The sequence below is a fragment of the Lissotriton vulgaris genome, chromosome 1_1 (assembly GCF_964263255.1).
Source record: "Lissotriton vulgaris chromosome 1_1, aLisVul1.2, whole genome shotgun sequence".
Taxonomy (NCBI): domain Eukaryota; kingdom Metazoa; phylum Chordata; class Amphibia; order Caudata; family Salamandridae; genus Lissotriton; species Lissotriton vulgaris.
Genome location: NC_141685.1, coordinates 104,666,613 through 104,738,701, shown reverse-complemented (window position 1 = coordinate 104,738,701; position 72,089 = coordinate 104,666,613). Strand labels below are relative to the sequence as shown.

The 72,089-nt window shown below is 49.1% G+C and overlaps 1 pseudogene; it reads right to left on the bottom strand.

Moving 5' to 3' along the window:
• Positions 1-24,550: 24,550 nt before the first annotated feature.
• Positions 24,551-40,757, bottom strand: LOC147737611 (uncharacterized; annotated as a pseudogene).
• Between the last annotated feature and the right edge of the window lie 31,332 nt (positions 40,758-72,089).

The following is a 72,089-nucleotide window of genomic DNA, read 5'->3' as shown; positions in this document are numbered from 1 at the left end:
AGCTGTGTCTGTACAGTGAGTGCCGAGGCCTTCAAGGATATCTCAACACAGTGGTTGTTGTAAAGTCTGATCTTCGCATGTTCTAGACATAACAAACATGCAGCTGCGGCCAAATTCTGGCTTTAGGCGCGTTTAATATTGCAACGCACAGAGAATACACACACTTGATGGTGCTTCGCATGCAGAAGCACCATCATGAAATTATTATAAAAAATGAAGATAAAACTTCAAATCTACAAAAATCAGTCCCCAACAATGAGCTCCGGTATTCAAGAAAATATCAGTGCAGTCTGCGTCAGAGGAACCTGCACCTAAACTGACAGATCCTGGATGAAGCAGTCAAGGGCAGTTCAGTGGATGTTAGAGTCTGACCTGTGTACCTCTATGCCACAAGACTGATAAATTAACTCTAGAAAATAAAGGCAACAACATTCACAAACCGCCTCATGTGTCAACAGGCGTCCAACACCAGCTGTGATCATATGAATGGTATTATGTGGTTACAGCCGTGCTCTGCTTTCTAAAGTGATAAGGAACCATCAGTCAGTGCTCTGGGTGTGTTGTAAACTCTTTGTATCCAAACGGCAGCAACCAGTGAAAGCACAAAGGAGTGGAGACAAACAACCAAAGGGTAAAGGAAAGAGGAGCTCTGCTATCTACAACACAGCAGACTGTCCCAATTTGTACCAACCAGAAGGAAGAATAATCTTTACCCACAAGCATGCAAAACCATCATTCAATCTGAAGGCACAATCGCCTTCAAAGGAACCTTATATATATTATGAGTGTGGCAAATATTTAATGGCTATTGCAAGTTATTGTTAAATCAGAAATCAAACGTGCAAAATACCACAAACATACTGGGTTTGAGAATAACACAAGTGCGTTATCAACCATGTTGGCCCATCAGGAAACGCAGTCATGGGATGTAGACAAATATATCCCCGACCCACAGACACTAACCAAGAAAGAAGAACCAGACACATGTAATGAGCGCTTTAGTTTGTCATCGCTACTAAAGCTTCATCAGCGAACGCACACAGGAGAAAAACCATTCAAGTGCAGTGAATGTGTGAAGAGTTTCTGTAGGTTATCAGAACTACAAAGACACCAGCGAACACACACAGGAGAAAAACCATTCAAGTGTAGCAAATCTGAAAAGTGCTTTAGTCAGTCATCAAACCTACAAAGTCATCAGCGAACACACACAGGGGAAAAGCCATACCATTGTACTGAATGTACAATGTGCTTTAGACAGTTATCACAGCTACAAAGACATCAGCTAAAACATTATGGGGAAAAACCATACAATTGCAATGAATGTGGAAGTATTTTTAGTGATTCCACAACATTAAGGTATAATCAGCGAACACACACAGGGGAAAAACCATTCAAGTGCAGTGTATGTGTGAAGAGATTTAGGTGGTTATCAGAACTACGAAGACATCAGCAATCATACACAGGGGTTCAGTGAATATCCTTTGTGCATCACCCAGTAAAACTGTCTTGATTTGTTTTGATCCTTTTAAAATCTTTGTTCCAATCACTCTTCAGAATTGCAAAATAATGGATTTTATTTTGCTTTCCAAACTGCTGATATATTCTGTAATAAATCAGCAGTTAAGAAAGGTTAAATAGTGTGTGTTAGAAAAAATGACACCCTACAGCCTTTCCTTTCACACTCTATTCACACCAGCGAGATTTAAACAAAGTTCACTTTAAAAACACCAATCGCTTTGGAATCAGAGTAAGAAAAGTAAACACCAATCCCCATGTTAACAGCGTAAGCAGGAATTTGTCAGAAGACATAGCCGTGATTTTAACCTATGCCTGTAAAGCACAGCAGATGTGATGAGATAAATACAAAATGTAAAGGCACCGTCATTTGTTACTCTTTCACGATACCCCAAAAATTAACTGGCAGCCCACAGTTAGGGGAACGCTGTTCTATGATATTGATTGATCGACTTATTGAAGTATACATGAATTCTAAAATAAATGTTAATTGATTAATTTACTCAAATTCTGTCAACTCTTCTGTGATTGTCTTGCTTTTGGAGAGAGAGTGCTTGAAATATATGTCTACGTTCCTCCTCATCAGGAACGTGTGAGGGACCCGATGTAACACTGTTGGTCCATCAAAGCTTAAAGCGGTGGGCACAGAGACTCAGCTGGAGGGTTTCAGAATCATACCTGTTTATCAATACTACTCATCCTCACTGATTGAAATAAGTGCCTGGATCGGATTCCCTCCTCCCTGGTCCACTAGCTGGGGGGGGGGGGGGGGAGGTCAGTATCATACCTGTTTATCAATACTACTCATCCTCACTGATTGAAATAAGTGACTGATCTGGTTCCCTCCTCCCTTGTCCACTATCGGGGGAGGGGGTCAGTCTCATAACTGTTTATCAATACTACTCATCCTCACTGATTGAAATAAGTGACTGGATCTGGTCACCTCCTCCCTGTTCCACTAGCTGGGAGGGTTCAGTATCATACCTGTTTATCAATACTACTCATCCTCACTGATTGAAATAAGGGACTGGATCTGGTTCCCTCCTCCTTTGTCCACTAGCTGGGGGTGGGGGGGTCAGTATCATACCCGTTTATCAATACTAGTCATCCTCACTGGTTGAAATAAGTGACTGGATCTGGTCACCTCCTCCCTGGTCCACTAGCTGGGGGTGGGGGGGGTCAGTCTCATACCTGTTTATCAATACTAGTCATCCTCACTGGTTGAAATAAGTGACTGGATCTGGTCACCTCCTCCCTGGTCCACTAGCTGGGGGGGGGTGTTCGATCTCATACCTGTTTATCAATACTACTCATCCTCACTGATTGAAATAAGTGACTGATCTGGTTCCCTCCTCCCTTGTCCACTAGCTGCGGGGGTTCAGTATCATACCTGTTTGTCAATACTACTTATCCTCACTGATTGAAATAAGTGACTGGATCTGGTTCCTTCCTCCCTTGTCCACTAGCTGGGGGGTGGATTCAGTATCATACCTGTTTATCAATACTACTCATCCTCACTGATTGAAATAAGTGACTGGATCTGGTTCCCTCCTCCCTTGTCCACTAGCGGGGGGGGTTCAGTATCATACGTGTTTTATCAATACTACTCATCCTCACTGATTGAAATAAGTGACTGGATCTGGTCACCTCCTCCTTGGTCCACTAGCTGGGGGGTGGATTCAGTATCATACCTGTTTGTCAATACTACTCATCCTCACTGATTGAAATACGTGACTGGATCTGGTTCCCTCCTCCCTTGTCCACTAGCTGGCTGGGATCAGCATACATTGTAAAATCCAGTTTTCATGATGTAAACAATAAAGGCAAGGGAATTACACAGGTTTTATGATCAAAGGATAGAGAGAGGAACCAGAGACGCTAGTTCTTTTACCCTAGGGTATCGTAGCTAAACAACAAGAACTAGCTCTGTCAGTGTGCTATGTGTCTGTGTGGGAAACAATTTGTTTTTTTTATGACGGTCCTCACCCACCAACCTAGTTGGTGGCATGCTTCATCATCGGGCCCCACCCGAGGCACCGAGTGTGCCTCAGGTGTGCTGCGACGCCAGATTTCTGCGGAGCTAGTTTTATTGAGTCGTGAGTGTGCTAGGAATTTAAAAGAGAGACAGACAAAAAACACATAATGTATAGGCACATAGTATTCGGCCATATACACCAAGTGAGTCAGCGCCAGGTACCTAAGCGTGTCAGCGAATAAGGCGGTAGTGTTGGCGCTGGTGGCGGAACGTGGCATGCAGCGATCTCATTATATATGCGATATGGGTGCTAGTGCCTAAATGCGGTCAAACATTGCTGTGAAGGATTTATGAAGCACTGCTTACACCTATACTCAGGGGACAAAGCTCCATGGACCTCTGCCAGGGGCCGGGACCTTTTTGCACTCTGGAATTAGTGGAGAGAAAATGAAAATTCATTGTGTGGGGGAGGCTTCGGCCATTTACTACAACCGGTAAAGGAATGCACACCCAGTCACGGCCGAAGGCAGCATGACTGGCGGCTGTACCGCGAGCGGGGCCGGCCTCTGTTACTTACTTCGCATGGTCTTCAGACCCGAAAGGAACCTGTTGTCTGGTTGTGAGCTCCGATGGAAATGAGCTCCTGGAGTTGCGGCATTTAAATACCTTAGTGGTATCACAGGTGTAGCTCATTGCTGGCAAACAGGGACTGAGTGAGTAGTGTTCTCCCGATCTCGCGCTGCTCACAGGAGGCGTGTCAGGCGGGGTCTGTGTGAGTAGCGTCCTCCTGCTACTCGCAGAGGCGTGTTTTCCGGTAGGAATAGACAAAAAAGAGATACACATGCTCATGCCCTGATGAATGATCCTGATATATACTATGGTAAATTGAATAGTATATTAGGGCACGAGCATGTGCATTTTTTTCCTGTCCATTCCCGCAGGAAGATACGCCCCAGTGAGTAGCGCTAATTCCAGGAGAACACTACTGACGCAGACCCCGCCTGATCTACTTCACATTTTTCTTGAGACATTATTAACACTGACCACTTTGGAACCCACAGTCCTTTATATACTATTCAATTTACCATAGTATATATCGGGATCATTCATCAGAGCATGAGCATGTGCATCTCTTAGGTGAACAGTTGACACTCTCTCAGTCATACACCACCTATTCTACAACCTCCGGAGCAGCGCCTGTAGGAGACTGCTGGGGTGAGTGTGAGACGCTTCCTAATAAACCCAACCTATTCTACAATGTCCCCCATAGCACCTGTAGGAGACTGTTGGGTGAGCGTCAGATACTCTCTAATAAAGCCAAACCCCTTTTACACACTTTCCTGCAGCACCTTGTGGTTCTGAAAATTATGGACCCTGCTATAATGTGGTACCGAAGCCCAATACCCGTGTCAGAAAATATCATCGTACCATGACGAATTTGGTATCGGCAGACCAGTAATGATTTGGACATTATACCTGTGCATTTGCGTCATGATCGAGCAATGCAATCACCTTAAAATAATAGTTTCTGTCTTGAACCCTCGAGGTTCCATTTTGTGAGCGGCATCCATCTTGTGGTTGCCCTTACATAGTCAATTGACCAAGGCCGAATTCGAGCTGAAAGGACACGTCCACCTTTCCTGACTCCTCTCTGACCTGGGCGAGCTGCCTTCACTGCCTTCACTGCCTCCAGCCAAACCTGTTCGGGCAGTCCCCAACCCACTGGCCGAGCGAGATTAGCATCAAGGCACAACATGTCATAAACCATTCACTGCATACAAACCACGCTTTATCATACACACACCTGTCTCTGTTTCTGCTTTATGGCTAGTTTTACAAGGAGGAGGTGCCCGATTTTATTGGGGTTTCATCGATATCTGATGGAAGTTCTGGGCCTGGCTGGGTAATCTATCACAAACTGGACATACGAAAATGTAGGCTGGCCATCATGACTTTGCTTTTTCATTGTTGTGAAAATATGTATATGACCATACTGTAAACTAAAGAATTCTTGCCCGAAGCTAGTATTTTTGTATAAAAGGAGAAGGCTGGTTCTGTAAAAACGAACAGTCTCCTGAGAATATACACACCGTGCTGTTGTACTTCTAGGACGCTCGTTACTTGGTTGCAGCCAATAAAACTCGATCCTTGACATCACCTAGAAGACTCTGTGTTTCTGTGGTCCAGAACAGGAAGAACTCAAGAGGTCTCTGGGTGTTCCCCCTGGCACCGCCGGGTTCCTAAAAACCCGGTACCTCAGTTTGGCGCCCAACTCGGGGCGGTATCAAGCGGTGTTGGTCCAAGCCAGATGTTCGTGAGGAGCTTCGTGTGAAAATTCCAGAGGACGGCCAGCCACTTCAGTGACCCCTGTATGTCGACGTGGTTCCGAAGGTCTTTGCTGCGAGGTTCCCCGCGTCCCGACGACTACGAAGGACTGCTGCCCTGACTATCCGATTGGAACTCCAACATATGAGCTCTATGTAAAGCACGGCGTAGGCCCTATCACATATAATGAAGTGTGGATAAAATACAGCAGAAAAGATGGTGTCTTAAAATGGTCCCAATATGGTAGCTTTGACACAGAAATATTAGATAATCTAGAAGTGAAACTGTTCAAAAAGAAAGCCCGGCCGGCGATGTTTGACTCTTTTCGCCTATGGCGCAAGGAAGCCAAACAGAAAGAAATGAAATTAGCAAAGAAAAATAAAAGAGGTATGTCAATGGTGCAAGCCGCCGTTGCATACAGGGATAATGAGGAAGAGCAAGAGAGTGAACAAATGCTTAGAAGCAAGAAGTTAACAGTATACAAATGCTACCCAATGTTGCCACGTGAAGGACAAGGATAAAAAGGGACATCTGAGAAGGATCCTTTAATGTCCCATTTACTGAGTTCTCCACCCCCCTATGCACAAAATGCTACTGCACCCCAGCAGCGCTTTGTTATACCGCGCCCGGGCGCACAAACTCCAGTTCTTACACAAGCACCAGCTCCTCTTCAGCTGGTTTCTACTCCTCCGGCGCAGCCCTCTCAAGGGCCGCCGCCTTTGCTACACACTCCATCTGCTTTCTCTACGATTTCACCAACTGCTCCAATTGCTTATCCTGATACTCTTTCTGCTACTGCCTCGACTTCTACTTTTCATCAGCCTGTCTTTTCTGGCGTATCTGCCTTTCCGCCTGCTTCTCCTTCTGTTCGACAGAGAGTGACAAACACTGTCACTGGTCTTTTCTCACCTTTCTTTGGGTCGCCTAAGACGACCCCTAATACGGAACGTAGACAGTTGCGAAGTCGACTGCCTGATTATCAGGAAAGAGAAGTGCTGAATGAGTTAGCACGTAAATGGGTTATTGATACTGTAAAGTATGATGTTCAGTCCGTAATGGAAGTTTTCCGTCAGTGGGAAGCATCTACACAGAGATATGTATTTGAGCAGATGTGTCTATATCTCCGTGAAGATGTGAGGGGAAATGATCAGGAATATGACATAACTGAATTACTTTGTGTGCGATTCAAGTTCGCAGAAGGCATGATTGTAGGTGCCGATGTTGAACAAGCAATTGAGATGTTATTGTCATATAGAAACAAGGGAAGCAATCCCAATCGCTATCTGAGTGTGACATGCCAGGTAGGAAGAAAGCGCGACAGTACCCCATGAGAGAGGTTCCTCCAGTTCGGAGGGAAGGTGATGCGAATGCGAATACAGCAATTCCGCCGCATTTCCAGCGTGTATGGGTACATGTTCCCTGGAAAAGATCTGAAGTTTTGGCTCTAAAGCAGACATTGCCTGATCCTCTCAAAAATCCTGCAGGGTATTATAAGGAGTTATCACAGGCTGCCAGTTCATGTATCATGAATTTAGCCGATGTAGACATGTTGTTTGGAAATGTTGTTCCACAGCCTTTATGGGGAAAGATTCGTCATGCAGATCATGACCAAGAGTTAGGCGATACATGGGTTAATATTGCTGCTGCTGATGCTAGACAAGTTGGTGGCTCTAAGCCCGAGCCTTTGGTAGCAGACCTTCCAGGTAGAATTATCACATATGTGAAGACTTTAATGCCTGAATTGCGTGTAAATTGGGACAAGTTGTCTGCGTGCAAGCAGAAGAAAGATGAAAATGTGTCTGACTTTTTCACGAGGTTTGAAGAGACTTTCGTCGATCATAGTGGTCAGGATATGGCTACCGAAGGTGGCCAAAGATTGTTTGTAGACAAGTTTGTGCATAATCTGCTTCCTGAACTATGTAATAAATTGAAAGATTCAGAGAGTGCTTGGGCTGTTTCCACATCAGCGCAGATTTTAGCCACAGCCCAGTACTACGAGAATAGGCGCAAAGACGAGCTAGAGAAGGCAGACAAAAAGACTAAAGACTTGAAAACTAAAGTCCTTCTCCAGCAAGCTTATCCGCTTCGTACTGCTAGTCAGCGCGATTATCAGCAACCTCAGCAGTATTCGAGAAACTCGCAAAGAAACGAGTCTTCTCAACAGCGTTTACAATATGGTCCCAATCAGTGTGCGTATTGCAAGGAAGAGGGTCATTTCAAGAATAGTTGTCCAGCTCTGTTGCGACGTTTGAATGGTGTTTCTGGTGCAAGAGGTAGAGGTGTTCAACAGGCTCCTAGAGGTAGGGGCCGTGGAAACTTCCCCCAGAATGCTAGTTCTTTTCCGCCTCAGAATTCCATGAATAGCTTTGATCAACAAAATAATACGTCTTCTAGGACAGCTCAGTACTATGCTGATGACTATTATGCAGAAAACGAGAATGAGGGTAACGATTGCTAGGACAGCCATGGACAAAGAGAGGGAGTTGTTTCAGTTCCAGTAGATCAGAATGGACCTTATGTTGAGGTGATTACATCAGGTGTGTCAGAACCTTTTCTGTTAGATACTGGTGCTACAAAGAGTTCTATTATGCACTCAAAACTTCCTGGCGACCTTTGTCTGGCGAAATGAATGTTTCAGTAGGTTTTTCTGGCGCCCCTGTTAGGAACCCGATCTCTAGTCCTATGTCCCTTTCTGTTGGGCCATGTGAATTAGAAGCACCCCTCATTCTTACAACAGGTTGTGGTGAAAACTTGTTGGGACTGGATCTGTTAAAGAGATTATATGCGACTTTGTACTGTTGTCCTCCGGGAGTACAACTCAACCTAGGTAAGAAAGTGGTTTCTCCAATGTATTTGTCAAGGGAAGATATTCCAACAGAATTATCTTCTCTTCCAGATGTACTTTGAGCCACTGGTTCTAATGATGTGGGTCTTTTGGAGATAGCGCCATGTGAAGAGACAACAGGTAACGTTTGTAACAGTCCTGTTCTGCCAGTTTTAAAGCGTACTGATCCTTTCCAGCCACCTGTCTATAGATTTGTGATTGACCTTAGAGAAGTGAACAAGATCGTTGTGCCCCAGTTTCCAGTTGTTCCCGATATAACTGCCCTATTGACTATGGTTCCAGCTTCAGCCACTTGGTTCTCGGTGATTGACTTGAAGAATGCTTTCTTCAGCATCCCGATTGCTGAGGAGAGCAGAGATATTTTTGGCTTCAATTTAGGAGGTCGAAGCTTCCGCTTCAAACGCGCTCCTCAGGGCTACTGTGAAAGTCCCTCTATATTCAGTCAGGCTCTGAAATCACAGCTTGACACAATTGTTCTACCTGATGGTGCGACACTTATTCAGTACGTAGACGATTTGCTACTCGCTGCAGGTACTGAGGAGATTTGCAAACAAGCCACTTTGTCATTGTTGCGTCATTTATGTGACATGAAGCACAAAGTCTCTCTTTCGAAATTGCAATTTTGTCGACAAGAAGTGACCTTAGATCACATCTTATCGAAGGAGGGAAGGAAACTGACCCCAGAGAAAATACAGGCAATTGCAAAGTTGGGTGTCCCAAGGACACAGAAAGAAGTGCGTGCGTTCTTGGGCATTACATCATATTGCAGGCAATGGATACCAAATTTCTCATTGGTGGCCAAACCTTTGGTGGCATTAACTTGCAAGGATACACCGAAACCCATCCGCGGTCTGAAGATTGTCAGAAAAGTTTTCACGAATTGCGTGATGCATTATGTTCGGCTCCTGTGTTGGGTAACCCCGACTACAGTAAGCCTTTCACGCTGTATGTCCACGAGAAGGAAGGTTGCACATTATCAGTCCTGACACAATCCTTTGGGGACAAACAGCGTCCATGCGCGTACTTTTCAGCAACTCTAGATCCCGTAGCTAAGGCATTGCCAAGTTGCTTGAAGGCCACTGCGGCAGCAGCTGTCTGTATTCGACAGTCTGCTGGGTTAGTAATGAATAATACATTAATAGTTATGGTTCCACATGCAGTAGACATTTTGCTAAACAGAACAAGGACACAGCACTTAACTAGTGCTCGACTGTCAAGTTATGAGCTGACACTGTTAGCGAGTCACATACACATAAAGAGGTGTGATACATTGAACCCAGCCACGTTATTGCCCATTCCAGCAGAGACAGATGAGGTCGAACAACATGATTGCTGTTTTAGGACAGAAGAAGAGACAAAAGGGAGAGTAGACTTACAGGACACTGTGTGTGAATGTAATGATGCTTTATGGGTTGATGGTTCATGTTTCAAGTTGCCAAATGGTGATACGACTGCAGCATATGCTGTGACAACGTTGCATACGATTGTAGAAACTGCACATATCCCACACAATTCTGCGCAAGCAGCAGAGTTGATTGCACTTACAAGAGCGTGTGTGTTGGCAAAAGGAAAACGAGTGAACGTGTACACAGACAGCCAATACGCCTTTGGCGTGGCTCACAGTTTTGGACGATTGTGGCGTGAACGTGGGTTCTTGACATCGCATGGCACAAAAATCCAACATGGTCAGTTAGTGAATGAGCTTCTCGAGTCACTGACCTTGCCACTACAAGTTGCGATTGTGAAATGCAGTGCACACAGAAAGATTCAAGATGATGTTGGTCGTGGGAATGCATTTGCAGATGAAGTTGCGAAAGAGACTGCAAGGAATGTAATGAGTCGAATGTATGTTGCAGGTCCCGCGAGATGGATAGGTGATGTTGGCATGTGTGAAGACACAATTGAGAGTGTGAAGTCTATACAATCCGAGGCCACTGAGAAAGAGGTGAATGGATGGAGAGAAAGCAAGGGTAGATTGGATGCGAATGGTTGTTGGGTCGAATTGTCAGAGCATCAGAGATGGCTGCTACCCAACGCGTATGTGCTTGCAGTGGTGACAATGGCTCATGGAATGGCCCACATTAGTGTGAAAGGAATCTGCAAGTTGTTGGCTCCAGTATGGCAGAATAGTGGAATACCTAAATGTGCAGAGAATGTGGTCAAGAACTGTATGGTGTGTTTGAAGTACAATCCTGGTAAGGGAACCCCAACTCCAGCTGGTCATTTTGCGCCTCCAACGTATCCGTTCGAGGTTTTGCAGCTAGACTTCATCCACATGGAAAGGTGCAACAATCTGAAATACGTACTCGTTGTTGTTTGTGCCTTTTCCAGGTGGGTGGAAGCGTATCCCCTTAAGGACAATACTGCCTTGTCCACAGCCAAAGCCCTTGTCAAAGAATTCTTCCCTAGATTCGGAATGCCGAGAATGATCTGGAGTGATAATGGGAGTGAATTTGTGGGACGAGTGATGAAGAGAGTGTGTGAGAGTCTAGCCATACATCAGAAGTTTCACGCTGCAAATCACCCCCAATCAGCTGGATTAGTAGAGTGCTATAACGGCACTCTAAAGTTGAAATTAGCCAAGATCCAAGCCAGCACAGGCCTTAAATGGCCTGACGCCCTGCCTTTGGCACTCCTATCTACCAGAATGACTGTCCATTCTAGAATGGGCCTTAGCCCTCATGAAATAGTGTTTGGCCGCCCGGCCAACATATGGGGAGTGCCAAGGCCCAAAAAGCTCAGTGAGATAGAGCATCCTGTACTGCTTGACTATCTGTACGAATTGACAGCTAAATTGTGTGTTTTATACCAACAGGTCCATGACTCTCTGCCTCCGGTCTCTGAAGCTCCAGGACATCAAATCGATCCTGGATCCTGGGTGTTGGTGAAAAACTTTCAGCGAACAAAGAATGAACAGCCCAGGTGGACTGGCCCACACCTCGTCCTTCTTTCCACAAGATCAGCCATTCGGGTGGAGGGAAAGAAGAACTGGATCCACGGGATCCATTGCAAACGGATCCCTCTGCCTCTGCCCTATGACCGGTGGGTCCAGGAGGGTATCGCCGACTCAGAGACTGAATCTGTGCCTCGTTTCTTACCCTTCAGTGATGCATGTTTGAAAGGGACTACTACAGAAAAGGAGAGCGATAACATTCTATAAGGATTTGTGCCACCGTCAATGCAGTTGGACACTACAGAACCTGAAGTCCTGTTTCAAGACCATACCGTCCCAGGAAAACAACGGTATAATCTGAGGCCAAGAAAAACGAACTAATAAAAATGAACTAATAAAGTTTTCCTTTCCCCCAAGAACTATTTTTGATTGTGCAGCTCTCTCATCCAGGAAACTTGCTTATTTTTGATTTTCGAACCGCCATCCGGTTCTGCTGCTAGGGTCACGGTTGCCACAGTCTTTGGAGTGCAGCTGGAGATGGTTAGGTCGACAGTTCTGGTTGGTCTAAGGGAGTTACCCTGGACTGAACAGAAGCACTCCTTAGCAGAATCAATCTCCCACCACGGGTAGCAACTTAGAGGAAGGAGTTTCCAAAGATGGAGAGACCTGCCAGATCTACGAATTTTGAAAAGACAATATGCACTTTGATGGCAAGAAAACAATTTTTAATAATATGCATTTTAATGTTGTGTAGCATAATGATGTTTTTGGTGGGCTATGCTCTGTTCACCTTTCGAGTCACATTTGTACACGACACTCAGCCCACACCTCCTCCTACTGTTTCCCCGCGTTCTTTTCACCCTCTGCCTGAACACGAGTCTGCCAGAAGATTAGAATTTGTAAATAACTCATTCGTCCAGCTCCTACACCAGCACCAGTCTGTAATGAACACAACAAATTGTTGGGTATGTGGACTTATGCCACACACAACAGATAAGGGTATCCCGTATTTTGTCCTGCCATTTAGTTACCATGGTTCTCTGTGGGCTTTTCAGACAATGTTCCTGTTTGCCATAGAACCGTATCCCCCGCGTCCCACAGGAAAAAATTCAAGCAACAAGGCACTAGTGGCAGGAATCAGAAATATGAGCAGGGATATCGACACGGTTAGAACAATTCCCAGAGATGAGTTGACGCCTTACAGTAGATGGAATGTAACTAAGTATGGGATTTCCTTAGCTGAGAGCCAGAAAGCAAAGAAATCCTCCCCAATCTGGATAGTACCCCATCAAGGTCACCTATGTCTGCAGGGAAATGGCAAAAACCCCAGAGCTCAGTTAGGGAAGAGTGTCTGTACTGAGACTTACGTTTTCTCATCTCAGACCTCTCCTTCATTCCTAGCAGCTAAGGGTACCTACTTCGTCTGCCACGATAGAGCGTATACATGGTTGCCCCCTGACTTCTCGGGCACATGTTTCATCTCGTTTCTGCTGCCACCCACCTACACGGCCGAGGCAGATTACCATCAGACAAGGACAGTTAGGGGTGTCGTGAGTAAAGACAACACTACGGAACAGGAGTTTGAAGATTTCGCAAAAGGTTTTCTGCCAATTTGGGGGCCTATGGTGAACAGCAGGAACATTCGCCAATTGACGAGGGTAGTTGAATCCGCCGTGATTGAAACGGCTGGTGCCCTTAGTAACTTGACTGCAGAGCTCCAGTCGGACACCCTTATGACTCTTCAGAACAGGGTTGCCCTAGATGTCATACTCGCAGACCGTGGTGGGGTATGTAAAGTGATCCAATCCAGTTGCTGAGTTTTCATCCCTGACAATGCTCCGACAGTGTACCAGGCCATCTCCAAACTGCACAAGATCTCTGACTCCATTCATGTGGACAAAGGAGACTGGTCCTTGCTGGGGTGGTTCTGGGAACTGATATCTGCCTGGGGATGGAAAATTCTGATTTTCATTGAAATGATCTTAGCCATTCCGTTTATGTTCTGCCTGTGTGTGCAGTGCGCTCCTGCAATATGTGGCCTCTGTAATACATCATGTGTAAGGAAGCCTGTGTCCAGGGACGAACTGAGCAACAGGATGATGCTACAGCAGCATCTCCATGACTTCATGAATACAGATTTGGAATCAAATTAGCTTGAGTTATTGCCTATATAAGGGCAAAAGGAGGGTCTGTGGTTCTGAAAATTATGAACCCTGCTATAATGTGGTACCGAAGCCCAATACCCGTGTCAGAAAATATCATCGTACCATGACGAATTTGGTATCGGCAGACCGGTAATGATTTGAACATTATACCGGGGTAGGAAATTGCAAGCACCGCCATCAGCGAGCGAGCCTGCTCACAGGCCACGCCCACGTCCCCAGGCCACGCCCCCTTTGATTATATAAAGTGAGCCTGCCCACAGGCCACGCCCACTTCTCCAGGCCACGCCCCCTTTGATTATATAAAGCGAGCCTGCCCACAGGCCACGCCCACTTCTCCAGGCCAAGCCCCCTTTGATTATATAAAGCGCCGACGCCCAGCCCTTCCCAGAATCTGTACTCCTGTGGCACAGCCGGGAGCTCTGTTTGAAATTGTGTCATTTTTAAAAATATTGTGTGTGAATTGATTTTAAAAATTTACGCTTCTTTCCCTCACCTGCCAGGCTGGTTGGGGCACTCATCCTGTTACTAATTACCCGTGCAGCCGATCTGAACGCTGCCACGGGGTAGGAAATTGCAAGCACCGCCATTAGCGAGCGAGCCTGCTCACAGGCCACACCCACTTCTCCAGGCCACACCTCCCTACGTCCTTTTCTCTGGATAAAACTATGCGTAACACCAGGACGCGCAGCGGACGGGTGCAGCGGGCGCGCCGTCAGCGCGCCAACGGCGCGCCAAAGGCAAGCCCGTCTGGGCCCGTCCGGGCCCAGCCGGCCCCAGGCCCAGGAACTCTGCCGGATCCGCTGCAGAAACGTGTGGTGTATACAAGTGACATGCTTCGAGCCCTTCGCAAGGAAAAAAAGCAGGACTGTCACTACGTCCACGCTGAAGGTAAACCCTTCGCCAACTGTGTACGATGTAACCCAGCCGAGCAAGGCTTGGGAAAGCCGGGGCTACAGATTGGCCTCCTTAACTGCCGCTCCCTCCCTAAGCATGCGCACGAAATCAACTTGTTGATACAGGATCATGGCCTGGACGCGCTGTTTCTCACAGAAACTTGGCTCTCTGCTAGCACGGACTCGGATATTGTCATTGCCCTTCCCCCAGGCTACCTCATTCAAACTTTACATAGACCTAAAGGGAGAGGAGGGGGGCTGGCAATTATCCACAGAGAACATCTCGCCTGTAGGACTAGCACCGCCAACATTGCAGACTGCGAAAGCTGCCATTTCGCCCTTCAAATCTCCCCGACACACTCCATCTCAGGACTGTTGATTTATCGCCCTCCGGGGACAACAGGGAATTTCCTCAATGCCCTCATTGACATGGTATCACAATCAGCCTCCTCTGCCTCGAACTTCCTCCTCGTGGGCGATCTCAACCTTCACCTTAACAACCCCACCGATCCCTTAGTTTTGGATCTCCTGCAGGACCTTAGGTCATTTAACATCCGACTTGTCAACAACGAACCCACCCACGACAAAGGACACCTTCTGGACCCCGTCCTGACCAATATTGGGGATATCACCTCAGATCCCCCCATCCCCCTTCCGTGGTCAGACCACTTTCTTGTTCCCTTCTCCTGGGACCTTGCCACAGCACTCCCCCAACCCCCCAAAATCCGAGTGACGGACGGAGTTGGCACAAGCTTGAACCGGCAGAGTGGGCCAGCTTACTCTCAGACTCAACACCTGCCCTCTGCATGGATCCGGTCACGGCCGACGAACAATTCAATTCCTGGCTCACATCTTCACTAGACCAACTCCTCCCGAAAACCACCACTCTTAAACACATAAAAAGAGTGGCTCCCGCTCCCGGATATACTCCGGCGCTCAAATCTCTGAGACAGGAATGCAAGAGATCAGAACGCTTTTGGAGGAAGGACAAATCTAACAAAAATAAGGAAGCCTATCACACCGCCTCACAAATTTACAAAACCGCCCTCCGCAAAACCAAAAGTCTATTCTTCCAAGAGAGAATAGAACACTCCGCTAGCTCCAGTAAAGAATCTTTTACCATTTTAAAAGAACTCCTCAAAGTCCCTGACTCGGGACCGAGAGACCCACCAGACCCCAAAGCTGATGAGGAAAAGTGCCACAAGCTGGCTAATTTCTTCAAGGAGAAAATCCAAAAAATCCTCGACTCTATTCCACCTACTAGTTCGAGCGAGGAGAGAGAAGCCAGCAACTCTCCTACCCTCCCATGCATCACTTCCTGGGGACAAGTGACAGTAGAAGAAGTCGAAGATACGCTGCAAGTTATTAAAAGCGGATCTCCCAGGGACCCTGCCCCTTTACGTATTCTCAAAAAGGTAGCACCCTCGATCGCCCCTTCTCTCACCCACCTCATCAACGCCTCCCTTCAACAAGGAGTCGTCCCCCCTAGCTGGAAGGCGGCAGTCGTCAAGGCACTTCTAAAAAAACCCTCCCTTGACCCTGTCGACCTGGCAAACTATAGACCAATCTCCCTCCTCCCGGGAACCAGCAAGATCGCGGAAAAAATGGTGAACAGAAAGCTGTCACAATTTTTGGAGAACAACAACCGTCTTAAAAACTCGCAGACGGGTTTCCGCCCCGGGCAGGGCACCGACATTGCCCTTCTCATGGCGGTGGAGGAGGCCAGAGCACTCTTAGACGAAGGAGGATCAGTGGCAGTGATCCTCCTCGACCTCAGTGCGGCCTTCGACACCGTCAACCATCAGCTCCTCATCCAACGACTCCTGAGCGTCGGTGTGGAAGGAACTGCTCTGTCCTGGATATCGTCCTTTTTGAGTCAACGCTCCTTTCAAATCTGGGAGAACAACACCTGCTCCTCCGACACTCCCCTCCAATGTGGCGTGCCTCAGGGCTCCTCCCTGAGCCCCACATTATTTAACATCTACATGTCCCCATTGGAGGAGGTTGTTATCCCGTTCGGAGTGAGCATCGTCAGCTATGCCGACGACACTCAGTTAGTGGTGTCCATTTCTCATCCGAAACAACAACCTGCGGACCTTTACAACTGTCTGACGCAGATACAAGGATGGATGAATAGATTGTCTCTGAAACTCAACAGCTCAAAGACTGACATTCTCCTCCTTGGCCAGAAGGGACCCACTTCACTTCATAACATCTGGCCACCCTGTTTAGGCCCGATCCCAGATCCGAAACCAGAGGTAAAAAGCCTGGGTGTCTGGCTTGATAAGGAATTATCTTTTGCAACACAGGCAAAAAAGGTAGCCGGTACGTGTTTTGGACTGCTCAGGTCAATTCGAAAGATCCTGCCCCTACTCCCCCACAACTCTCAAAAACTGCTGATCCAAGGACTGATTCTTTCTAGACTCGATTTTAGTAATTCCATCTACTTAGGGGCCCCAGAGGCAACCCTGAATAAACTACAAAGGGTCCAAAATGCAGCTGCCCGGATCCTTACTAACACCCCGGCCAGAGCCTCAGCCAAACAAGCGCTGAAGTGTCTCCATTGGCTTCCGGTTAGAGAACGTGTGATGTTCAAGGCCCTCTGCCTAGCACACAGACTGCTCCAAAACAATGGTCCCCCAAGCCTAAAAAAATTTATCAAACCATACAAAGCCCCTAGATCCCTCCGCTCCGACCAGGAACACCTCATTGTCACCCCCAGAATTAAGAAGGCCCGAACAGGAGGAAGACGTTTCTCGGGTCACACCGCACGTCTCTGGAACGCCTTACAGCACTACCTGAGAACCGAATCCAACTACCTACGGTTCAGGAAGCAATTGAAAACCCACCTCTTCCCTTAAACTGTCTCTCCCCTTCCCTTGCTGACTCCTAGTTGTACTGATTTTAGCGCTGGGATACTTACGGGTGACTACGCGCTCTATAAAATCAAATAATAATAATAATAATAATAATACCTGTGTATTTGCGTCATGATCGAGCAATGCAATCACCTTAAAATAATAGTTACTGTCTTGAACCCTCGAGGTTCCATTTTGTGAGCGGCATCCATCTTGTGGTTGCCCTTACATAGTCAATTGACAAAGGTCGAATTCGAGCTGAAAGGACACGTCTACCTTTCCTGACTCCTCTCTGACCTGGGCGAGCTGCCATCACTGCCTCCAGCCAAACCTGTTCGGGCAGTCCCCAACCCACTGGCCGAGCGAGATTAACATCAAGGCACAACATGTCATAAACCATTCACTGCATACAAACCACGCTTTATCATACACACACCTGTCTCTGTTTCTTCTTTATGGCTAGTTTTACAAGGAGGAGGTGCCCGATTTTATTGGGGTTTCATCGATATCTGATGGAAGTTCTGGGCCTGGCTGGGTAATCTATCACAAACTGGACAGACGAATATTTAGGCTGGCCATCATGACTTTGCTTTTTCATTGTTGTGAAAATATGTATATGACCATACTGTAAACTAAAGAATTCTTGCCCGAAGCTAGTATTTTTGTATAAAAGGAGAAGGCTGGTTCTGTAAAAACGAACAGTCTCCTGAGAATATACACACCATGCTGTTGTACTTCTAGGACGCTTGTTACTTGGTTGCAGCCAATAAAACTCGATCCTTGACATCACCTAGAAGACTCTGTGTTTCTGTGGTCCAGAACAGGAAGAACTCAAGAGGTCTCTGGGTGTTCCCCCTGGCACCGCTGGGTTCCTAAAAACCCGGTACCTCAACCTGTAGGAGACTGCCAGCTGAGGGTGAGGCACTCATTTAAACTCAACCACATTTACACGCTCTTCAGCATCACCTGTAGGAGACTGACAAGTGAGCATGAGGCGCTTTCTAATAATCCCAACTACTTTTACACCCCCTGAAGCATCTGGAGGAGACTGCTGGGTGAGTGTGAGGCGCTCTCTAATAATCCCAACCTCATTTACACTCTCCTCAGCAGCACATATAGGAGACTGATGGGTGAACGTGAGGCACTCTCCAATAAACCCAACCTCATTTACACTCTCCTCAGCAGCACATGTAGGAGACTGCTGGGTGGGGAAAATAAATTTCTGAGGGGGCTTCTTTCAGTCCCCCAGTCTCCTCCCACATTTACAACACACACGGAAGTGGGGATCGGATATATCTCAGACCATATCCAAATAGCACCCCTTCTGTATTGGCTAAAAATCTGGCTTAATAAAGAAATTACTTTAAACCACTCCATTATTAAAGACTGCCTTCATCTAGAGAGGGCTGATAAAATTGTATGGCTGAATTATATTAAAAATGGTCTGCAAAAAATAGGTCGCTCAGACATGTTCTATTCTCCCGAATTAATAACTAAAAAGGATATTTTGCCAAAAAAAAAGGCCCTAGAGGACCTTTTTAAATTAGATCGGGAGGAGACGGAGCTGAGAAAGCCTCTTGTTAGACAAAATTATGGACTGGTTAGCTGTCCAGGACCGGAACCATATTTAATAGTGGTGAATAATCGACACCACAGATTTCTTCTGACAAGATTCCGCCTAAACCTGATTCATTACTCTTTAGGAGTTTTCCGCACCTGGTGCGCACCTGACAAGGCGGATCCCTGCACTTGTGATTGCTTCTCATTACAAGACACACTCCATTTTGTCATGTTTTGCACTCACTATGAAGTATGTAGACGGAAATATTTGTTACCACTCCTGAAGAAGGCGGGCTTTATTCAGGTGAGGCCCGCTCTAATATACCTAATGCAATTGGGTAACCCTTATATTATGTTCTGTGTGGCCAGTTTTTTGACGGCAGCCACTCGCATAAGGAAAAATACCATCAGCCTACCGCAGATCCAAAGCTGTTTTGAGTAATGTTTCTCTTGTGTAAATATGTATTCCACTTTACCAAGGCAGTAGTACTGATAGTTTTTAAATGGTATATATTTTCTTTTTTTTAAACTTTTAATATTAGAAATTTCTCTTTTTAATATGTATTGTATTTTTAACACTGATGGAAAAAATGTACTGTACTGAAATTTGTTAGATTGTAACTTTTTGTATAATTGTACCTTGTCTTTTATGATATTAATTTTATCGAATAAAGAATATTTGACTGACTGACTGCTGGGTGAGTGTGAGGCACTCTCCAATAAACCCAACCTCATTTACACGCTCCAGCAGCACATGTAGGAGACTGATGGGTAAGTGTGAGGCGCTCTCTAATAAACCCAACCTCATTTACACTCTCCTCAGCAACACATGTAGGAGACTGCTGGGTAAGCGTGAGGCACTCTATTAAACCCAACCTCATTAACACTCTCCTCAGCAGCACATGTAGGAGACTGCTGGGTAAGCGTGAGGCACTCTATTAAACCCAACCTCATTTACACTCTCCTCAGCAACACATGTAGGAGACTGCTGGGTAAGCGTGAGGCACTCTATTAAACCCAACCTCATTAACACTCTCCTCAGCAGCACATGTAGGAGATTGCTGGGTTAGCGTGAGGCATTCTCTAATAAACCCAACCTCATTTACACGCTCCAGCAGCACATGTAGGAGACTGATGGGTAAGTGTGAGGCGCTCTCTAATAAACCCAACCTCATTTACACTCTCCTCAGCAACACATGTAGGAGACTGCTGGGTAAGCGTGAGGCACTCTATTAAACCCAACCTCATTAACACTCTCCTCAGCAGCACATGTAGGAGATTGCTGGGTTAGCGTGAGGCATTCTCTAATAAACCCAACCTCATTTACACGCTCCAGCAGCACATGTAGGAGACTGATGGGTAAGTGTGAGGCGCTCTCTAATAAACCCAACCTCATTTACACTCTCCTCAGCAACACATGTAGGAGACTGCTGGGTAAGCGTGAGGCACTCTATTAAACCCAACCTCATTAACACTCTCCTCAGCAGCACATGTAGGAGACTGCTGGGTTAGCGTGAGGCATTCTCTAATAAACCCAACCTCATTTACACGCTCCAGCAGCACATGTAGGAGACTGATGGGTAAGTGTGAGGCGCTCTCTAATAAACCCAACCTCATTTACACTCTCCTCAGCAACACATGTAGGAGACTGCTGGGTAAGCGTGAGGCACTCTATTAAACCCAACCTCATTAACACTCTCCTCAGCAGCACATGTAGGAGACTGCTGGGTTAGCGTGAGGCATTCTCTAATAAACCCAACCTCATTTACACGCTCCAGCAGCACATGTAGGAGACTGATGGGTAAGTGTGAGGCGCTCACTAATAAACCCAACCTCATTTACACTCTCCTCAGCAGCACATGTAGGAGACTGCTGGATGAGTGTGAGGCACTCTCCAATAAACCCAACCTCATTTACACTCTCCTCAGCAGCACATGTAGGAGACTGCTGGGTAAGCGTGAGGCACTCTCTAATAAACCCAACCTCAGTTACACTCTCCTCAGCAACACATGTAGGAGACTGCTGGGTAAGCGTGAGGCACTCTATTAAACCCAACCTCATTAACACTCTCCTCAGCAGCACATGTAGGAGACTGCTGGGTTAGCGTGAGGCATTCTCTAATAAACCCAACCTCATTTACACGCTCCAGCAGCACATGTAGGAGACTGATGGGTAAGTGTGAGGCGCTCTCTAATAAACCCAACCTCCACACCAAGGGCTTTGACAAGTGGGACCTCATTGGCATCAGCAGGGTTGAGGATATGCTTGCTAGGGGCGTGATTAAGACCTTCTCCCAGTTACAGGCTGAATATCAGCTGGGCGCGGCGGAGTTCTACCGCTACGCACAGTTGAGACATGCGCTGATCTCGGCCTCCCCGCCGGACGGCGCCATTCCGGAAAGTTCCCCGCTGGAAGATAGGATCCTGGATGGGCATGTGCCAGACAGTGCGATTTCCCTCTCGTACAAGAAACTGATAAATGCACGCGCAGATCTCCTCCTTGACCTGAGAGAGCGGTGGGTGGCGGATGGCCTTGAGCTGGACGACGAGGATTGGCAGTGTGCGGTTTCCTCTCCTAAGGAGGTTGCCATCTCTTCCCGTCTCCGCCTTGTGCAGTTTAAGATTCTCCACCGAGTGTACGTGACTGGGCCCCGATTGATGCGCATGGGTTTCTCCTCAGATGGGCTTTGCCGCAGGGGGTGTGGGGCTCCTGCCACCTTCCTACATATCCTCTGGGATTGCCCGGTGATCGCCTCCTATTGGAGGAGGATCCACCGCGTGATGGCGGAAGTTACTGGCGTGGCCGCCCATGCGGAGGCCCGTCGGTGCCTCCTAAATGTCTGGGAACCGTCCGATCATAATGTTGCACAGACTAGGTGGGTCACCCTTGGGAACATGGTGGCGAAGAGGGACATAGCCCAGCGATGGGGTGCGACAGCGGCCCCGCTACTGGTGCAGTGGAAGGCCAACATGGACTGGTGTATGGTTCGGGAGAAGACGGTCTATGTAGCCAGGGGGAGACCGCAGAACTGGACGAAGATCTGGGGAGCATGGAACGAATATAGGGGGGATATTTGCCAACCACCTGCACCAATTGACCAACAGGAGGCTGCGTTCCCCTGACCTGTGACGCCAACTGAACTTCGAAGTGCTTCTTTCTCCTGATGCCCTTCCCCTCCTCCCTCCCTCCCGTCCTGAACTCTTCCCTTATTGATCGTATTCCTGCCCTATTCCCTACCCATCCCCGACACACAGCGTCATGCTTTACGTATTGCCACTTTCGCGCCCACGGGCGCCAGTTGTTGTTTTCTATAAAAAAATAAAATTAACCTTTGATGAGTATGTTCCTAATGTTGGACGCTAATGCCCTCCTGCTTATGCTGCCTTGCCTCCGGGATGTTAGGCTAAATAGCTGTGTGTCCTGATATCGAATAAAGGTTTTCAAAAATTTAAAAAAAAAAAAAAATAAACCCAACCTCATTTACACTCTCCTCAGCAACACATGTAGGAGACTGCTGGGTAAGCGTGAGGCACTCTATTAAACCCAACCTCATTAACACTCTCCTCAGCAGCACATGTAGGAGACTGCTGGGTTAGCGTGAGGCATTCTCTAATAAACCCAACCTCATTTACACTCTCCTCAGCAGCACATGTAGGAGACTGCTGGATGAGCGTGAGCACTCTCTAATAAACCCAACCTCATTTACACTCTCCTCAGCAGCACATGTAGGAGACTGCTGGGTGAGCGTGAGGCACTCTAATAATCCCAACCACATTTACACACTCTTCAGCATCACCTGTAGGAGACTGACAAGTGAGCATGAGGCGCTTTCTAATAATCCCAACTACTTTTACACCCCCTGGAGCATCTGGAGGAGACTGCTGGGTGAGTGAGAGGCGCTCTCTAATAATCCCAACCTCATTTACACTCTCCTCAGCAGCACATATAGGAGACTGATGGGTGAACGTGAGGCACTCTCCAATAAACCCAACCTCATTTACACTCTCCTCAGCAGCACATGTAGGAGACTGCTGGGTGAGTGTGAGGCACTCTCCAATAAGCCCAACCTCATTTACACGCTCCAGCAGCACATGTAGGAGACTGATGGGTAAGTGTGAGGCGCTCTCTAATAAACCCAACCTCATTTACACTCTCCTAAGCAGCACATGTAGGAGGCTCCTGGGTAAGCGTGAGGCGCTCTCTAATAAACCCAACCTCATTTACACTCTCCTCAGCAACACATGTAGGAGACTGTTGGGTAAGCGTGAGGCACTCTAATAAACCCAACCTCATTAACACTCTCCTCAGCAGCACATGTAGGACACTGCTGGGTGAACGTGAGACACTCTAATAAACCCAACCTCATTAACACTCTCCTCAGCAGCACATGTAGGAGACTGCTGGGTGAGCATGAGGCACTCTAATAAACCCAACCTCATTAACACTCTCCTCAGCAGCACATGTAGGAGACTGCTGGGTGAGCGTGAGGCGCTCTCTAATAAATCCAACCTCATTTACACTCTCCTCAGCAGCACATGTAGGAGACTGCTGGGTGAGCGTGAGGCACTCTCTAATAAACCCAACCTCATTAACACTCTCCTCAGCAGCACATGTAGGAGACTGCTGGGTTAGCGTGAGGCATTCTCTAATAAACCCAACCTCATTTACACTCTCCTCAGCAGCACATGTAGGAGACTGCTGGATGAGCGTGAGGCACTCTCTAATAAACCCAACCTCATTTACACTCTCCTCAGTAGCACATGTAGGAGACTGCTGGGTGAGCGTGAGGCACTCTAATAATCCCAACCTCATTTACACTCTCCTCAGCAGCACCTGTAGCAGACTGCTGAGTAAGAGTGAGGCACTCTCTAATAAACCCAACCTCATTTACACTCTCCTCAGCAGCACATGTAGGAGACTGCTGGGTCAGCGTGAGGCGCTCTCTAATAAACCCAACCTCATTTACACTCTCCTCACCAGCACATGTAGGAGACTGCTGGGTGAGTGTGAGGCGCTCTCTAATAAACCCAACCTCAGTTACACTCTCCTCAGCAGCACATGTAGGAGACTGCTGGATGAGTGTGAGGCACTCTCCAATAAACCCAACCTCATTTACACTCTCCTCAGCAGCACATGTAGGAGACTGCTGGGTAAGCGTGAGGCACTCTCTAATAAACCCAACCTCAGTTACACTCTCCTCAGCAGCACATGTAGGAGACTGCTGGGTAAGCGTGAGGCACTCTCTAATAAACCCAACCTCATTTACACTCTCCTCAGCAGCACATGTAGGAGACTGCTGGGAGAGTGTGAGGCACTCTCTAATAAACCCAACCTCATTTACACTCTCCTCAGCAGCACATGTAGGAGACTGCTGGGTGAGCGTGAGGCACTCTCTAATAAACCCAACCTCATTTACACTCTCCTCAGCAGCACATGTAGGAGACTGCTGGGTGAGCATGAGGGACTCTCTAATAAACCCAACCTCATTTACACTCTCCTCACCAGCACATGTAGGAGACTGCTAGGTGAGCGTGAGGCGCTCTCTAATAAACCCAACCTCATTTACACTCTCCTCACCAGCCCATGTAGGAGACTGCTGGGTGAGCGTGAGGCGCTCTCTAATAAACCCAACCTCATTTACACTCTCCTCATCAGCACATGTAGGAGACTGCTGGGTGAGTGTGAGGCACTCTCTAATAAACCCAACCTCATTTACACTCTCCTCAGCAGCACATGTAGGAGACTGCTGGGTGAGCGTGAGGCGCTCTCTAATAAACCCAACCTCATTTACACTCTCCTCACCAGCACATGTAGGAGACTGCTGGGTGAGCGTGAGGCGCTCTCTAATAAACCCAACCTCATTTACACTCTCCTCAGCAGCACATGTAGGAGACTGCTGGGTGAGCGTGAGGCGCTCTCTAATAAACCCAACCTCATTTACACTCTCCTCAGCAGCACATGTAGGAGACTGCTGGGTGACAGCAGCACATGTAGGAGACTGCTGGGTGAGTGTGAGGCGCTCTCTAATAATCCCAACCTCTTTCACATTGTATCTAATTGCATTAATACAGCGCTTGCTTACCTAACGAGGCCTCAAAGCACTTTTTGGCAAGTAGCACGCTACTCTGGAACTCCAAAAGGATTAGCGTTGGTTTAGAATAGTGAAAATGGAGTTAATTTGAGCGGTAGACATTTGAGTCTGTTAGTTGGATTGAAAAGGATAATGGGGGGATCGAAGAGGGAAGGGTGTAGAAAGTGTTTCTTAGGAGATCATAGTAGTAAGATGAGGTTTGGGACTAGTATAAGGAGAGATGGAGGACGGAAGAATCTCTAGAAATGGATTAGGTAGATCATAGTAGTAAAACAAATTTTGGGATGACTCAAAGGAGGGATATGGGAGGGAAGAATTTAGAAGGGTTGTTTTGGAGATCATAATATTCAAATGAGCTTTAGGGTGATCCAAGAAGGGATAGAGGAGGGAAGAGTCGAGAAAGAGTTATTTTGGAGATCACAGTAGTAGAATGAGGTTTCGGATGAGTCACAGAGTGGAGGCAGGTAATATATTGAGAGAAGTATAGGGTGAAATATAGGTTAATGCATTGGATATACCATGGCTAAAACACTTTCCCATGGCAATATCTCGTTGATTGGTCAGACCTATTGGCTTTGCCAAAGCTTGTTTTAATTTAACTTTATGGTCCACTTGTATTACGGCAAGAGCATCGGCCATTATCACTTCACTCCCAATGTCCATCCATCCACGCCCTATTTTTGACAGGTAGCAGTGAGAAGCACGCTAAAGGTAAGCCTTTCTCCGTCCCTCTATGCCCAGACCATGGCAGGGCCCAGGGACACTGCCCAGTCTTCTTTCCGCAGTCGATAAGCAAAGACTCAATACTACTGTTAAATGATTTGCATCTGTGCAGCATTGAACCTATTAATTTGAAGTTCCTCACTAGTGCAACTGAGCAGCTAAGGCGCAACACACACATTTCATCTTTACCCTCTCTCCACGTATCTTCTAGAATTTCTAATCGAACTGTACATCATACTTGTCAGAATCTCAATATAACATGAATTCTAATCGATGTCTGATGGTTAAACCTGTGCCTGAGGGGAGGAGCCTGGACGACTCATTTTGATTCTGCATGAATAGCAGAAACCGGCTTAAAGCGGGCTCGGACCCTGATCTTGCATTCTTCCTGGTTATTGTTTCAAATTAGCCAAAGGACCCATATGATTATTTACAAAAATAAATGTTTAGTCTCCTCATTCACTATTGAGGCATTTTTATTTACAGAATATATTCTCAATATTTCTCATTCAAAATGTCATTTAATATAAATGAATCCAATAAAATGGCACATGCTCTCTGGCCCCGTGAAGAACGTTATTACTTCAATACTGGAGTCGATCTCTCTAGTCTAGAAACTAACAGTTTTATCTTGCTTTAAGATTTTAATCTCCATGTGGACAGGGAGTCTGACAGGGAACTCATAGAAATGCTATTTATTCAGCCTTTGATTTGCTGTAACTTGTACAAGGATCAACTCACTGAGCAGGCCATATTCTTGCCCTTGTCTCGTACTCCAAGCTTTCGTCAACAGGCTTTCTACTTTAGAACTGACATAGACGGACGACAAAGCAATATTGTTGTCAATCAAGGAGAGAGAACAAAACATAAGCCAATGAGTCGTACAGCATTGCTTATCACCCATTGTCTAAATTGGGCCCTCTAAAATTGATCCCCTGCTTAGAGCATACTGTCCCGAGCCTCCTGTAGCATCGACAACTATGTAGATTGGTTTAATGAAAGGATCACTGTTAGAAATGGAGTCTCTAATTGGCAAGTGCTTGCACCTTTGTCCAAGTAGGGACCCTTCTTCCTAGTTAGGGTAAGGGAGTTACACTCCTAAAGTGACCCCTGCTCACCCCCTTGGTTGCTTGGCACGAGCAGTTAGACTTATTCTACAGGCAGTGTGTAAAGCATTTACACATAAACAACAGTAATAAAGTGTAAGTACTACAAAAGGACACCACACCAGTTTAGAAAAATATCCAATATAGACCAAAAACGATAAAAATCCACATTACAGTACTTAGAAATCTTCAATATCAAAATAACCTTGAAAAACAGTTCCTTGAAGTCTATAGCTCCGCCCGGGGCTATCGCGGCGTCATGAACAAACAAATCCAAATAGTTCTAGCTGACCTTGGCATTGCAGGTCAACTACCTTTTAGAAAGGCAGGGCGTCAGCGACCTCTCTTGAGCTTCCGAAAGTACGGCGTCCACAGGCGTCAGTTCCGTAGGTCGGTTCACGAGTCCTCGGGCCCCACCAGCCCCTCTGTGCCCGTCACTGTGTCCCCTCGCCTGTGTGTCTCTCACCGTGATCCCAAGCTCTCGTGTGCTCATTGTTATGACCCCGTGCCTTGTTAATGAACAGTGACCCGCTCCAGCCCCTCTGTGCCCATCACTGTGTCTCCTCGCCCCGTGTCTCTCACCGTGATCCCAAGCCCTCGTGTGCTCATCGTTATGACCCACGCCTCGTTAATGAACAGTGACCCCCTCCAGCCCCTCTCTGCCCGTCACTGCGTCCCCTCACCTCGTGTGTATCTCACTGTGATCCCAAGCCCCTGTGTGCTCATCATTATGACCCCGAACCTCGTTAATGAACAGTGACCCCCTCTGTGCCCGTCACTGTGTCCCCTCACCCCGTGTGTCTCTCACCGTGATCCCAAGCCCCGGTAGGCTCATCATTATGGTCTGGTGTGCCTGGTGTGTTCTTGAGGAGCCTCAGATTCAGCCCCTCATGCCGTCACTGTGTCCCCTCACCCCGTGTGTCTCTCACCGTGATCCCAAGCCCCGGTAGGCTCATCATTATGGTCTGGTGTGCCTGGTGTGTTCTTGAGGAGCCTCAGATTCAGCCCCTCATGCCAGCTCTGCCTCCCTCCTTCTGTGAAATACCAGCAATTTGTTCATTTTTTAAACTTCTGCAAAGGAACAGACATGACATTCAGGAGTGAATTTAACACCTTGGCTGCTAAGCTGATTCCTCTCCTGTGCTGATATTTATAGAATCCCATGGTTCATGACGAGCTCAGCTCGTCATGAGCACACGACCAGTGTACTGCATGACGAGCTGAGCTTGTCATGAGCAGCGAAGGGGTTAAATGAGGACTTGTATTTCATTCAATGTGTGAAATGTAGACACAGCTGCTGCAATGACACTGGGCAGCGTCTTCTAATGTTCCTGTTCCTGGGGGTGATTCTTTATATTTGACAGGGCCGTGAATCCCCATAGCTGCAAAGGTTTCAGATTGCTGGGCGTGACATTTTCATAATTTCAGTGAAATTATGAGTGACATTTCAATGACTATGAGTGACACTGTCTTGCGGCGGACAAAATCAAGTAATGTAGATTAGGGAAATAGATAAATATCAGAAATGACCCCCATTTGAGCAACAAGAAACTCTAATAAGGTCTTAAAACTGAAGCAAAGCAGCAGAAATGGAAGGAAGGGCACTAACCGGAGACAGCAGCATGACTGCAGCTCTCAGAGACAGACTGCATGACTGCAGCTCTAAGAGACAGACTGCATGACTGCAGCTCTCAGAGACAGACTGCATGACTGCAGCTCCCAGAGACAGACTGCATGACTGAAGCTCTCAGAGACAGACTGCATGACTGCATCTCTCAGAGACAGACTGCATGACTGCAGCTCCCAGAGACAGACTGCATGACTGCAGCTCTCAGAGACAGACTGCATGACTGCATCTCTCAGAGACAGACTGCATGACTGCAGCTCTCAGAGACAGACTGCATGACTGCAGCTGTCAGAGACAGACTGCATGACTGCAGCTGTCAGAGACAGAGACAGCATGACTGCAGCTCTCAGAGACAGACTGCATGACTGCAGCTCTCAGAGACAGACTGCATGACTGCAGCTCCCAGAGACAGACTGCATGACTGCAGCTCTCAGAGACAGACTGCATGACTGCAGCTCTCAGAGACAGACTGCATGACTGCAGCTGTCAGAGACAGACTGCATGACTGCAGCTCTCAGAGACAGACTGCATGACTGCAGCTGTCAGAGACAGACTGCATGACTGCAGCTCTCAGAGACAGACTGCATGACTGCAGCTCTCAGAGACAGACTGCATGACTGCAGCTCTCAGAGACAGAGACATTTTCCCCCTGAAATAAAACCAAACATGTAGGCCCACGGAAAAAGCTAAATATCAGAAATTACGCCCTTTAAAACAGCAGTAAGCTTTGGAAAGACGTTCAAGCTTTTGCATAGCCCCTGAATTGCAAACTTACTAACCTACTGCCCCTTTCTAAGATGAATGTTACAGAAAGGGGACCCGTTTTAAAACTTCATGGGATATAAATTGCACACAAATGATCAATCATGGTAATTAAGAAATAATTTTTAGAACCATTAAATGTGAACTGTAACTCGTCCAAGTTATTATTTTTTTCAAGGGACCATTTCTCCCTTTTCCGTCTTCATAATGCTTTGCAAAAAGGTTTTTGTTTTGGCATTTATAAAAACAGAAGAGTTCAGGTCTTACAAGCAATATTCTGCATTGGCCGCATGTGGAGAGCAGGGCACGTGCACACTCCAGTACGGATGACAGCGCTAGGTCAGGTGTAACATGAAAACTAAGTACAGAACTCCCATGATCGCTTTTAGGTGACCTCAAGACACCACAATGTACTAAAATGCAATTGTTTTGACAAAAACGCAGTCATGTAGCTAAGAACCGGAGTATGTGCAAAACAAGAGTCGTTCGGTATTAAAACACTCGTATCACTGCTAAACAATTCCCAAGCAGGCCCCTGCAAAAGGTTATGAAATAATTGCATAACAATATAATGTGAATGCAGAGCCCGCACACTGCCAAGGTGAACAGAAGGGCCCTGCACACATTTGTTTTCAGAGGTTGATGTCACGGAGAGCTACTACAGAGATACTGAGCACGTGAGCCGCGCTGAATTAAGTTCGCTAGAAGAAACAAAGAGAACCCGTTTACTAAATAGATTAATTCAGTCTAAAAACAAAGCTACATTGGCACAACTTAGCTGAATAGCTTAGACAATTGTGACAAATGAGGCCTCTGTCTTTACAACAATGGAATAAGACACCTACAATGTATTCGCATGTCTTGTAAAAAGAAAAAACTCTGCCACACCCGCTAGTTACATGATGATAGAGAGCGCACGACGGGACAACGTACCACACATAAATCAAGGACAATTTGCAATTAAAACATTTTAACTTTTTAAGGAACGCTACAAATTGAAGATATTTTCCATTCTTATTGAACAATGCCACTCCAGTAAGCAAAAACATATCCGGGACTGCATAGAAGAGGGTTTCGCTGTGAATAAGCAGCACAACCTTTTACTATTTAGTACAAACAACTCAGGTCACAAACTGGCACTGAAAGTATTTGGAACGGCAGCACTGGCAGCGCGCTAGCGCTATTAATAAAATGTAAAGTACACTTCGAAGAAAACCGATACCTCTCGAGGAGCAGAAATTGTACGGGCTCCTTCAGTCTCTCCCTCAGTGGATGGGGTCTAATGGAGGGGGTATTTCACCCACACAGGGGTCTCTCACTCAGTGGATGGGATCTGAGGACGGAGAGGGTATTTCACCCACACAGGGGTCTCTCACTCAGTGGATGGGGTCTGTGGACGGAGGGGGTATTTCACCCACACAGGGACAGTGGCGAGGGCGAGGTCAGCGTGTAGAAGGTGAGTCATTTGTTGAGGTATGCTGGTCCGGTGTTGTGGAGTGCTTTGTGAGCGTGAGTGAGGAGCTTGAAGGAGATCCTCTTGTTGACGGGGAGCGAGTGCAGGTCTCTCAGGTGGGATGTGATGTGGCTGTGGCGGGGGATGTCAAGAATGAGGTGTGCAGAGCCATTCTGTATGCGTTGTAGTCGCTTCTGGAGTTTGGCCGAGGTTCCTGCGTACAGAGCGTTGCCGTAGTCCTGCCTGCTGGTGATAAGGGCATGGGTGACATGGGTCATTCTGGTCCCGGTGGGGATCCATCTGTAGATCTTGCAGAGCATGCAGAGGGTGTTGAAGCAGGAGGAGGATACAGCGTTGACTTTCTGGGTCATTGACAGCGATGAGTCCAGGATGGACCCCAGATTGCATGCGTGGACAGTGGGAGTCGGTGCACTCCCTGTGTGGCTGGCCATAAGGAGTCGTCCTAGGTGGATGGGGTGTAGCCGTCTTGTCCGAGTTCAGTTTCAGGCGGCTGTTCTTCATCCATTCGGCGACGGCCTTCATTCCTTCATGGAGGTTGGTTTTGACAGTGGTGGGGGCCATGGTGAGGGAGGGGATCAGCTGGGTGTCGTCGGCATATGAAATGGTGTTGAGGTCATGCGATCAGGCTTTGTGGGTGAGCGGTACCATATAGACGTTGTAGAGTGTTGGGCTGAGGGATGATCCTTGGGGTACACCGCAGATGATCTTGGTAGCTTTAGATAGGAACGGAACTATGGACAGGGGCTGGGTGGCTGGTGTTGCAACATTGTTTGGGGACCCAGCCTGCTCCTGGCAACTAGGGTGCTACACTAAAAAGACCACGCTGCTGTAGTAGGGGCCAGTGGCAGCCATGTTGGAAGTAGAGAGCACCTGCACCCTAACACAGATTAGCTATGAAAAGGTGCCCGAAGACCTAAGGGCCAACAAAAAGTAGGTGGAAAAAATTAGGCAAGGGAAAAAAATCACAGGGAAAGACCACCCTAGGGCTGACAGGTCTAACACCCAGCCTTCATGGGGTGGACATAGCGTGGTGTTCAGCGGCTCGCGAAAACGTCGGTAGGAGCTTGTCAAGGCAGAGGCCGAGGTGGTGTCTCTTGAGCATCACAGTCAAGAGGCGAGCGGGGGTCTGGTGGTGTGTCAGCTGTTACACGCTCAGCAGTCGTACGTCTCTCTACTGTTAGACGAGACCCACCAGGTCTGGCTGGTGACACGGAGCAGAATCTGCCAATGGGGGGACAAGTCGAGTAAAATGCTACATCGGCTCTGCCAGGGGGTTTTTCATCCACAGGTCCTTCCAAGGGTGCTGGATGCAAATGGGGCGCTGTTAACGGATCCCCGGGTCATAGGGGAGAGCTTCGCCACTTATTACGTGGATCTTTATGCTTCACGGGAATGCCTCCCCGAGGAGACAGTCGAGAAGTTTATCGCGGATCTCCCGCCAAAAGCAGTGTCCGACGATACGCGCCAGCGGCTTGAGCTCCCTTTATCAGTGGAGGAGTTGAGTACCGCCCTGGGAGAGCTCAATGCAGAGAAGGCCCCAGGCCCTAACGGGTTTCCCGCCGAGTTTCTTCATCGCTATAGTCTACAGTTGGCCTCTTACTATCAGGCGGCGGTGGAGGAGGCTAGGGAGATTGGCCGTCTCCCTCCACACTGGCACCATGCAGAAGTGGTGGTATTTCATAAGCCGGGCCGGCCTCCGGGGTAACATGCCTCCTACCCCCCATTTTTCTCCTTAATGTGGAGGCGAAGGTTCTGGCCAAGGCCCTGGCTAACCGCCTTCTGCCGTATATCCCTGAGTTGGTTCACCCGGATCAGGCCGGGTTTATGCCCCAATGGGTGACGAGACATAATATACAGCGGGCCCACGTGGCCCTAGCAGCTGTCCGGCAAATAGGGGTACAAGCGATGCTCCTAGTGGCAGATATTTACAGGGCGTTCGACTCCCTGAGCTGGGTCTATCTGTTCGCCCTCCTTCGTCGGCTTAATCTTGGCCCCCGGTTTTTGTTATATGTTAATGTTAATGTTAATGTTAATGTTAATGGGACTTCTAGAGCGCGCTGCTACCCTGAGGTGTCCTGGCACTATGCACTACCTACTAGAGAAGCTGTGGCAACCGCTGTGGGCGGGATTCAGTTAACTAAAAGCCAGGTTTTTAATCCTTTCCCGAACGACAGCAACTCTGTCGAGTTCCTTAGGGTGAAAGGAAGGCAGTTCCAGGCTTTGGCGGCGCAATGCCAGAAACTCCTACCGCCCAATTTCTGTTTATTGAAGCGGGGGAGTACGACTTGTTTCGCCTGCATGGAGCACAGAGCTCTTCCGGGGACATACCATTGAATGGATTGCTTAAGGAAGTCAGGGCCAAGGCCATTAAGAGCCTTAAAAACTAAGCACATGGTCTTGAACTGGATCTGAGATTTTATAGGGAGCCAGTGGAGAGCTTTAAGTCCTGCCCTAACTGAAGCAAACTTAGGAGTCCCCAATAGCAGTCTGGCTGCCGCATTCTGCATGGTCTGGAGCAAGGCCAGCTGTCTCGTCTGGATGTTAATGAAGAGGCCGTTGCAATAGTCCAGACGTGATGAAATGAGCGCTGTGACGGCTGTTTTCATGCTTTCAGGTGGAAGAAGGTATTTTATTTTGCGCAAAATACGCAAGATGAAAAAGCAGGAGAGACAACCTTACTGACCTGATCACAGTATGTCAGTTTAGAGTCCACAATCACTCCGAGATTTTTCGCCCCGGCGACCGGCGTGGGAAGTGCGCCCATTGTGTCTAGCCACCAATCAGGGGTCCACAAGTGTGCTGTGTTTCCAAAGAGGATAACCTCAGTTTTCCCTGCGTTAAGTTTCGGGCAGTTTGACGCCATCCAGGCAGCAACTGCCTGCATGCAGTTGTGACATTTTAAGCTGGTCTCGGCCTCATCGCCTTTTTGAATAGATAACACAATTTGTGTATCGTCGTCGTATGAGATTAGCCGAAAGGCAAAGGATCTAATCAGTAGAGCCAGCGGGACAACATACACATTAAATACGGTCAAAGAACTAGCAGGCGCTCAAACTACAGCAACTGCCCGGCCTTTAAATAAGCAACAATGTCAGGACCTTGCTCTTTTTTTCAATGATAAAATTGATAACCTAATTCTAGAGATTAATAATAATAAGAGCGATGCCGCCACCCAAGGAGGGTCTGATAACACCGTGATAGCCAAGGCCACCCTAGAGTGCTGGCCTCCCATTACAATGGAGGGTCTAAAGTCCATCATAAACACCATTAAATCAGGATCCCCCAGTGACCCAATCTCCATAAACGTATTAAAACAACTGAATACACCTTTTCTGGTAATAATACTAGACACTCTGAATACCTCCTTTGAGCAATCAACGGTTCCCACACTGTGGAAACATGCTAAGGTGAACCCGCTACTAAAAAAGCCAACAGCAAATCCTGAAATTTTGTCTAATTATAGACCCATCTCGCTCCTATCAGTATTTTCTAAAATGCTTGAGAGACATGTCCACTCAGCCTTGACTCAATTCATTGAAGGAAACAATCTTCTTCACCCCTCTCAGTCAGGCTTCCGAGCTGGTTTCTCGACGGAAACAGCACTGCTGGGAGTCACAGAAAAGATCCGGAAACTCCTTGACGAAGGTCAAACGGTAGACCTCATTTTATTAGACCTCAGTACGGCCTTCGATACTATATCACACAAAAGGCTGCTAACCACTCTGGAAAGCACTGGGATATGTGGGGAAGCATTGAAGTGGATTAGCTCCTTCTTGGAAAAACGGACTTTCCAAATCATATCATCCTCAGCATGCTCAGGAAACTTTGCTTCACCGCACGGAGTACCCCAAGGCTCAATTCTGAGCCCACTGTTTTTCAATCTGTATGTAAAGCCACTGGCAGATCTAGCGGATAAAGCAGGTCAAACTCTTATGACCTATGCGGATGATTCACAAATCATCTTCTCCCTTTCAGAATCTAGTACATTGTCCCCTTCACATCTCAAATAAGGTCTCAGTGACATATTCAACTGGATGACTAGCAACCAATGGAAATTAAACAGAGATAAGACAGAGGTTATTTTACTGGGAAAACAGAAGGATCTGTGGAATGTCTACCATTGGCCTATTCAGATGGGAAATCTCCCTACACCGACCACCCAAGTGCGTAACCTGGGGGTTATGGTGGACAGCACTCTTTCCATGAAGCCACAGGCAGGCAAAGTGGTGGCTCTATGTTTCACCATATTAAAATGGCTCAGGAAAATCCTCTGGATGCTGCCCATCTCTACCCAAAAGACCGGAGTCAACGCCCTCATTACATCTCGGCTTGACTATGGAAACATCCTTTACCTCGACGCAAATAAAGCAGTAGTGCGGAGACTACAGCTGGTTCAAAACTCGGCTGCCAGGTTGCTTTGTAGAGTCCCAAAAACCGCCAGTATCTCTGGCCACCTACGAGATCTACATTGGCTCAGGGTCGAAAACCGCATCAAGTTTAAAGCCCTGAGCTACATGTTCAGAATAAAAGCGGGTACAGCGCCTAAATATCTTCAAGTCCATCCTTACACACCTAAACGCAACCTACGATCTCAATCCGCAGCAAATTTCTGTGTACCCAGATTCAAGTTGGCAAGAATGGGTGGTAGATCCTTTTCATACTTGGGTCCATCCCTTTGGAATACGCTACCTTCCCATATCCAAAAGGAGGAAAGCTACTTAAGGTTTCGTAAAAACATCAAAACCTGGTTGTTTGAACAATAACTTCTTACTAGGTGACCTGTATTCTGATGTGCTCCGTCGTGGCGCCGGGAAACCCTTGTTGGGTAGCTGTGCGCCTTATAAGTTTGACATATAAAAAATAAATAAATAAATAGAGTTGGGCTAAGCGAGGAACCCTGTGGGACTCCATATGTGTGGCTGCTGTACACTGACTTGACGGCGTCGGTCCGCGTGGCGGGTGCAGTGTCATCTGGGTTCTCCATCCACTGTGGCATCAGGCAGGGGTGTCCCCTGTTGCCCTAATTATTCGCTCGCGGCCTGGGTGCGCATTGATGCACAACTGAAGGGATTTGAGTGGGCGGCGGGTCCTTCGGATAGGATCGCGCTCTATGCGGATGACGTCCTCTTCTTTTTAAGGGCCTTGAATAAGTCGGGCCGCGGATTCTGGAGATCATGCGGATCGTTGGGGAGACGTCTGGGCTCTACATGAACCCTCGTAAATCTATGCTATGGGTACTGGGAGCGTGAGATGGGGTGGGTGCCTGGGCGTCCACGCTGCAGGTGGTGGTAGGAGGCATCAGATACCTGGGCGTTTCCTCTCTGATGTACCAGCGGTATCCTGGGAGCGGAATGTGGTGCCAGTCTGGGAGCGCGTTCAGGCGGATCTCAAAATTTGGTCCTGCATGCCACTGATGATCTATGGCCGATCTGACATACTCAAAATGGTCGCACTCCCACACCTGCTCTATCAACTGAAGAATCACCCATACCCGATCACGTCCAAATGGTTCAGACTGGTCAACTCTGCTTTGGGGCAGTTCCTCTGGTGGGAGGGAGCGGTGCGTGTTGTATTGTGGACGTGCATCCATTCTACATACTGTGGAGGGCTAGTGACCTTGGATATCCTTTCCTACTATCAAGCCTGCCACCTGTTGGTCCTCAATGAGTGGTGGTACAGGGACAGAGGAGACTCGGTCTATGCAGTGGAGCGACACCTGATGGGGCATTCCACTCTCCATACAATTCTCTATTCCGCTGAGCTGCGTGGCGCATTGCCGCTGGCGACAAAAGTAGTATTCCAAATTTGGCGACAAGCCCTGAGGCATATGGGGTGGTGGAACACTCTCACGGATAAGAGCCCCCTATGGCACAATGGACGCCTACCAGCCTTGGCAGCTCTTCAGGGTTTCCGGGGCTGGGACGCCATTGGCGTCTCCACCCTGGGGGATGTTGTGTGTGATGGTTCCCTCAGGTCGTTTCATGACCTTCAGGTGGAATTCGGCATGCCTCAGTCGCAATTCTTCCAGTACCTCCAGCTCCGGCCGCGGTCGCCCCCAGCCTGGAGGGCCTCGACTCAATTCCTGAGTTTAGTCCACGGGATGCGAAAGTTTTCATGGGTGACCTAGAAACCAAAAAGATATCAAGAATTTACCAGACCTTGGTCACTCACAGCGCGACTCAACTGGGGAAACTGTGGAGGCATGGGAGGGAACTGTGGGGGCTATGGAGGAAGAAGACTGGAGGGAAGCCCTTGCCGCACCACGAGGGGCGGATATAGCGGTTCGCCTCTACCTCATCCAATTTAAATATCTTCACTGTGTCTACTTTACTCGGGTGCGGTTGTGGCGGGCGATGTTGGTTGCGTCCCCAGAGTGCCTTCGGTGTCGCGGGGTTGAGGGCACCTTTTTACATACTGGTGGTGGAGGAGTGTGGCTCAATGGTTAGAGCGGCAGACCCTGATGCAGAGTTCTGGCCAGGGACCAGGGTTCGATTCCCGCCTCGGCGGGGCCTCGGGCTCAATTTCCTCGGACCTGTTAATTCTCGCCTCAGTGCCTATTCTAATCACGGGCCCCACGCTGCAACTCTGGGCAATAGCTTGCTTAGCCTCCACACCAGCCCCAACAGCGCTAAGGATGCCTGGCTTCACCCTGGGGGTGCCCAGGAGTGGACACTTCACGGGGAAAGCCAGGAGGGGTTCCACAGCGGTATGAGTATCAGTGCCAGGAAGCCGAATAGGTGACACCGCAAGGTGACCGTCTAGTGACAGTGCACTCTATAAGTAACCATGACATTTACATTTACATCCTGTCTGGCAATGCCTATCATTAGACCGGTTCTGGAGAAATATCTTTGCTTGCCTTTCTGAAGTTCTGGGGTGGTCGCTCCCACGTACGCCTCAGCTTGCTCTATTACATGTGATGGAGGGATGGGGGGTAACATTTATAAACGGCACCTTCTCCAGCTGGGCCTCACATTGGCGAAACGTGACATTGCCCAGATGTGGAAAGATGCACAAGCGCGTTCTGTGGCTGCCTGGAAAAACAGTTTGGACTTCAACATGGAGCTGGAGCGGCCGATCTTTGTGGCGCGGGGACGCCCGCGTAAGCATTACAAAATTTGGAAGCGGTGGGCTGACTATAGGGGCCTGTGGCTGGAGGCGCCGATTGAACTAGACGATGTTACGGTGGATCGAGGGAGTGGATGGGGGGGATGGGTCTGGCTCGGGGGGAGGGTGGTCGGGGGAGTGTTTGTGCTCGGTGTGCATGGGTCTCGGTGGTGGTGGCACAACCTGGGAGGTGGGAGGGGGAACAGTTGGGGTTCAGGGGGATGTTATTCTTTGTAATACTCATGGTATTGCTTGTTTTGTTTTCGCCACAAAAAGGTCAATTGCTGCCATTAAACTATGTGATGTGATACTGCAGTAGATTCTGGTGTGCAGAGTTGTGTTCTTGGTGCAACTTAATAAATAATTTTTTTTTTTAAAGACACTCCGGCGTACCGGGAGAGACCCAGACTGGAGCACAATCACTATAATCGGAAAGTTCTAAGCAATCTTGGCAGTCAGGCCACAATTTATCCGCCATAAGTAGGGTCTTTAAAAAAAAATTTTTGAAGAATTTAGGAGAGCTGAATTTATACATGAAACCTGGCTCCCCTACCCCTACAAGCATAGCTTTGAACATTCGGCCTATCAAAGAGTCATCTGGGGAAAGCAATAACATCCAAGAGTTCTTTAATTAGTAGGCCCAACAGTACAACGGAAGATCTGGTAGGCCCATTCCCCCTCGCTGAAATTCTCGTGAGAAATGCGCATGCGCGGGCAGCCGCGCATGCGCATTAGTAGCCAAGATGGCGGCGCGGTTACCAGAGGGAGCCCCAGAGACGCAGCCGACAAGGTAAGTGGTGTTTATTGTTTTTAAAATCATTATTCAAGTATTCAGGGAGGGCGGAAGGGAGGCCGGTAGTATTTAGCGGTGTTGATAGTTGGGCCTTCTATCATCTGGTATTTCAATGTCCCACATAATTTGAAATGTAATTTTTCCGTAATTCATTCCTCGCACAATAACTGTGTGTTCGCTGATGTCTTTGTAGGTTTTCTAATCGACTAAAGCTCTTCACACATTCACTGCATTTAAATGTTTTTTTTTCTCCTGTGTGAGTTCGCTGATGATACCTTAATGCTGAAACTACTGTCACACTCATCACAATGATAGGGTTTCCCCCCGTGTGTGTTCGCTGATGAATTTGTAGGGATGATAATCGACTAAAGCTCTTCCCACATTCACTGCACTTGAACGGCTTTTCTCCTGTGTGTGTTCGCTGATGTCTTTGAAGGCTTGATAACTCACTAAAGCACTTTGCACATTCAGTGAACTTGAATGTTTTTTCTCCTGTGCGTGTTCGCTGATGACTTTGTAGCTTAGATAATCGACTAAAGCTCTTCCCACATTCATTGCACTTGAATGGTTTTTCTCCTGTGAGTTCGCTGATGTTTCCTTAATGCTGAAGAATCGCGAAAACTACTGTCACACTCACTACAATAATAGGGTTTTTCCCCCGTGTGTGTTCGCTGATGACTTTGTAGGTTTGATAATTGACTAAAGCTCTTCACACATTCACTGCACTCGAATGGCTTTTCTCCTGTGTGTGTTCGCTGATGTCTTTGAAGGCTTGATAACTCACTAAAGCACTTTGCACATTCAGTGCACTTGAATGTTTTTTCTCCTGTGTGTGTTCGCTGATGACTTTGTAGCTTTGATAATCGACTAAAGCTCTTCTCACATTTATTGCACTTGAATGGTTTTTCTCCTGTGTGAGTTCGCTGATGTTTCCTTAATGCTGAAGAGTCGCGAAAACTACTGTCACATTCACTACAATAATAGGGTTTTTCCCCCGTGTGTGTTCGCTGATGACTTTGTAGGTCTGATACCCGACTAAAGCACTTTGTACATTCACAGCACTTGAATGGTTTTTCTCCTGTGTGAGTTCGCTGATGATACCTTAATGTAGATGAGACGCGAAAACTACTGTCACATTCACTCCAATGATAGGGTTTTTCCCCTGTGTGTGTTCGCTGATGATTTTGTAGGTATGATACCCGACTAAAGCACTTTGTACATTCACAGCACTTGAATGGTTTTTCTCCTGTGTGAGTTCGCTGATGATAACTTAATGTAGACGAGACGCGAAAACTACTGTCACATTCACTACAATGATAGGGTTTTTCCCCTGTGTGTGTTCGCTGATGATTTTGTAGGTATGATAATTGACTAAAGCTCTTCACACATTCACTGCATTTAAATGGTTTTTCCCCTGTGTGTGTTCGTTGATGTCTTTGAAGGCTTGATGAATGACTAAAGCACTTTGCACATTCACTGCACTTGAATTGTTTTTCCCCTGTATGTGTTCGCTGATGACTTTGAAGGTATGATAACTGACTAAAGCACTTTGCACATTCACTACACTTGAATGGCTTTTCTCCTGTGTGTGTTCGCTGATGTCTTTGAAGGTGTGATAACTGACTAAAGCACTTTGCACATTCAGTGCACTTGAATGGCTTTTCCCCTGTGTGTGTTCGCTGATGTCTTTGTAGCACTGATAATCGACTAAAGCCCTTTACACATTCACTGCAATTGAATTGTTTCTCTCCTGTGTACCTGTGCTGATGAAGCCTGAGTAGTGATGACATACTAAAGCTCTTGGTGCATGTGCATGATTCTTCTTTCTTGGTTACTGTCTGTGGGTCGGGTATATATTTGTCTACATCCCATGACTGTATTTCCTGATGGGCCAACATGGCTGATTAAGCACTTCTGTTTTCTCACACACTTTATATGCGTGCAGTATTTTGTACATTTGATTTCTGTTTTAACAATAAATGCAATAGCCACCAAATATTTGCCACACTCCTAATATGTGGAAGAAGTCTTTGTAGGTGATTGTGCCTTCAGATTGGATTAGGGCTATGCACGCGTGAGGGTAAAAATGTATCTTCCTTCTGGCCCGCGCAAATTAGGGCAGTCTATGGTATTGAAGATACAAGAACTCCTCTTTCCTTTACCCGTCAGTTGTCTGGCTCCGCTCTGTTGTGCTCTTCTCTGGTTACTGTTGTTTGTCCAGAAAGATTTTAAAATTCACCTAGAGCACGGAATGATAGCTTGTCATCATATTAGAAAACAGAGCTCTGCGGTAATCACACCATACAGATCCCATGATCAAAGTTGGTATTGGACACTTGTTTATACAGGAGGCGGTTTGTTATTGTTGTTGCCTTAATTTTCCTAAGATCATTTCTTCATCTTGTGGCGTCGAGGTGCACAGCTCAGTCTCTTACAATCACTGAACTGCCCTTGATGCTTCATCCGGGATCTGTCAGTTTGTGTGCAGGTTCCTCTGTCGCCGACTGCGCTGATGTTTTGCTGAATACTGTAGCTCATTATTTCTGCTATTATTGAAGATTTACAGCATTTGCTTCATTATTGATGGTCATTTCATACAGCCAAGGCTTGTTTTCTGTTGGATGTAAAGATATTGAAAATTACTAAATTGAAACATATTGGAATTATAATTCACAATGTTAACTGCTTGTAAAAGACATTTCGGGGGAGATTTACCAAATTTCCACGCAATGCAGCACAGCCCTCCCCCCGCGAGGCTACGCTGCATTGTACGACAGGGAGGGAGTAGGAGAGCACCATATTTTCAAAGATATGGCTCTCTCCTTCCCTTTCCCTTGCGCCCAGCACTGATTACAGCAGCCCTGTGCCATGCACACACCTTTTTTTTTTCTTCAAATTATTTTTATTCACTTTTGTAGCAATAAAAAACTTCACAATACATCAATCTCTGTTGGAGGTGGTACAACAGTGCAGCCCTGCCAATAGAATGTATACATTAGTTTGCGTATATACAGACTGAGGGCATGGGGTCACACATAACTGATGCAGCGTGAGACCGGCGGGCGGTACTCGAAGGGAAGGAGGGGGGGGAACTAGGTACCAGTTGTGGGAAGAGGGAGTTTGAGACCATAGGTCATGTGACTACAGGGAGATGGGAGAGAATACCCTAATGAGGGGAGAAGCAACTAGGGGAGGGGGGAAGGAATCAAAGGGGCGAAGGCTGAGGCAGGGGGGCAGAGTTAAACTGATTGTACTAGGCATATCTGTGACGAAGGCAGCGAGGGGGACAATGAAATGGGGTGGGGAGAACGTAGGGCGCCCAGCTGGGGAGGCAGGATGCGAGGAAGGGATGGGAGATTAGGCCATGTGCGTGTTAGAGAGGCGTTGGTGCTGACGGGGACGCCGCGGTGTGTTGTGAGACAGTTGGGGCGTCGCGTCTGTGGGCTTGCAGGAATTGATGGGACAGTGTGGCCCACTCTAAGGATATAGGGTTCTTCCGCTGGCCCCTTGCCTCCTCCTCCCGCAGTGTATCTTCCTCTGCCATAGCCCATTTTTTTACCGCTCCCACCCATGTCTCAAATGAGGGGCCGGCAGCCGCCCGCCATTGCATGGCTATGTTCCTTTTCGCTAAGAGCAAGGATAGGGCTGCACATCTGACCTGTACCTTGTGTGTCTTCGGCCGGCGGAAGATTCCCAACGCAACTGCCTCCCAGGAGCGAAGGTCTGCGAGGCCTGTGAGGGTGCAAAGTGAGTCAAGAATGGCCGGCCAATAGGATTGAAGAGTCGGGCAACTCCAGAACATGTGTAGGAAGTGTGCATCCGGAGAATGACATTGGGGGCATAGGAACTGTGTGTCGGGGAAGAACCGCTGTAGGCGTGCAGGGGACTGATAGGCCCGGTGTAAAATATGGAATTGGATATTTTTTAACCTTGCGTTTCTCGAGACTTTCTTTGGGAATTCGAGCACCCTTTCCCACTCCCCGTCGTGCAATTGCCGTCCGAACTCGTCCTCCCAAGTGGCCCGCAGAGTGAGTAAAGGTTTGTATGTGAGTTCCCTGATTGACTTATGGAGCCAAGTGACAAGGTGCCTGCCGCAGCCCATGTAAAGGATGGAGTGGATTACGGGGTGTGTTGCAGGTTCGCCTGCTGTTAGGTCACCATGTGGGCGGAAGCAGTCAATGAGTTGGTGGTGCGTCAGAAACTGTCGGGCGGGAGGTCGTGGTCCTCTATAAGTTGGTCGTACGGACGAAGTTGGCCCTCTGCAAATAGCGTCTCCGCTTCCGGGATCCCTGATTCTGTCCATACGTGCATCATGGCGCTCGTGAAGTATGAGTCCCCACGCGGCCAACCCACTAGTGGTATTTGGGGGGAATAGCAAGGAGTCCCTGGCGCCAAACGGTGTATACGTAACATACATCGGCGGGCAACCGATACCTGCAGAGGATATGTCCGGCGGGGCTTGGTACCGGGGAGCAGCATGCAACAGAGTTCTGGTGTGGGGATAGGGCTGTGTGATGTGTGAGTTTCCCCAGCGTGTCTGCCAGCCGTCCAGTATGACAGCCACTGGAGGTGCGCTGCTAGGAAGTATGACTCGAAGGCAGGGGCACCCAGGCCTCCCCGTGTGGTGGGTAGTTGAAGCTTGGTGAGGGCTATTCTATGCCGGCCGTCTCCCCACACCAATGTGCGGAGTTGCGTGTCCAACTCCTGGAAGAAGCTTCTAGGTGGGACAACCGGGAGGTTGGTGAAGTAGTACAATAGTCGGGGACGATGACCATCTTTGCAAGTGCTACACGACCGATAGGGGCCAATGGGAGGTGTTTCCAAAAGCCTACCAAGGCTCGGATGCTGGTGAGGACTCTGTGGTGGTTGCCCTCGTACATATCAGTGGGCGACCGATAGAGGCGGACTCCCAGATACCGTGAGGCGCCCTCAGCCCAGGAGAGGTGCTGCATACCGATCTGGACTTCTCGAGGGTTTAGGGAATGATGCAGGGGATACACCACTGATTTCTCCCAGTTCACTCGGAGGCCAGATGCCTCTGCAAACTCGGAAAGGATCATCCATATGGGGGTTAGGTCCCTGGTGATGTCCCGGACGTATAATAAAAGATCGTCCGCATACATGGAGACACAGTGAATCGTATCAGCTATGGGAATGCCCCATGCCGTGCCCTCCTGGCGCAGGCGAATCGGCAATGGCTCTACGGCTAAGGCAAAGGTCAGTGGCGATAGGGGGCAGCCCTGTCTTGTACCTCTTTTGACTCGTACCGGGGCCGAGATGTATTTGCCAAGTCTGACCCGAGACGTCAGATTAGTGTAGAGCAGTCGAGTGTATCGTGTAAGGGTGGGACCTATTCCCGTCCGGCGGAGTACAGAAAAGAGGTATGGCCAGGTCACAATATCGAAGGCTTTTTCGAGATCTAAGATAATACAGGCCGCGCGTGGAAAGGCGTCGCCCACTTGGTCCTGAATATGAAAGACTGGTCTGATGTTCTGGGATGTGTTCCTGCCGGGGACAAAACCGTTTTGGTCTGGGTGTATTAGGGGACGAAGTATTAGTTCAAATCGGGTGGCCAGAATTTTCACCAGGATTTTGCAGTCTGCTGAAAGGAGTGTGATGGGGCGGTAGGAGGATAGCTGTTGCGGGTCTCTGTGCGTTTTGAGAAAGGATACAATCACAGACTCTCGGAGAGAGCTCGGGAGCTCCTCCCGCTCGAGAGCGTCCGTGATCATGGCTGTGAACCGGGGGGTCAGCAATGTGGAGAAGGTACTGTAGTACTCGAGAGGTAGCACATCAAGGCCTGGGGCCTTGTTCCGAGCTAGGGAACGTATCGCGCTGGAGACGTCGGTCGCTGTGATTTTCACATCCAGGGTGTCCCTGGTTTCTTTCTCGATATGGGGAAGTGGCAATGAGTCTAGGAATTGTGAGGCCACATCCTGCTGATAGTGTGTCTGAGTGCTGTACACGGCGGCATAATAGTGCTGGAACGCATCTAGTATATCTTGTTGAGAGCGTACTAGAGTGCCCGCGGGGGACAGAATTTCGGTAATAGGTGTTGCATCCGAGTCTTGCCCTGCCAACCACGCCAGTAGTGTGCCCGTTTTGTCCCACTCTTTGTGGACGCGGGCGGCATATTCTCGGAAGTTGAACTTGCGCATATCCGCCAGAGCGGTGGTGTATTTCGTTTTGGCCTCAGCCACCTGGGCCGCTGTAGCCGCTTGTGCATCCTCCTTCTTGGTGAGTGTTGCTAGCGTACGTTCTGTGTCGACGAGTGTGCGTTCAAGCGTGCGGCGGGCCCCCGTTATCTGTTGAATGCTAGCGCCCCGTGCCACTACTTTGAATGCGTCCCATTCCACGAGTCTGGTGGTGGCGGTCCCGGTGTTGGAAGTGAAATACTCTTGGATCGTCTGAAGACCTGGTCTGTGAGACAGTCCTTTGGGAGGCACCACGTGGGTACCGGAGGGTGGGGTGGTCTCTAGCAGATGCTCAGGTTGTGTGCGTCGTGGTCTGAGATTACGCGGCCTAAGTAGTCAGTGTGTTGGATCATGGGTAGTATTGACTGGGTGCATAAAAATCTGTTGAGTCTTGTCCGCAGATTATGCGGGATGGAGTGGAATTAGTACAACTGACTATGGGGGTGGTGTGCTCTCCAAGCATCTACTAGTGACCAGTGTGTGACCCAGCTACGGAATCTTCTGGTTCGTGTGTGGGCTGGGGAATGCAGGGGTGGAGGATGGGACCTGTCGAGTGTAACGTCAAGTTCACAGTTGTAGTCGCCCCCTAGTATCCATGGGAGCGTGGCAAATTGGGCCAGTACGTCCGAGAGGGAGTCCCAGTATCTATCCTGCTCTGTGTTGGGTGCGTAGATGCTACCTAAGAGGATTGGCCACCCATCCAATAGACCCTCCAACAGAGCATACCTTCCCTCCTTATCCACCACCCTACATGTCTCCCGAAAGGGGGTGCCTGGTCGAATCCAGATGAGTGCACCACGCGCATATGCCAAGTACGATGTGGCGCATATGAGCCCGCGCCAGCCGGATCTTAATTTGTCTGACTTTACTGCTGTAAGATGTGTTTCCTGTAGGAACGCGATTTGAGCTTGTTGGTGCTTAATATATGCAAAGGCCGCATAGCTCTTTCGCGGCGTATGTAAGCCGCGCGCGTTCAGGGTGATTATATTAATGTCTGCGTGCAGCATGGGATGGTATGAAAAGGGTGGCTCGTGCCTAGAAGTGGCTGCTCGCATACGGGAGATATGGGCCTGTCTGTGAGCGTGTTGGTGCTGTGCGTGGGGATGGCCCTCGCTTGCTTTCCACCATGTGTGTCATCAGCCCATATGTGCATGCCTTCATTGGGGTAGAGGGAAGGTGAGAACAGGGTAAACGAAACCAACAACTGCATGGGAAAACTGTCCCAATACGTGGGGCGCATCGGCAAGCTCGATGCGTCCAAACCAGCTCTCCTAGAACCGGGGAGCGAACAGTTGAATCTTGGGGGTGGCAGGCTGGGCCTGCGAGGCAAATTCCTTTTCGGGCGTTTGCAGGAGAAGCGGTTGTCCAATTAGGGTATACAGTGTCCATCATGTCCTGACCAGGGTTGTGGGTGTTCTCCAGGGGGGGAGTGCCCACTCGCCTTGGTCCTCGAGCTGGGCATATTGTCGGGTTGTGGCCAGCGACATCTCTATTGAGCAGAGTCAGCGATCAAGGGTGTGACCGGGACCATGGTGATGGAGTCCGATGCGGAGTGGGGTGAATTACTGTTGTCTTCACTACTTGATGAGAAAAGGTGCGGGATCCCCTCGATGTCTTCCCCTGGTTGGGGAGCCTCAAGGTCCGTGACAGCCTGAAGGGCTCTATGGCACTCCTGCAGGAGCTGCTCCAGGTCCGGGGATTCAACTTCTCGGCGCTTGGTGGATCCCTCCAATTCTGTCGTCCCTGCTGTTGCGTTTGCTGTGTGGCACCCTTCCTATTGCGGGGTGTCCTGTGGTCGCGTTTCTGTGGCTGGGTTGCAGGCGGTCCGCGTGTGCAGTGGAGATCAGCCCAGTCGCACGCCTCCTCGGCCGTGGAAAAGAAGTGTGTGGAGCCCTCGTGGATCACTTTCAGGTGGGCCGGGAAGAGCACAGAGTATTGTACTTCATTCTCCCGCAGGCGCCGTTTCACCTCCAGGAATGATGCCCTGAGTTTTTGTACCACCTTGGCGTAGTCCGGGAAGATCATGACATGTTGGTTTTCGACCTGCAGAGGGCCCGCACGTCTTGCCGCCCGCAGCCCTGCGTCCTGGTCCTGGAAATGAAGGAACTTCGCTAGCAGGGGGCGAGGGGCGCTGCCGGGTATCCGATTCCGGTTAGGACCCGGTGGGCCCGTTCCAGTGAGAAGAAGGCGGTGCGGTCCTTTGTCGGGTGAAAGATTTAACCCAGGCCTCCACATATTCGATGGGGTGTGTTCCCTCGACCCCCTCCGGCAATCCTATTACGCGCATGTTGCAGCGCCGAGAGCGTCCTTACAAATCGCCCACCCGGTTCTCTACCGCGGCGAGGCGGTCCATGGCCGAACGGAGTGTCGACTGCTGGGTCTTCAAAATGGGTTGAATGTCTGCCAGGGTCTTCTCCCCCTCTCGGACCTTATCCGCCAGCTTTCATTGGTCGTCGCGGAGTAGGTTGATGTCTGTGGTAAGAGTGCCCAGGCGTTCCTCCATGGATGCCCTGGAGAGTTCAATGGCCGCCAGGACTTTGTCTAACTTGTTCGATATGGTGGGGTCCTGATGTGGCGGGGGCGCCTTGGTGAAGGTGCTAGTGCGAGGTTGCTTTTCTGGCGCGGTTTCAGGGACCGCCGTCTGTTGTGTGGCCTTTGGCTTTCCCATGGCGATGATCTGGGGTGCAGCGTCCTCGTTCGTTTTCTTCTGGCGCGGGAGTGGCGTTGGGGTGCTGCTTCCCTGCGTGGTAGCCGTGTGGCTCGCCGCCTTCTTGTGGTAGGGGGCGTAGTGCACCCTGAGATCGCCCGCGCCTCAGCGGGGGCTGCCCCGCCGTGACGCCAGTCGTGCTCGTTTGCTGGGGGCCACCGTACTCAGTGGGTCTTGCGTGTATCTTCTCCGTGCACCTGCGCTAGTAAAGAGGGCAGGGGGGTATCACCCCTCGAGAGCAGTCTGGTGCCTGCCCAAAGAAAAGTCCAGTGAGCTCCCGGGGGGCGCTGCCAGCTGTGGAGGTGCCAGGAATGGGGCCGGATCACTGCCCAGCGATCCCGGCCGCCATCCTAGGGTCAGGCAAGGACTGTTGTGGCTGTTGGTGTGCCTGCAGGTCACTCAGGCCGTCGGTAGTATCCCATGGCGGGCGGGGAGGAGGGGCATGCAGGAGCGACTGCTGGGCGCCGCACTCACCCCCCAGAAGTCTGTGTGCCGGGTCAGGAGGTCTCCGCGCTCCGACGGAGTCTCGGCGTGGGCGCCATTTTGGATTCAGGCAGGCACCAATTCCAGCCGTTCCCAACCGAACTCCGCACCCCCGGTGGGGGGATGAATTTATCCACTGTCCCCTCATGGAAGTACGATGTATGTCGGGGGGGGGCAAGGGGCACCCCCGCCTCCCGTAGTAGTTCGTTGCCGGGCGGTGATCACTAGTTCCCGCCGATTGCCTCAGACTGGTGCGAGGACGTTACCGGCACTCCGCCCCTGTTCAGCGCGATTCTTGAGGGCAGGGGAGGACACCGCGACGCAGGATCCGGCTCTTCACGGCCGCCGGGCCGCGCACGGTCAGGCAGGTCGCTGCTGTCCTGCCCCGTCCCTGTTAGTAGCGGGTCGCCGCCATCTTGGCCACGGGCCCGCGAAGCTGGAGCTGTGCTGCTTCGTCGCTCCTCTGGCGCGAGGGACTCGGGTCTCTCTGGCGCTCCCGGTGCCGCCGCCGGTCCAGGGTCTAGTGGATGTGTTCTGACCCCAAAAGTATAGCGATGAATGGACAGTTGGGCCGCCCGTGGCAGGAGCCTCAGAAAGCAGCAGCCGCCATTGTGGCTCGCTAAGCCACGCCCCCACGCCATGCACACACCTTAGCACCAGAGCGCTAGGGCGTGTGTTTGTGTGAGTCCAGCACAAGTTTTGTACAGAAAGGACACCCTTCCTGTACAAAATACTATGCCAGACACAAGGGAAAGCTTTTACCACTTTGAATGTGTGTTGCAGAGTGCAGCACGCATGCAAAGTCAGAAAAGGAAAGAGAAATGAAAGCATTTCTCCTTCCTTGCACCTAGTTTTGTGGTTGCACGGGAGCGCCCTTGCACCACCCTTGGTAGGCACCCATGGCACAAAGTAATGCGAAATAAAGGTATGCGCAGTCTTACATTACTTTATTGTTATTTCCCGCGCTAAACAAGTTTAGCCCTGGAAAGTAAATTAGGAAACAAGATTTTTGCCATTTTGTGCCACTTTTGTGACGCAAACAGTGCAAAATCTTAGTAAATCTCCCCTTCTTCTTTATCACTTTTGAAACTTAGCAAGGAATATTTCATCATACACAGATATTTAACTAAAAGTTCTGTTGATCAGGTGACATCTTATTAATGCCTGAAAAGGAGGGGATTTACCAGTGTTTACAGAGTAACTTAGCTAAGTAAGGGCACTCACGGAGCACCCAAGTGCTAGAGGTATAGCTTAAGATAGACGCATATGGTAAAGCTTTCATTTAAACAACAATAGAGTTTAGAAAAATAGCTGGATCAGGCTGGGCTGTAAAATTTCCAGTAACTCTTCATGAAGTATACCACAAAAATAACTCCAGTCACACACTTCTTCTCATTCTTTCCAATTTACTTAAGATCATCTCAAATAGTCAAGTCAAGTAGTCAAGTAAAGAATTTGTATAGCGCACTACATACCCATAGGGTCTCAAGGCGCTTAGGGAGGGGAGGAGGATTACTTGTCAAATATCCATGTTTTAAGCTGCTTTCTGAATGCTAGGTGGTTCTGGGTAAGGCGAAGGTAAGTGGGGAGTGAGTTCCATGTTTTAGCTGCCAGGTATGAGAAGGATCTGCCTCCCATGGTGGTCTTGTTGATGCGAGGTACAGTGGCGAGGGCTTGGTTGGAAGAACGTAGTTGGCGGGGGGGGTGTAAAAGGACAGTCGTGAGTTGAGGCATTCTGGTCCGATGTCGTAGAGTGATTTGTGTGCGTGGGTTAGCAGTCGGAAAGTGATCCTCTTATTGACGGGTAGCCAGTGGAGGTCTTTCAGGTGACCAGAGATGTGTTCGTTACGCGGGATGTCTAATATGATCCTGGCTGAGGCTCCTGTCTTTACCTCACTGTTTTTAAGTCACCTTTGACACTTTCAACAGCTCCCTTGGTTCAAGCATTGCTGGTTTCTTCTAACCTGGAAGATTGGAACATTATTGTGAGTTGAGGGGGGTTTCCTATCGCCATAACATCTGTCCATCTCCCTGAAACTAGTGCAGCTTACAGAGCCTGGTTCTGGCCATGGAAGACAACTTTAAAAAGCAAGTCTTTAGTTATTCCTAAAGTAGATAAAGTTCTGTAAGATGCAGCTCCTTCTGGGGCTTTTGTGTAAAACAGTGTGAGGGGTTCAATGTAAGCCCCATCCTTTACATTATAAGCGCAGATAAGGCAAACAGATGTTGATTCATATAATTTAATATTCAACTATATCAGTCATTTAGTACTTATAGAGAATCCATCACAACCAATAATTTACCTGACATATCCCCGCAGCAGATGTGTGCATATTACTCTTTTCCCCCTTTTTCCAACATTACATGGCATCAGGCATGATGTTGTCCTTTTGGGGCCAGGATGCCATTTGTGACCGGATGGGCATTTGGAAGAGCGGGAGGAGGTGTCAGTTATCCACAGGTGATGCAGCATTTCTACCTTTCCATATTTCTCATATTCAAGTTGACCTAATTTCATGTCCTTCGGCCCCCCTACTGCCCTCTGGCTGCACACTCACTCTGTGGGGTTCATCAGAAGTCAGAGAATTGCCTCATACTCACAAGGCCATGGATCTCACTTCTTCTACAATTATTGCAGACAAAGGGCCTAGTTAGGAGTTTGTCCAACAGATTATTGCCAAAAAGCTAGGGGTGGGTGAAGAATTCCGCTCTGCCGGCGGAGCTCGCGAAGGTTGCCCACTGATCCAAAAAACTCTATGTTGAACAGAGTTCTTTTCTCAAGCGGTTCACCAACGGTAAGGTGACGAGTGCTTGTGAGAAAATATAACGCGCTAGACCTCCTCCTGGTGAGTTTTCTCATTGGGGGAGGTCACAGCAGGTCACGACAACTCGAGTGTTAAAATCTGCCATTCTCGTTGATGAAGCTGCCATTCGATTAGAATATCAATTAGAGCGGCAGAAAGCAGCAGCGCCCTCTGGCATGACGCGTAGTGCTGTTCGTGCTGATTTTACAGTGGGGGTTAAATTCCTGGCACTAAAAATCAGTGAGAGCAGTGCAACTACAACCTCTGCCACTTGTGGAAGTCTGCAGAGTGCGGCGGAGTTTCCCTGGCACTTTGTGGAGTTCCACAGAGTAAAAATCTGCAAACTACACCAAGGCATTTTCAAAACGTGACAGATATCCTGTCTGCCTTATTATAATTGCTATAGGATGCAATGCATTTTTAATGGGGCGGGCAGGATACCTGTCACATTTGTGATGGAATAAACCATCCGCTGAAATCTAAATCAGGCTTTTGGTGTACATTGCGTCCAGTGTGGCTAGCTGAGCTTGAAAGATCTTGTTGTTTGTCGGTCTCTCACTGCTTTGAGGTCACCGCCAGGCAGAACTACTGCCAGCTACACCCTGTACAGATCTTCCTTACGGGCAGGACATCCGTCAGCTGTGTCTTGTGCAGATCTTCCTTCCAGTCAGGACTTCTGCCAGCTGAGCCTTGTGCAGATCTTCCTTCCAGGCAGGACTTCTGTCAGCTGCGCCTTGTGCAGATCTTCCTTCCAGGCAGGACTTCTGTCAGCTGTGCCTTGTGCAGATCTTTCTTCCAGGCAGGGCTTCTGTCAGCTGCGCCTTGTGCAGATCTTCCTTCCAGGCAGGACTTCTGTCAGCTGCGCCTTGTGCAGATCTTCCTTCCAGGCAGAGCTTCTGTCAGCTGTCCCTTGTGCAGATCTTCCTTCCAGGCAGGGCTTCTGTCAGCTGCACCTTGTGCAGATCTTCCTTCCAGTCAGGACTTCTGCAACTGCGGCCTGTGCAGATCTTCCTTCCAGGCAGGACTTCTGTCAGCTGCGCCTTGTGCAGATCTTCCTTCCAGGCAGGACTTCTGTCAGCTGCGCCTTGTGCAGATCTTCCTTCCAGGCAGGACTTCTGTCAGCTGCGCCTTGTGCAGATCTTCCTTCCAGGCAGGACTTCTGTCAGCTGCGCCTTGTGCAGATCTTCCTTCCAGTCAGGACTTCTGTCAGCTGCGCCTTGTGCAGATCTTACTTCCAGGCAGGACTTCTGTCAGCTGCGCCTTGTGCAGATCTTCCTTCCAGGCAGGACTTCTGTCAGCTGCGCCTTGTGCAGATCTTCCTTCCAGTCAGGACTTCTGCAGCTGCGCCCTGTGCAGATCTTCCTTCCAGGCAGGACTTCTGTCAGCTGCGCCTTGTGCAGATCTTCCTTCCAGTCAGGACTTCTGCCAGCTGAGCCTTGTGCAGATCTTCCTTCCAGGCAGGACTTCTGTCAGCTGCGCCTTGTGCAGATCTTCCTTCCAGTCAGGACTTCTGCAACTGCGCCCTGTGCAGATCTTCCTTCCAGGCAGGACTTCTGTCAGCTGCGCCTTGTGCAGATCTTCCTTCCAGGCAGGACGTCTGTCAGCTGCGCCTTGTGCAGATCTTCCTTCCAGGCAGGACTTCTGCAGCTGCGCCCTGTGCAGATCTTCCTTCCAGGCAGGACTTCTGTCAGCTGCGCCTTGTGCAGATCTTCCTTTCTAGGCTGGACTTCTGTCAGCTGAGCCTTGTGCAGATCTTCCTTCCAGTCAGGACTTCTGCAACTGAGCCTTGTGCAGATCTTCCTTCCAGGCAGGACTTCTGTCAGCTGCGCCTTGTGCAGATCTTCCTTCCAGGCAGGACTTCTGTCAGCTGCGCCTTGTGCAGATCTTCCTTCCAGTCAGGACTTCTGCCAGCTGAGCCTTGTGCAGATCTTCCTTCCAGGCAGGACTTCTGTCAGCTGCGCCTTGTGTAGATCTTCCTTCCAGTCAGGACGTCTGTCAGCTGAGCCTTGTGCAGATCTTCCTTCCAGGCAGGACTTCTGTCAGCTGCGCCTTGTGCAGATCTTCCTTCCAGGCAGAGCTTCTGTCAGCTGTCCCTTGTGCAGATCTTCCTTCCAGGCAGGGCTTCTGTCAGCTGCACCTTGTGCAGATCTTCCTTCCAGTCAGGACTTCTGCAACTGCGGCCTGTGCAGATCTTCCTTCCAGGCAGGACTTCTGTCAGCTGCGCCTTGTGCAGATCTTCCTTCCAGGCAGGACTTCTGTCAGCTGCGCCTTGTGCAGATCTTCCTTCCAGGCAGGACTTCTGTCAGCTGCGCCTTGTGCAGATCTTCCTTCCAGGCAGGACTTCTGTCAGCTGCGCCTTGTGCAGATCTTCCTTCCAGTCAGGACTTCTGTCAGCTGCGCTTTGTGCAGATCTTCCTTCCAGGCAGAACTTCTGTCAGCTGCGCCTTGTGCAGATCTTCCTTCCAGGCAGGACTTCTGTCAGCTGCGCCTTGTGCAGATCTTCCTTCCAGTCAGGACTTCTGCAGCTGCGCCCTGTGCAGATCTTCCTTCCAGGCAGGACTTCTGTCAGCTGCGCCTTGTGCAGATCTTCCTTCCAGTCAGGACTTCTGCCAGCTGAGCCTTGTGCAGATCTTCCTTCCAGGCAGGACTTCTGTCAGCTGCGCCTTGTGCAGATCTTCCTTCCAGTCAGGACTTCTGCAACTGCGCCCTGTGCAGATCTTCCTTCCAGGCAGGACTTCTGTCAGCTGCGCCTTGTGCAGATCTTCCTTCCAGGCAGGACGTCTGTCAGCTGCGCCTTGTGCAGATCTTCCTTCCAGGCAGGACTTCTGCAGCTGCACCCTGTGCAGATCTTCCTTCCAGGCAGGACTTCTGTCAGCTGCGCCTTGTGCAGATCTTCCTTTCTAGGCTGGACTTCTGTCAGCTGAGCCTTGTGCAGATCTTCCTTCCAGGCAGGACTTCTGTCAGCTGCGCCTTGTGCAGATCTTCCTTCCAGTCAGGACTTCTGCAGCTGCGCCCTGTGCAGAACTTCCTTCCAGGCAGGACTTCTGTCAGCTGCGCCTTGTGCAGATCTTCCTTCCAGTCAGGACTTCTGCCAGCTGAGCCTTGTGCAGATCTTCCTTCCAGGCAGGACTTCTGTCAGCTGCGCCTTGTGTAGATCTTCCTTCCAGTCAGGACTTCTGCCAGCTGAGCCTTGTGCAGATCTTCCTTCCAGGCAGGACTTCTGTCAGCTGCGCCTTGTGCAGATCTTCCTTTCTAGGCTGGACTTCTGTCAGCTGAGCCTTGTGCAGATCTTCCTTCCAGGCAGGACTTCTGTCAGCTGCGCCTTGTGCAGATCTTCCTTCCAGCCAGGACTTCTGCAGCTGCGCCCTGTGCAGATCTTCCTTCCAGGCAGGACTTCTGTCAGCTGCGCCTTGTGCAGATCTTCCTTCCAGTCAGGACTTCTGCCAGCTGAGCCTTGTGCAGATCTTCCTTCCAGGCAGGACTTCTGTCAGCTGCGCCTTGTGTAGATCTTCCTTCCAGTCAGGACTTCTGCCAGCTGAGCCTTGTGCAGATCTTCCTTCCAGGCAGGACTTCTGTCAGCTGCGCCTTGTGCAGATCTTCCTTTCTAGGCTGGACTTCTGTCAGCTGAGCCTTGTGCACATCTTCCTTCCAGGCAGGACTTCTGTCAGCTGCGCCTTGTGCAGATCTTCCTTCCAGTCAGGACTTCTGTCAGCTGCGCCCTGTGCAAATCTTCCTTCCAGGCAGGACTTCTGTCAGCTGCGCCTTGTGCAGATCTTCCTTCCAGTCAGGACTTCTGCAGCTGCGCCCTGTGCAGATCTTCCTTCCAGTCAGGCCTTCTGTCAGCTGTGCGTTGTGCAGATCTTCCTTCCAGGTGGAACTTCTGTCAGCTGCGCCCTGTGCAGATCTTCCTTCAGGCAGGACTTCTGTCAGCTGCGCCTTGTGCAGATCTTCCTTCCAGTCAGGACTTCTGCCAGCTGAGCCTTGTGCAGATCTTCCTTCCAGGCAGGACTTCTGTCAGCTGCGCCTTGTGTAGATCTTCCTTCCAGTCAGGACTTCTGCCAGCTGAGCCTTGTGCAGATCTTCCTTCCAGGCAGGACTTCTGTCAGCTGCGCCTTGTGCAGATCTTCCTTTCTAGGCTGGACTTCTGTCAGCTGAGCCTTGTGCACATCTTCCTTCCAGGCAGGACTTCTGTCAGCTGCGCCTTGTGCAGATCTTCCTTCCAGTCAGGACTTCTGTCAGCTGCGCCCTGTGCAAATCTTCCTTCCAGGCTGGACTTCTGTCAGCTGCGCCCTGTGCAGATCTTCCTTCCAGGCAGGACTTCTGTCAGCTGCGCCTTGTGCAGATCTTCCTTCCAGTCAGGACTTCTGCCAGCTGAGCCTTGTGCAGATCTTCCTTCCAGGCAGGACTTCTGTCAGCTGCGCCTTGTGTAGATCTTCCTTCCAGTCAGGACTTCTGCCAGCTGAGCCTTGTGCAGATCTTCCTTCCAGGCAGGACTTCTGTCAGCTGCGCCTTGTGCAGATCTTCCTTCCAGTCAGGACTTCTGCAGCTGCGCCCTGTGCAGATCTTCCTTCAGGCAGGACTTCTGTCAGCTGCGCCCTGTGCAGATCTTCCTTCCAGGCTGGACTTCTGTCAGCTGCGCCTTGTGCAGATCTTCCTTCCAGGCTGGACTTCTGTCAGCTACGCCTTGTGCAGATCTTCCTTCCAGGCTGGACTTCTGTCAGCTGCGCCCTGTGCAGATCTTCCTTCCAGTCAGGACTTCTGCAGCTGCGCCCTGTGCAGATCTTCCTTCCAGTCAGGACATCTGTCGGCTGTGCCTTGTGCAGATCTTCCTTCCAGGCAGGACATTTATCAGCTGTGCCTTGTGTAGATCTGCTTTCCAGACAAGGGCTTCCTTGCTCAATGATCAGTTCAAAGGTCGGGAGAGGTAGAACTGGTCTAGGTCATCTTCTTTATTGCAGTTCAACTGGTCAAGCCACAGAGCTCGCGCACTGAGATGAAGGAGAGTCTGGATTTTCTGAGCTCCGTAGAGCAAGCGTCAACGCTACAAGTGCTGCTCCAAGGTTTAATTCAAACACTGCATCTGAACATCCCCTGGCAAATGCCAACTAGAGAATAAACATACTGCCTGCACCAGCAGAGTGCAGACAGCTTTTCAAGCACCTCGAGGTACATGGACTTTCTCTATCTGTCATAACTGAAGATGTTAATTCTTGGTAACATCAATCCCCTTTGGACAAGGTCCTCCATTTTGCTATCAGCATGTGACTCATCCTGCGCATGCATAAACCCTCTAGTCCAGAGGTCTTCAAACTTTTGGATGCCGAGACCCCCCTGTCAACATTTTCAAATGTAAGGACCCCCTCCTGACAAAATTTCTAAACCTCTGGGTTATGAGGAAGGTGAGGACCAAATTATGCGACAGGCTTGACTAAATTGTGTGAGTAGAAAATGTAAATAATGTTCTGTGATGCTGCGTATTTTGGGGTAGCATTGCTTTATTATTTAGAATGTTTTTAAACATAGTACCAGTTTATAACCAAAATACAGCAATTAACATCAGAAAGATGTGTATTCAACCTCTGTGAAGGGCCTCCCAATCCGCAGGAATACGCGCTGCCACATTAGAAGCTCACCTGGCCATGGCCGGGAGCAGCAAGGGTGCATTAAAACCGTGGCGGTCTTGTGCAGAGCTAAGGAGTTTACCCTTGCCCCTTTCCTCTCACCCCCTTCCTTCCATCCCTCTCTTCTCTCCTCTCCCAACCCTGGACCCCTCTCTCACATTGCAGGCAGATGGTTATTAGCCCCAGGACACCTTTTGGTAACAGTAGCGCACTACAAATGTAAATAATAGGCAGAAACAGGGGATCCACTAGACCCGAACTTCAGGGGGGGAGGGGGGTTAACATTCCCAGCCAGGGCTTGTCCAAGCACTGGTCGCACACGGTGCAACAGTCTTTCCACCTTCTCCATGAATTCCCTCACTACCACTCACCAACAATACACTTCATCTCTCTATAGCACCTGTCTGACAAACATTTCATTTCTTTATAGCGCTACTCATAGTTTACTCACACTCAGTTCTGTGATGTGCATGGTACATCTTCTTTGTACCAGGCACTTTAACCTTCTGCACTGTGTGGGTGACAAGAGTGCCCATGTGACTGCACGGTGAGCAATGCAACAGTGTGAAAGTAGGGTAAAAGGAGTGACTGCAGGGTGAGTGAGGTGACCATATGAATTTGAGTTCGGCTGTAAGTGCAGAGTGGGATGAATTAGTGCATGGTTAGTGATGGCCTTGTTTGAGTGAGCAGTAAGGGGGGGACAGGTGCGTGGAGTGTCACATGAGTGCAGGGTGAGAAGTGTGCCCGTGTGACAGCAGGGTGAGGTACAGAGTGAACAATGCAAGCAAATATTTAGTGCAGAGTGATCACTGTGACTGCAGGGTGAGTGGGTGAATGTTGTGAGTGCATGGTGATCAGTGTCAGTGCGTTGTGATCAGTGTGAGTGGATTATGATCACTGTGAGTGCAGGGTGAGCGGGTGAATGGTATGAGTGCATGGTGATCAGTGTGAGTGAATTGTGATTACGGTAAGTGTAGGGTGAGCGGGTGAATGGTGTGAGTGCGTGGTGATCAGTGTGAGTGCAGGGTGAGCGGGTGAATGATGTGAGCGCATTGTGATCAGTGTGAGTGCACTGTGATCAGTGTGAGTGCAGGGTGAGCGGGTGAATGGTGTGAGTGCATGGTGATTGGAGTGAGTGCAGGGTGAGCAGGTGAATGATGTGAGTGCATTGTGATCAGTGTGAGTGCATTGTGATCACTGTGGGTACAGGGTGAGTGGGTGAATGTTGTCAGTGCATGGCGATCAGTGTGAATGCACTGTGATCAGTGTGAGTGCATTGTGATCACTGTGAGTGCAGGGTGAGTGGATGAATGTTGTGAGTGCATGGCGATCAGTGTGAATGCACTGTGATCAGTGTGAGTGCATTGCGATCACTGTGAGTGCAGGGTGAGCGGGTGAATGGTGTGAGTGCATGGTGATTGGTGTAAGTGCAAGGTGATTGGTGTGAGTACATGGTGATCAGTGTGAGTGCATGGTGATCAGTGTGAGTGCATGGTGATCAGTGTGAGTGCATGGTGATCAGTGTGAGTGCAGGGTGAGCGGGTGAATAGTGTGAGTGCAGGGTGAGCGGGTGAATAGTGTGAGTGCATTGTGATCAGTGTGAGTGCATGGTGATCAGTGTGAGTGCATGGTGATCAGTGTGAGTGCAGGGTGAGCAGGTGAATAGTGTGAGTGCATTGTGATCAGTGTGAGTACATGGTGATCAGTGTGAGTGCATGGTGTTCAGTGTGAGTGCATTGCGATTAGTGTGAGTGCATTGTGATCGCTATGAGTGCATGGTGATCGCTATGAGTGCATGGTGATCAGTGTGAGTGCATTGTGATCACTGGGAGTGCAGGGTGAATGTGAAAGTGAAGGCGAGAATGGGAAGTGAGTAGTCTGAAAGCAGGGTGCATTCCCAGAAACTTGAAGCGTAGGGTTTCAGATATAAGTTAAACTATTGCTATAATGGCATTAATCAGGGTTCGAGGAGGAAATAAATAATGTGCTGATCCTGCACCAAACTTCCAGTCTAATGATTAGGGTTACCAGCTCATTATTTTGATGGCCCAGAAATAAGCAGTCACCTACAGCTGTATTTTTTGCACTTATCCGTGAATACTTAGAACAGCAAATATAAATAGAAAGCACTTTTAATTGTGTTCTAGGGATGCCTCAATGATCCATGACTAAAAGTTAAAGAGAATAAAGACAGAAAAGTCACATAACTAATTAATACATACTTTTTTATTTATAACTCAATTTAGTGTCAAGAGCAGGTCTCTGCAGGATCTTTAAACAACACATAGCAGGCATGTTTCTTTTGGCAACCCAACTTTATATTTCTTTTCATTAAATGCATTCTTACACTACAGCAGTAAGTGTAAAAAGACAAATGTAAGGAATAGGCAGAGTGGGGGCCCAGGGGGTACTGGAACCATAAAAAAACTAAGCTTTGGTAATCAGTTAACAAAGGCATGTAATATTTGCTAATGGTCTTTAAAGACCTGTGAAAAACTCGGGCCGGAGGTAAGACACCAGACACTGCCCAGCCGAGGCCTCAGGAGCGCGAGCTGCACTGCAGCAGCCCGGGCCGAGACACAGGATGGGGGAGGAGGGGGGCTGAAGCCCTAGAGGCCAGGGCAGAAGTGACACTGTGAAGGCGCGACCCCCTTTGCATCGCTCCACGGCCCCCCTGGGGTTCGCGCCCCTGAGGTTGAAAGACCCCTGCTCTAGTCCGTATTGCATGAAGCTGTGTGGTTCACACCCAAAAGAGGGCCCTCCACAAATTTCTGACATTTTCCTACACCCCCTGGACAGCCGTGGAAACACAGACCAACTACACGCTCTCAGGGATCACCCGTCCATCTGCCAGGATCAAGACTCAGATCTTTCAACCTTCTTTGTTACCGTCTTTGGAACGGCCCGTCTCTGAGATTCGTGGAAGCTCCACACTCAGTGAGCTCAGAGTTGCCTTGTAAAACCATCTCATGAGAGTGGAAGAAAATAATATTAAGTGACACACACTGCACAGACATGTAAATAACTCTACCATTATCATTTCATGAACCATTGTCCAACTGCTGATGTTTCGACATGGATGTTTTGTCGTCTATCACAGCAGCTTCTTTATTTAAAATCTTACTCACTACTGACCTATGTACTGTTTCTGGCCCTACGACATCTCTGGCAGGCATGTTGTGCTGTCTCTTGCTACATAAATAGGAAGTAGATTGCTACTGCAGGAAGAGTGCAGTGTCCTTGCAGTCAAATGCACTTGATTGGGATAAAAGGTGTCATGTTTGTTAGAAAAGCTGCAACTATTAGAATAATAACACACCAAAAGCAGCGCATATAATGCAATATCACAGACCATGTACTAGAAAAACATGACGCGAACAATGCAATAACACAGTCCAGGCGTTAGGAGAATACAGCACAAACAATGCAATAACACTGGCCAGGCATTAGGTGAATCTGTCGCAAAAAATGCAATAACACTGGCCAGGCACTAGGTGAATCTGACGCAAACACTGCAATAACACCGGCCAGGAACTAGGTGAATCTGATGCAAACAATGCAATAACACTGGCCAGGCACATGGATTGACGCAAATAATGCGATCACACAGGCGAGGCACTAGGAGAATCTGATGCAAACAATGCAATAACACAGGCGAGGCAATAGGAGAATCTGGCACAAACAATGCAATAACACAGGCCTGGCGCTAGGAGAATCTGATGCAAACAACGCAATAACACAGACCAGGCACATGGATTGACGCAAATAATGCGATAACACAGGCCAGGCACAAGGAAAATCCGGTGTAAACAATGCAATAACACAGGCCAAACACTATGAGAATCTGATGCAATCAATGCAATAACAGAGGCCAGGCACTAGAAAAATCTGATGCAGGTGAGCATGTAATAGCTGGCGGGATCTAGTGTACTGTGTGGACAAGAGGGTGGGAAGGCAAAGACTAGCTTCATATGGACTGAAACATGGGCAAAATGAGCAATATTTTAAGGAAGTTTTTACCATATAGTAAATCATGCAGAGTCAGTTTTTTTGTTTTTGGGCCAGGTGTGGGATATTACTTACCAAGGGGTGTCAGAGAGATTATAATCTTCCCTTCAAGGGTCATCTGCTTTACAAAGAATTTCAATACGAGGAGTGTCTCTAAAAAGCAGCGACGGGGCATGCAGTGAGAGGGGAGAATGCAGATTGTCACTAACGTTATGGAACAGCACACAACTTTAGAGGCTACTTAGATACAAGGGAGACACCTGAAATGGGCTCTGCACCTTACATGAATCCAGAACAGGAAAGCGCCTTTACACACAGACCAATCATCCTAGGAGGGGCTGAGGGGAGACATAACATCTAATCCTGGCTTTACCACTTTACCTAAAGATGCTTGTAGGAAATGGGACCCCCGGCCGGCCAGGGCTTGCGCCACAGCCAGTCAGAGACCGCCACCCCTATGTAAAAACAACCCCCTGCTCACCCATCTAGGTAACGCGGCGCGAGCAGTCAGGCCTATCTCGGAGGACATGTGTGAAGCATTTGCGCATGCACCCACCAACAACAACGTCCCGGGCCTCCCACAAAAGGAACTCCACACCAAATATATATATGCAAAGAATCTTTGTATTAGGAAGGACAGATAGGAACATACACTTTACAATGTGCCAGGGGCACTGCAGGAGTTACAAGGGAAAAAGGGTACAGGGCAGGGCCCAGGGGCCCCTGCCGGGTGTAGACATATCAACTGGGAACTTCCTAGCACTAGCAGTAGAACCCACTCTGACCAGGAATCACATACATGGGACATCGGGTATTCAGGGGAGAAGGGACAAGGTACATAACACGACAGAGGCCCCCATCAGCAGGACAACACATGATAATTCTCCGCATCACATTGATATTGGTCAAGAGCATTCCCCAGGCCAGCTGGTCTTTCTGGGGCAAGGGCACCCCACAGTCTTGATGTCCAGGGCAGGCTGCTGGTAGCCTGCACTCAACCTAAACGTGGCGGCTGCCCACGAAGTGCTGGGCAACCGTGGATGATGGGGACATCACGTAGGAGCCTTGCAGGCTCGAGAGGGCAAGGGACAATGGGGGAGCCCCTCGGGGCTCGGGTTACTGTGACCCGGGGTGCAGCCTCCCGGGCTCAGGAGGAAATGCGCCAAATGGGAGGGCCCCTCCGGGCTCGAGAAGCCAGGGGCCACATGGGAGCCATCTCGGGGCTCTTAGGACAAAATAGTGGGCGGAGCCTGGCAGGCTCGTCTGAACAGCGGCCAAAGATGGAGCCTCTCGGGGCTCGGGACCAGATATGGGCAAGCGGGGTCCCCCTCGGGGGACCCGGCATCACTGGGGGCCCGGCACTAGGTGAATCTGATGCAAACAATGCAATAACACTGGCCAGGCACTAGGAGAATCTGATGCAAATAATGCTATAACACAGGCCAGGCACTAGGATTGATGCAAACACTGCAATAACACAGGCCAAGAACTATGAGAATCTGAAACAAACAATGCAATAACACAGGCCAGGCACTAGGAGAATCTGACGCAAACAATGCATTAACACAGAACAGGCACTATGAGAATATGATGCAAACAATACAATAACACAGGCCAAGAACTAAGAGAATCTGACACAAACAACGCAATACCACGGACCAGGCACATGGATTGACGCAAATAATGCGATCACACAGGCGAGGCACTAGGAGAATCTGATGCAAACAATGCAATAACACAGGCGAGGCAATAGGAGAATCTGGCACAAACAATGCAATAACACAGGCCTGGCGCTAGGAGAATCTGATGCAAACAACGCAATAACACGGACCAGGCACATGGATTGACGCAAATAATGCGATAACACAGGCCAGGCACAAGGAAAATCCGATGTAAACAATGCAATAACACAGGCCAAACACTATGAGAATCTGATGCAATCAATGCAATAACAGAGGCCAGGCACTAGAAAAATCTGATGCAGGTGAGCATGTAATAGCTGGCGGGATCTAGTGTACTGTGTGGACAAGAGGGTGGGAGGGCAAAGACTAGCTTCATATGGACTGAAACATGGGCAAAATGAGCAATATTTTAAGGAAGTATTTACCATATAGTAAATCATGCAGAGTCAGTTTTTTTGTTTTTGGGCCAGGTGTGGGATATTACTTACCAAGGGGTGTCAGAGAGATTATAATCTTCCCTTCAAGGGTCATCTGCTTTACAAAGAATTTCAATACGAGGAGTGTCTCTAAAAAGCAGCGACGGGGCATGCAGTGAGAGGGGAGAATGCAGATTGTCACTAACGTTATGGAACAGCACACAACTTTAGAGGCTACTTAGATACAAGGGAGACACCTGAAATGGGCTCTGCACCTTTCATGAATCCAGAACAGGAAAGCGCCTTTACACACAGACCAATCATCCTAGGAGGGGCTGAGGGGAGACATAACATCTAATCCTGGCTTTACCACTTTACCTAAAGATGCTTGTAGGAAATGGGACCCCCGGCCGGCCAGGGCTTGCGCCACAGCCAGTCAGAGACCGCCACCCCTATGTAAAAACAACCCCCTGCTCACCCATCTAGGTAACGCGGCGCGAGCAGTCAGGCCTATCTCGGAAGACATGTGTGAAGCATTTGCGCATGCACCCACCAACAACAACATCCCGGGCCTCCCACAAAAGGAACTCCACACCAAATATATATATGCAAAGAATCTTTGTATTAGGAAGGACACATAGGAACATACACTTTACAATGTGCCAGGGGCACTGCAGGAGTTACAAGGGAAAAAGGGTACAGGGCAGGGCCCAGGGGCCCCTGCCGGGTGTAGACATATCAACTGGGAACTTCCTAGCACTAGCAGTAGAACCCACTCTGACCAGGAATCACATACATGGGACATCGGGTATTCAGGGGAGAAGGGACAAGGTACATAACACAACAGAGGCCCCCATCAGCAGGACAACACATGATAATTCTCCGCATCACATTGATATTGGTCAAGAGCATTCCCCAGGCCAGCTGGCCTTTCTGGGGCAAGGGAATCCCACAGTCTCGATGTCCAGGGCAGGCTGCTGGTAGCCTACACTCAACCTAAACGTGGCGGCTGCCCACGAAGTGCTGGGCAACCGTGGATGATGGGGACATCACGTAGGAGCCTTGCAGGCTCGAGAGGGCAAGGGACAATGGGGGAGCCCCTCGGGGCTCGGGTTACTGGGACCCGGGGTGCAGCCTCCCGGGCTCAGGAGGAAATGCGCCAAATGGGAGGGCCCCTCTGGGCTCGAGAAGCCAGGGGCCACATGGGAGCCATCTCGGGGCTCTTAGGACAAAATAGTGGGCGGAGCCTGGCAGGCTCGTCTGAACAGCGGCCAAAGATGGAGCCTCTCGGGGCTCGGGACCAGATATGGGCAAGCGGGGTCCCCCTCGGGGGACCCGGCATCACTGGGGGCCCCACAGGCCCAAAGGCACATCAGACGGTCGTTGGAGGGGAGGTGCGGGCACCGACAATGTGCCCCAAGGCCCCCTCCTCATAGCTGCACTCACCGGGTCGGGTGGCGGCCGTTGGAGGGGAGCTCCTGCTCCATGGAACCCTCCAGGCGTGCGGGCGGCCTTTCCTTTTCTCCCCGGGCTCGCCTTCGCTCGGGGATCTCCCTCTCTCCTCGGGGGAAGCCTCGCTGCCGGCGAGGCGGGGACGCCCTCAGGGCCGGGCCAATCCCTGCGCGGCCCCGCGATGACGTCCCGGCGGCCAGGACCAATCAGCGGACAGCAGTGCTCTCTCCAGGGCCGCCAATGGTAGCGCGGCCCTGGGTAGGAAGGCGGGAGCAGCGCCTCCCCGGCTAACTCCGGGCTGCGGCGGTGATCACGGGGGAAGTGACGGGGGCCGGGCTCCCTCGATCATGTAGCGAGGGCGGGGGCAAGCGAGGTAGGCACTCGCTGGGGGCTCGGGCCCCCTCACACGAACGGCCAATTGCCTGGTGGCACCGGCTGGTGAAAGATAGCGCTCCCAGCGCTAGAAACCTCAATGAAGCGCCCCAAGGCGCTAGGTCAGCAGGAGAGCGCTCCCGAGTGCTCGAAGCATAGATGAAGCGCCCAAGGCGCTAGGACAGCAGGAAAGCGCTCCCAAGGGCTAGTGGCATAGAAAGCAGAGTCCATAGGAAGTCCAGGAAGTCCGTAGTTCAGGAGCAGAACAGGGCCCAGGGAGACACGCCCTTCCCTGAGCCCAAGCAGCAGCACGACCCTGGCAGGGTCCCAAGCAAGAAGAAGAAGAGAGAGAGAAGAGGGCCCACCCTCCTTTTATACATGAGCTCCCTTTGTCTCCAAAGGGGCAGGCAGGGAGAGAACCAGCTAGAACTGGTTATAAGGAATTTCTTGTTACTGGCCAGGCTAGGGACACTGGATGCACCCCAGGGGGGTGGGGCCAGCCTGGTGGGGGAAGGCCCAGCCGGGTTCAGCCAATCATACGCCAGCACACCTACTGCACAAACGCACCAAGGTCTAGAAGTGGCACTTCCCTTCTAGTCACACACATGCCGCATACATCATCTTGTAGCATTCAACCTCACGAGCGCACACATACCAAACTCGGCCCGGCACGCCCCACGCATCAGGGACTACCAGAGCCACATACATTCCCCATGCATCCCTATGGGAGACAGGTCTCTCTCACCACACACACACTCAGAAGGGGAATCACCATTCCCAGGTCACATATAACAAGCACAAAACCTCAGGGGTGGACCTGCCAGACGGGCCAAGTCCAACAATGCTGGAAATAAACACCAAATGTTACTTCTCGACAGGGCCACTATACAGGTTCTTATTCTGGGATTGTAGTCCCTCGGCCTCTCCCTCACGATCTCCACCACCCCACGTGTGGTTTATTGCACTAGGAAACTGTGCAACCAGGAGACTCTGTGTTTAACCCTGACCTACAATTTAAATAGTGCGCTTCAGGAATCACTAAGTAAATGTATGCCTCTCCCCCCATTTATGTCCAAGATCGGGGTATTTACAACCATCCTAAAGCTGTGCTTTTAAAAATGGGCCCAGACTGTGGTGATGCGTCTTTAACTAAAGATTCCTTCCAGCGGCTCCTGGAATGTTGTTGTTGATGCGTCGCCAGGAGTGTTGTTGATGCGTTGCCAGGAGTGTTGTTGATGCGTTGCCAGGAGTGTACCCGACAGTTACGTTCCTGGTGCAGTTGGGTGAGTGGTGAATAAATCTTACCCTTAGCCTACCGATGACACGAGAGTTTGATTACCACATAGACATTGCTGGGGTGGGGGGTACAAAGAGCCCACTCTCATGGACTATTCACCAGAATGTAACATGGCCAAGTAATAACCTTTGGAAAAAGTAGTTCTGTGTTCATCAGACTTAAACTGTTTAGTACTAGGCAAATCCTCCTCTTTCTGTGCCTCTGTCCCCTTACCTGACAATGTATGTACCTCGAAGGAGGCTGGATGGAAGAAATAAACATGAACGGCACGTTCCCAACTCAGACCACCAGCATGGATTTCATTCACTTGTTCAGAGCTGCTTAACTGCAGGTCTCCACACTGCATATCAGCATCTCTAAAGGCGAACACTGACGAAGCAAAGGGAGGGGGAGAGCCCTATGATCCTCTAGAGCCTAGGCCGCTCACTAGAAAACGACAACGAAGGACAGGACTCTAACAGGATAAACCGATCCAACTCAAATATGAGGTCAACGTATTATTTATCGCCTTAATAGTGCAAAAGTCACTCTGGAATGAAATCAATACTATTCGAATAATCAATGTTCGATTTATAATAGAGGCATTGTTGTGCTGCAATAAAGGAAATAGCTATTCTCACAACAAAGTGTACTTATTTCAAGTTTGGTTTGCATATTTTACAAGAAGGGGATAAAGCGACAACTAATAGACAACATTATAAAGCTTACTAAATTGCCTTATAAAGGTTACTGGTACATTTAGAACCACACAAAGGTTAAGGAAAAGCAGAAGTATCAAGTTAGACAGTGTATCCGCAATGACGGACAATAACCCCTTATTAATAGTGAGCACATAACAACAGTTTCCAGGTAGGAGCGCCTAATTACAAAAGACCTGCTAATACCGTGAACGACTACAGTGACTATGACATTGGTCTATCAAAACATTTTAATTCTGCGTTTGTTCTTTGCATTAGGTGTTGATCCTGGAAGATATAGTCAGATGGGTTTCGGGCTTGTGCTTTATGCACGCTTCGGGAATTTGCAGAACGAATGTCACCCAAATATCGCACCATTTGAGGAGGCCATTGGGGTGAGAGTTGGTCGCTTAAAATGGAGCGCCATGATAAAAGAACTGTTCGAAGAAGCACTGGGGTTACCAGCTTCTCAAAAGGGCATGTAGTTTAGATAGCTGTCCAGAGGGCCAGAGACCTGGCTGGGGCCATCAATGTAAGCAATGGCCCGGAGCCGCCATGGCTAACTTGTAACTCCTGGGTCAGTTTGCTTGTTTGGTGGCTGCAAAGAATCGTAGCATGCTGATATGGTTGGGTTGCTAACACGATCCACAAACTGGCATGTGGACACTCACTTCTGGATCCTTGCTGCCTGGCAGCTCCTGCCACCCAACGAGCAGGACTTTTATAGCTGAGATGTGTGCGCCCAGCCAGGCCGTTCCAGTTGTGCTGGCATCACCGAGCTGCACTAGATGAGTGCAGACAATGGAGCAGACCACCCGAGGGAGTGATAAACCTGGAGGTTCACGGTGACAAAGAGTAATTCTTTTTAAGATTACTGTGAGGGTGTTACCAGTACTTCTTTAATGCAGTATTTTCATGGAAACCTTAAAAAAGGTTAACGGGAGGAGCTACGACGGCAAGCAAGATGGCCGCTTGATCTCCCAGCTCCGCTGACCTCCGTCTTTCGCTCAATGATCCTGTCATCTATCCTGATTTCCCACCCCATATCCGTGTGCGTGAACTACTCTGCTTCGGATGGAGCAATCCCTAGAATTTTCCGACATTGTGGAGTGGAGAAATGTCGTGCTAAGATTTGAGGCCTAACCCAGCCTGGAAGCCGGGGTCTCGAGTGCTGATCTAGCCGGGCCCGAGTTGAACAACAACGGATTGGTGAGGGCGGCAGGGTCCGGTCCATGGAACTTATGACATCTTTCGGACTGCTTAGCTACTGATCGGCTGCCTGACGCTGTACCAGAGGTAGGGGGGCGAGCGACGCCCGAAGCAGTGTGGTGGGGGTCTCCGACCCGGTGGACTGGCGATCGTATTGCTGGTTCCGTGGAGTTGGAGACTTGGCGCGCACTAGCGCTTGTTTACGATCTGACCCTCACGGTCTATTCCGCTCCGGCTAATCTTACCCCGGGGAAGGCGCCTCTCAGTGGGGATAACAATGCCAGATGTCAGGCGAAAACTGGCGGAGCGGGCTGATTGCGGCCCGACACTGCGGTCAGTGCTGGCAGCCCTTGAGGAGCTTCGGCCGACTATGGAGGCCCAGGCCTGTAACCTGATGTCGGCAACGGATGGAATTGGCGGATGGAGACCGGACCCTGCCTTGCTGCCCGAGGCCCGGTGGCCAGTTCACTTTTCGATAACTACCTCGGCGGCGCATTTGGACCCGGTGCTTGGAGTTGTGCCTGCCTCCACAGAAGTGGACCGACTTGAACGTGCGGAGATAGGCGTTTTCACCATATGGTCGGAATCTCTGGTTACCCCTCTGGCGGACCATTTAACTGCTGTTCCTGAATTGGAGACTTTTGGTCGACAGGGTGAACTTTGTCGGACAGTATTGCACCCTCTCCCCAAGTGGACCATCAAGATGGCAGACGAGACGGAGCCTGGCCTTGGAGTCGGGGAGAGGCATCGTTGGAACCGATCGTCTGCTTTGGGTTTTGTCATCATTTATTCATCTATCAGACTATGTTTCGGTAACTTTTGTGTAACTTTGGATAAATTGATGATGGGGCTCTATTCGTCGGAGGGAATCAGCAAAATTAATCGACGGGGCCAAGGCTGAGACTATTGTCTGGGGTTGCACATTATGGTTCCACTGGTAACGGGATTGCTTCATTTGATTAACGGAGACCGGGGCAGGGTTCATAGTTTCCTCCGGTACACATTTATTGTGTTCTGTTTGATTGTGTCAGTTTAGTGGGGGATTCTTCGTTAAGACGGAGGGGAGAGACCGGGATTGTTTATGATATAGCCCTCCTCCACTTTTCCTTTTAGGTGGGGGTTTAGTCCCTTCTTTCTTTCCCTTGTTTCTTCCTATATTTCGGGTTCCGTTTTGGGGCGGCAGGCACGCTGCTAGGGGGGTAGGCCGTAGTCATCTGCAGGGGTGCAGGGTGGGGGTTTGGGGGAGGGGACTTTTGTTTTTCTGTTTGTTTCTATGGCCTTTTTTCTTTTTTTTATCCTTTCTCGCTTTTTCTTTCGTTTCCTTCTTTTTCGGGTCAGCGTAGTGGTTCTGTTCTTCTGTCAACAGCTGACTTTCTATCTGTGCCTATACGTTTCGCGGTATGTTAGTATTACTGGGCGGGTGCTTATCTGGTGCGAACGGTGTTTCTTTGCTTGTTTATCCCGAATTGTATGCTTTTGCGCCACTGTCTCAAGTGAGATAGAGTTAATTGTGAACTTCCTATTTTCCTGCCCACCCACTATGCGCTTTCGTGATATTGTATGGCACCTGATCCTTCTATATTATATTATAAAATGGAACCTTGAATATCCTGTTATTCGCATTGTATGTTCAACGACCAGTGTTAATTGACGTAGTGATGCATTCGCCCTCCGAGAGGCTGAGTTTGGTCCTAACTAACTGACTTGCTATGATGGTACTGATTAGCGGCCGGCCCTGGTGGTTGTAGGCCCTTATTTGTAACTGGTTGAAATATCAATAAAGGTTTTCCAAAAAAAAAAAGGTTAACACTAGCTACAGTCTGATTGCGGTTACTAAACATGTAACATCTGATAGCACAGTAAGAATTTACACTTTTTCTCTTTTTACAAATTATGCTCGACTGATCTTATACTCTGTACAGCCCATCCTATAATTTGTGTAGCCTATTTTATATTTTGTTTAATTCTTTCTGTCTGTCACCGGCAGACGTTACAGCACTGTAAAATATACAAGTCACTATTCCCTAGTGCACCAACCAGGATTCAAATTAGCGACCCTCCAGTTTGAGACAAAGACATCAGAAATTATAACACTAAGCCCAGTGCCCCAGGCGATCTGAATGGCGTCTGAGTTGAGCCCATTTATGTAAACGCAGGCCATAGGCTGTGTGCCGAGCAGCTTCATGAGTGATCTCAAACTCCCTGACATACCAAGCCGCCTAAACGTCTTGATCACAAAAGGCTACTCCAGGGAGTCAAACGCCTTATTGGCATCAGCTGACTTCATGTTTGGGTTTACCTAATGCAGCACTGCGAATACCGTCTGTAGATAAACCGCTGTGGATTTATGTGGGACTAATCCCAACTCTACAGGGGAGACTATTTTCTCTAGTAGGAGGGATAGCCGAGTCGCATCACCTCAGGCAGGAATTTATTATCACTATTACGCATTGGCAGAGGGCGATTAGATGTATACTTACAGGGTCTTTTCCAGACTTAAAGGGCACTGATATGACTGCATCACTTATAGACGCCAGCGACACAATGCCCTTCAATGCCTCAGCATAGACCTCCTGGATAGGCCGCACCTCGACTGCACCCCCGGCCCAGGACAGGCCTCAACACCTCTGCACTCCCTGAACAGGTCTCACCTCCTCAGCACAGTACAGGCCTCACCTCTGCTGCATCCCCTGGACAGGTGTCAGGGTGCAGGAAAAAGGAATCAAAGCTCTTCTTTGTCTCGCAGTATCTGCCATTGAACCAGCATTGCAAAGATCACCCGCTCGCAAAAGGTCACAGGTGATTATAGCACGGACCCGGGCCTTCTCCACTGTACTACCAACAGGGAGGACCACGGTGGAAGTTGCCGGTCTAGTCCTGAGTTCCTGGACACGGGCATGAGGTCTAGACCAGCTGTGAAGTGCGCCGGTTAATTTTAGAACCGAGGCACTTCACCAACGGATTTTCAGAGATTAGTCATGTTCTTTCTGTAGTCTACTTTGATAGAAATAGTGCAATTTTGTGCCAGGCTTAGGCGCAGGTTAGAGCACTTCGGTGCGTCAGTTAGTTAGTTCGATAATTTAGAACTAGAGAGAAATACCAATTTAAAGTAAATAGGAAAAAAGAAATATAAAGAGAATAATTAATACTTACCCATTGAATACTTCAGCTCCTGATTTCTTCGTCGCTTGGTTGAGAGCGGAGGCTCCAGAAGGTTTCTAAGGGAGAAGAAAGAAGAATTCAGAAGGTAAGAAAGTAAGGCAGAGAGTGAATGAACGAATGAGTGAAAAATAATACATGAACTCACAGAGTTAAAGGGTGCTAAAATTTTGTTTATAATGCAGGTTACCAAAGAATAAAATACTTGTATTGAAGAATAGATGAGGAGTAAAAGCCACAGGCACTCTGGGTAAAGAAATAGAGAGAGAGAGAGAGAGAGAGAGAGAGAGAGAGAGAGAGAGAGAGAGAGAGAGTGTAAGAAAGTGGAGAAGGAATTGAAGGAAATTAGTAATGGTGCTTGAAGAGAGAGAGGGAGTAAGAAAGGCATAAAACGGAGTACGGCAGAAAGTAAGAAGTAGAGTGGAAGAGCCAGAAGGTCAGGCAGTCTCTTCTCTGTCCCATTCCCCTTTCCTCCGGCTGGGTTCGCACGGCCACTAGTTATCTCTTCAGTTGGTGGCTGGGCTGTGGGAAAACCAGTGGTGGAATTTGGAAAATCTCATTGTTCTGCTCCTGGGACTGTCGGCACTGTGAGTAACCACGACCCTTGACAGAGTGAAGTGCCCACGTCAATACTCACCGAGCAGAATGGCTAAAGGGATCAATTAAAAAAATGTAGGAAATATACTTAAAGAGATTCAACAAGAGTTGATAGGAGTCAGGGAGAAAAATAAGGTAATCAAATTTGTAATGAAGGCCCAAATTTTCTTAACTCAGTGCTCATTGTACTTCATGTGTCGGCCCACTGTCTTCCCAGATGCACAATCTCGTATGGCTTTCATCTTGTCGTATCTCAATGGAGATGCAGCTTTGTGGTCAATGCCCCTGGTCACCCAAGATTCACCCATTTTATATAACTTTGAGAGAATTCAAGAAAGAGTTTTTGCGAATTTGTGATCGTCGGAAGGAGGCACAGGCTACGGATAATGAATTACTGGAGGCAAGGAAATCGAGAGCTTGTCACTTACCTGCCCCAATTTAACAAACTTGTTGTGGAAACTGAATGGCTGAAGGCCAAAAGGGCAGCCTTGTTCTATTGGTGTTTGAAAGATGACTTAAAGGATGCTTTGTCACAGATCCCAAATCGCCGATCGCAGAAGTATCAGCTTTGATTGATCTCGTTTTAGAGATAGACTATCGACAAACGGAAAGAAGGGGTGAAAGACGCCGCGACTTTCGGCCCAATGTACCACGCTTTGACCGGGTCAGAGCAGAGGTTGTTAAATCTGGAGATAAATA